At 36.1% G+C, this 72,089-nt stretch overlaps 2 protein-coding genes and 1 non-coding gene across 3 annotated transcripts; 2 read left to right on the top strand and 1 right to left on the bottom strand.

The window, feature by feature from the left end:
• Positions 1–25,853: 25,853 nt before the first annotated feature.
• Positions 25,854–32,565, top strand: LOC143608725 (E3 ubiquitin-protein ligase RHF2A-like). The gene is made up of 7 exons (XM_077083679.1): positions 25,854–26,013; positions 26,099–26,145; positions 29,790–29,852; positions 29,965–30,073; positions 30,876–31,261; positions 32,125–32,226; positions 32,295–32,565. The coding sequence occupies exons 1-7, from the start codon at positions 25,882–25,884 to the stop codon at positions 32,563–32,565; spliced, it is 1,110 nt and encodes a 369-aa protein (XP_076939794.1). The 5' UTR covers positions 25,854–25,881.
• Positions 28,397–28,468, top strand: TRNAE-UUC (transfer RNA glutamic acid (anticodon UUC)). Its single transcript has one exon. It is a non-coding gene; the product is annotated as a tRNA-Glu (tRNA).
• A 2,518-nt stretch (positions 32,566–35,083) lies between the features above and the next one.
• Positions 35,084–40,449, bottom strand: LOC143608731 (uncharacterized). The gene is made up of 4 exons (XM_077083686.1): positions 40,424–40,449; positions 39,122–39,290; positions 38,816–39,054; positions 35,084–35,566 (listed from the first exon to the last, which is right to left on the bottom strand). Exons 2-4 carry the CDS (start codon positions 39,279–39,281, stop codon positions 35,189–35,191), a joined length of 777 nt encoding a protein of 258 aa, XP_076939801.1. The 5' UTR covers positions 39,282–39,290; positions 40,424–40,449; the 3' UTR covers positions 35,084–35,188.
• Between the last annotated feature and the right edge of the window lie 31,640 nt (positions 40,450–72,089).

Raw genomic sequence — 72,089 nt, 5'->3', positions numbered from 1 at the left:
AAAATTAACAACAATGATTTCGTAACCAAATTAGTAATCGGGGCTAGGTGCTTGTATGAAATGAACATAAAAGTACTTGAACACAGGGATTTGTTGCGAGGAAAAAACCCGTTATCCTTAGGATAACAAGCAAAAAACCCCGGGCGGTGAAAACTATCACTACCGGTTTATTAATAACAAAGACGATTACAATTATGGAGCTCAAACTTGATCGTGATTACAAAGAGTGCGAGTACTAGTAAGTTCTAGAGTGCTAGAGTATGTGTTTTATGATCCGTTTTGAGCTCTATTTATATAAAAATAAAACTAACTAGAATTCCTATATTTAAGGAAACTACGGAATTATTCCAATTAGCCGTTAGCCCTTCAATCAGCACGTTTCCTTTCTTGTCATGCTTTATTAACTGAAAATGCGAGTCTTTAGGAGATCGCAATAACAATCTTTGACCTGGTAAACATAGAAAGAAGCAAAAATCGTAATATATATAATGTAATTAGGATACCGGTTACCTCTGAGGATAACGCATCCCAAATCGGCTCTGAATAATGTTTGCTGAGGATACTGAAAATTCGTGCCCTAACAATTGTCCCCAAATTTAATAGCTGTAGATATAGATTGCAGTTGTAAAATTTTCAAATTTTGAATTTTGAATTCCTGTATGTGCGGTGGATTTTCGATACACGTGTCAGCCGTCTTGATGATTCACCAAACCCTAGGTTGCCCTTATAATTACCCTGATAAATCATTTCTACCCATCTTCTCTTTTATCCAGGTAACTTCTCTCTTTTCTTTCTTCTGTATCTTAGCGAAATCATGAGTCCAAAGCTTTCATCCTCCGGTATTGAGGATTTTGTGTCTCAGAATCTCCTCGCAAGTCCTGCGAATGAGATATGTATTTTTGGCAACACCGATATCGCAAATCTTCGGTATCGGGGTTGCTTTCCTGCTGGAACTGTTTTCAGACCATTTGACGCCGCTTTTACTTCTGATTTTATTTCAAAAAACCTGGATCTGCTTTCCGTTTTTGCCGTTCAAAATCGGTTTTTCCTATCCATTTCCTGCCTTTACCACCGAGTTCTTTCTCAGAACTGGTCTTCGTTATGCCCAAACCATGCCCATGGTTTGGAGGACTTTATTTGTTTTGGAGAAACTGATTACTGACCATGCCCTAGATCTTACCCTATCGGAGCTTGCACCTGTATATGACCTTCACAGCCATGGGTCTTCAAGATATCTTCTCAAAATTAAATCTGGTCGATCTCCATTGGTTCTGAAAAATACCCAGAATAACAACCAGTGGAAGAGACAATATTTATTTGTTAGAAGAGATTCTCTTCCACAGCTTGATACTCTTCCTTATCTCTGGGTTTCCAAAAGTATGATACCGTATCTTGAATATATATCGATATCTTTTGTGACTGATGTATTTTCTTTTGTTTCTGCAGCTTTGAAGTTCTTTGAGATCGTTCCTCCCACCAGAGAACCGAGGATAAGCATGCCTCTTTCTTTCTCATTGACGAGGAAGAGAGAACGTTTCATTTCCAGTTAAGTTTCCAAGATCCGTCTCCGTCCGTGAGCTCCGTTATGTCTGGTAAGAAATATTCAAGATTTTATTAGAATTTTTAAGGATCAGAGATACTAACCTGTGTATTTGTAGGCAAGTCTGCTTCTGCTTTTGCTCTTGAAGATATTGACAGCATGGTATCCACCCGAAGCACTCTCAAGAAGGAGCATGTCCCCAGCTCTATTCCTCGACCTGAAGGCAGCCGCGCAATGGGCTCTAAGAAGCGGAAGAGTCAAGAGACCAGTGAGTCCATTCCCATGCACGATGTTGATTTCCATGATGCCATGAACAAGACTCAGCAGGTTTTTTTTTTTTTTTTTAATTTGTCATGATTTCTTATATCTTGAGGATAATTTATATTGAGGATCCATTATCCTTGCAGGGCCTCGAGTATATCTCCTCCCGGTTCGCCACTATGAGCCTCGAACTCCATGAAGCCAATACCCACATCTCCGAACTGATGAAGAGAGGAGTCACCAAGACTAGTCTTCTTGATAAGAAGACCAAAGAGCTGGAAGACGCGAAATTGGAGCTGTTATTCGCCAAGAAGGAGTTGGTCCATCAGGAGGCTGAGTGCTTGGTGAAGGTTTATGAGGCTATGGAAGGGGCTAAAAAGTCTGTTGCTGTCTCCGTATTTCAATCCCGGCTCAAGATGGCTAAGGAGGCGAAGGATGCTGGTCTGGATACCCCCTTCTGGGATGTTGCTATGTAACGTCCGTAAATTCCGATAAAAGTTTTAGCCTTGTAGTGATTGCGTACACCTTCGGGCTTGACCCGGCATTCTTCCGAGAGCTCCTTTCCACCCCGTAAACGTATCTTGCTTAACTTTTCATGCAAGTTCAACTCTTAATAAATTGGAAGGGCCAGAATGTAACATTTTATATTATAATCAAAATCCAAACCCTAGCCCCCCCCCCCCAACCTGCGATCGGCTGAAAGCAAGAGCCAAGCACCCCCCATTTTTTTTTGCAGCTGTGATTAGGCCGTAAAACTCCAATTCCAGGTTAGTCCCATGTCCCCTCTAGTCTTTTACACCTTAAACCATCCTTATACATCGCGTATTGATCGTTAAACGACTTGTTGTAGACTTGTTTGGTGGCTGTCCAATTGAGGAATTCAGGGGCTGTTTTGATTAGGGTTTTTGCACCAAAATCTTACTAGGTATGTCACTTACATCATACTAAAATTTCATGGCCAATGGAGGTGTTTAGGTCGGTCAATCGATTTAAGTTCGAAAACTAGGGTTTATCGGGATAGGATTGGCAATTGTTGAGTTTGATGTGTTAAACGATCGGATGACCGACCGAATCGGTTTGTACAGCCCTAGGGGGGTTTAAGGGCTGTGGGAAAATTATATTTTTGATACTCGGGGCTGTTTTGGTTGGGGGTTGGTCAATCGAGTCGGCGGTGCGCGAATTTTCGTTAAAATGTTAAATTGAAAGTTGTAAAAAGGAACCGTCAACCCTATCAACTCGGGTGACATAATTATGATGTAAGAAAAGGTGAAGATGGGAATTTGGTCCGTTTGGGGCTGATTCGTTTGACAATTGGTTTTAAGAATTATTACGCGCGTATTCGACTCGATTTGATTATCGGCGGACGAGTTGTGCATTATGGTTAGCCCCGGTCATAATCGTGAGGTGGATTTGGTTAGTGTAAGGTTTTAGGGGCTGAGGTAAAGTAATTGGGTTTGGGTTGGGCCTCGGCCCAAGTTGTTGGGCCTTGGGCCAAGTTGGTGGGCCTGGGGCCAAAGTGTTGGGCTTGAGCGGCCCATTAGGCAAGTGTGTCCTTGCGGTCTAGTTTAGTAACGCGTTGTGTATAATTTACAGGCCCTCGCTTGTGATTGTGCACTTAGGGATTTCCTAGCTCGTTGCAGGTGTTCGATTGATTCGGGTGAGTTCATGTTGCCCTTTTTACTCTTTTTATGTTTTGGGCTAGCATACACACCAAAATACCATTTTAAGCGATTTTACCCCTTACAAAGACTTGAATGGTTTTACATGGTCTGACTCGTGATTGGGCACTTTGAAAGTTATATTTAAATTATTTTATATGCTTTAGAATATTTTAGACTCGTTTATGGCCTTGTATCCTTTAAGGTTACGTACATTATTAATGGTCTAGACTAGAGGTGTTCAAAAAAACCGGTTATAGAACCGGTTTGGTCGGTTTAACCGAAAACCGGTTATTAAAAAACCGGTTAGACCGGTTATTGAACCGCCGGTTAGTACTTCGGTTACTCATTCGTGGACAAAAACCGGTTATTGAACCGGTTAGTAAAAAAACCGGTTAAATTTAAAAACCGGTTATTAAAAACCGGTTAACCTAAAAACCGGTTAACCGGTTAACGGTCAAAAACCGGTTAACCTAAAAAAACCGGTTTTTAGATTAACCGGTTTTTGACCGTTATAAAAAGGCCATATGACCGTTTGGGTCCTTTTTTGCCCGTTTTTTTCTTGATTTCTAGCCGTTTTTTTTAACATTTTACCCCCACAAACAACTATATATAGTTTAGGTTGGGTAGGTTAGCTCACATTCGATTATACAACTCTACTAGCTCTAAACGTTTATTTCATACGCGATTATTTTGTTATCTCACACTCAATTATACCACATTACCACTCCATACGCTCTTATTTCGTAGTCGTTTATTTCATACTCGTACTCGTTTATTTCATACTCGATTATACGCTCTTATATCATGGCCTCCCAAAGTGCTGCTTCATCCGTCAATATGGGTGCCTCGAACACAGACATAACGGTCGTTCGGATCATCCCCACGAAACGAAACCAAGATGTGTGGCAACATTTCGACCTATGCGAACTGTCTAACGGTCGCCAAAAAGCTCGATGCAAGCACTGTTTGAAGTTCTATGCCAAAGATGCAAACTCCACTTTAAAAGCGCATATACAACAGCGCTTTTGCAAGGCCTTGAAGGACGAAGCGGGAAGTAGTTCGCAGCCGGAGATGACGAATCAAGGAGGGGTGTTTACGTACGACGTTGAAGCGGTACGTCAACAGTTTTCAAACTTTGTGATTCAACAAACACTTCCTTTCAACCACTTCGACAACCCTCAATTCACGGAGATGATGCAAAAGTATGTTCAACCACGCTACCAACACGTAAGTCGTTCGACCCTTAGAAGAGATTGTCTTAAAGCATGGAAAAACGCTAAATCCGAACTAATTTCATACTTTTCAAACTTACAAACTGGTGTAAACTTAACAACGGATGTTTGGTCGGTACCTCATGGTTCGCCCGACTCATACATTTGTGTGACGGCTCATTGGGTTGACCCCGAGTCGTGGCAAATGATGAAACGAACCGTTGCGTTTCAATTGTTTGATTACCCGCACACGGGTAGAAATATTTTTCAAATCTTGGATAAAGTCATTCGACAATACAAAATTGAAGATAAAATCTTTTCAATTTCGTTTGATAACGCGTCCAACAATACGGCCGCGGTTGGCCATTTAAAATTAAAGTATAAACCTATTTGTGATGGAGCGTTTTTTCATAGCCGATGCATTGCACATATTATCAACTTGGCCGTGCAAGATGGGTTAAACGTGATCGAAACGCAAAGAAACAGTTTTAAAAGAATGTTACGAGATGTTTTTAGCAACAATAAAACATTTTCAAGATACAAAAAATTTTGTGTAGAAGCTAATTGTCAATGGTTGGGGCCAAATTGGGATTGTCCAACAAGATGGAACTCGACTTGTAATATGTTTGAGAAAGCCATCCAACAAAAAGAATCATTAATTGCGTTTCATCAAATTTTGTCAAGTAGGGGTAAATGTGCACCATATGATCCTAGAAACTGGTTATTGATTGAGATCGTTACGGAGGTCCTTCAAATTTTTAAATCTTGCACAACTAGTTTATCCGGGGTTTACTATCCAACAAGCCCCATTGTTTTACCAAAAATTGCTGTCATGTGCACAAAGTTGAGTGAACTTGATTGTAGGGGTGCACCTTATTTTGATATGGGTGTAAAAATGAAAGGAAAATTTAGAAAATATTTTCAACAACTACCCGCTGTTTTGACATGTGCTGCTGCGTTAAACCCTTGCATCAATGTTGGTGGTGTTGAAGCTTTAATAGAAAAAATTTGTGATGAGCTTGGGTTAAACAACGATCAAAACCCCTATTATAGCCAAACTTTAAAGAATGCTTTCAACACCACCTTGTCAAACATGTATGATGTCTACCTTACAAAATACGGGTCGTCTTCCCAAATTCATGACTCGTTAAGAGCTGTTGCCCAATCCCAATCCCAAACCGACCTTGAAATGGGGATGTACTACATGATTTGGGAAGACGCCGGTAAACGTCAAAGGGTAAACACCCCAAGCAGTGAACTTGGAAGGTATGGTGGTACCAACTTTGTGAAACACATGACTCCGGATGAATTTAGAAGTCTTGATTTGCTGGCTTGGTGGAGAGGTAAGGAGGATGAGTTTCCGATCCTCGCCGCCATGGCCAAAGATTTACTAACGGTCCAAGCTTCCACGGTAGCTTCGGAGTCTGCTTTTTCTGTTTCTGGCAGGGTTTTATCGATTAGGAGGACTCGACTCACTGCACCAGCTATAGAGATGTCGATTTGCTACAAGGATTACTTGGACTCTTTAGATAGGGCACAACATCAACGCTCACTCGAGGGGGAAATGGAGTATGAAGCGGGCTTGTATGAAGACGAGGTCAATGAAGGACACACTCAACCAATGACCGATGAAGAAGCCGCGTATGACGATTACCTAAGAAATAGCTCGGGATCGGGTAGCGAAGAAAATTAGTTAAAGAAACAGCAAACATGGAGGCAAATCATGAGTAAGAAACAGCAAGTTGTTCATGTCATCGTGTCTAAGCATTCTTTTTCCTAATATGTGCTCTTATTTACTTGTTGATTTGGATTTTTCTAATTTAGTTAAAGAAACAGCAAACATGGAGGCAAATCATGAACAAACTGCGATTGGGAACAACAGAAGCATCTGCTAGTTCACGATTTAATGTTTGTATTTTTGAGTTAAATCATGAACAACAGTTCTTGGCAGAGATTTCTTCAGTGTTAATGATTTAATGTTTGTATTTTTGAGTTACGAATATGCGATAACGATTTAATGTTTGTATTTTTAATGTAAAAACTATAAATGAAAGTTATGTGTTTTTAATCTTTGGTTTGTTGAAAACACATTCACCAACACACACTCATACTCATCTTCCAAGCAAAGAACCCTAACAACGAAAGCAAAGAATGGCTTCGGTCAGTCCGTTTTGCCTTTTAGTTACCGGTTTGCCTTGTAGTTACCGGTTTGTTTATACTGTGAAAAAATAATGGTCTTCATTAAGTACAAAATATAAAAACAAATATTCGTATTTGAAACCGTGAAATTTAAAAAAAAAAAAAAAAAAAAAAAAAAAACCGGTTAATAAAAAAAACCGGTTAATAAAAAAACCGGTTTATTAACCGGTTTCTAAACCGGTCCTAACCGGTTAGACCGGTTAGGGTTTTGACAGAAAAAAACCGGTTATTAACCGAACCGGTTTTTTTTCGGGCCAAAAAAACCGGTCAGGTTAATAACCGAACCGGTTTTTTTAAAAAAACCGGTTTGTGCACCTCTAGTCTAGACTCGAGGATGTTAGTAGGCTTAGTAGTAATTGAATATGAGTAGACCTATCTACTTAGTTCCCGTATGGGATGATATATATATATATAGTTATATATATATAGTTATATATATGTATATATATATATATAGTTATATATATGTATATATATATATAGTTTTATATATGTATGTATGTATGGAGGTATGTATGTATGTATGAGTATTTGTTACCTTATAGCCTACGATTGTGTAATGATATTTAGTTCCTCGTGACTAAGAATGATGTGAGTAGGCTTATTGATGTGTGTGTGCATGGTGATTCACGGCCGGGTCAAATATATTACTCGGGTTGTACCCGTGATGGAGAGGCCCGTGTGACGTGATCATCATTTTGGCGGGTCAAATATATTACTCGGGTTTTAAAATCCCGTGGTGAAGAGGCCCGTTGGATTTGAGCCGTGATCGGGTCAAATATATTACTCGGGTTGTACCCGTGGTGAAGAGGCCCGTATCACGTGCTCGGATGTGTGAGCCGAGATCGGGTTAAATATATTACTCGGGTTGTACCCGTGGTGGAGAGGCCCATATCTCTTGCTCGGATGTGTAAGCTGTGACCGAGTCAAATATATTACTCGGGTTTGACTCGTGGTGGAGAGGCTTGTGTCACATGCTTAGGTCTTACCGCGTCCGGGTCAAATATATTACTCGAGTCTTGACTCGTGGTGGAGAGGACCGTGTACGTGTGTTCGACGATGAATGTATTACTTGGTGAATTATATTATTTATTTTATTTTATCCTCTCTATTGTATATACCTATAATTTTGAAAGCAAGTATGAATTATTGTTTATGAAAACTTGAACTCACTCAGCTTAAGCTGACTTTGTGTGTATGTTAGATTGACTTTCAGGTTAAGAAGTGGATGCTACCGCTTGGACGTGCTGGAGACTACTCGGAAGGTTGAAGGCATTTCTGGTCAAGGATTTCAAATAAAACGAATATTTTATTTACAATTGATTTTGGACACATGTACTCGTGTTTTGGGATTTTTAATACTTAAACTTTTCGGCTGTTATTTACTCTGAACTGGTTTTAAATAAAATGAATTGTTTGGTTTTAAATTTTTGTGAAATTGTGGATGTGATTACCAACTGTAGGATTCCCGGGATTCGGGGTCTTACATGCTGGCTGGGAGAGGATACTGGCTGAACTTGATGGGGACACGGTGGAGGAAGCTGGTCCAAGCGAAGTGGAAAAGAGTGGATGTGGCGGCCAAGGGAGCGGTGAAGGTGGTTGGTGGTGAGGTGCAATTGGGCGATGATAGCGGTAAAGAAAAGGCTTGAGCCCAATTTTTTATGTTTGTGTTTATGATGTTGGGTTGTAATGGTCTGTTGAACAATTTACTTTTTCCTGTCTTAAACAAGTAAGCTTAGGATAATAGGATACATGGGTGGAGGGATCTTGACTTTCCAAGACAAAGCCCATGTTATCTTGACTTTTGAACATATGGCAATATTCGGGTGGAGGGATCTTGGCTTTTCAAGATGAAACCCGGGTGTTGCCTTTTAATTTCCTGCACTTATGATTAATAATGATATAATCTTTTGGCTTTAAGTATCGTGTTTAGTAACTTGTAAATTTTTGTTGGAATGTTGTTTTAGTTTTCAATAAGTTACTTCGAGGATAAGGTATCCTAAAAACATGTTTCTCGAACATTTTGAGAGTTATATATTTTTAACATTTTGAGAATAATGTATCCTGATCATAGAATGTTTCAACGATTATAAGTTTCTAGAAAATATAATCAAAAGGATTATTAAGAAAAATATTTTTAGGATAATGTATCCTTATGCCTTGTGTGAGTTATCACAATCAAACCAAAAGATTATACCTTGAAGTATAAATCGAGTGATAAAACTAAGTGTAAAGAGTACCTTCGTGGAGATCATTTATAAATCTGATGGGCTTACATGCGATGTCCTCAATCATTGATCTTTTTAAGTATCAAGCTTTTGGGATTTTGCCAAGTTAAAAACAACTCAGTAACCTTCTTAGATTTAGCGATCTGTTAAAACAAAATTAGATAATTCTGAGGATAAAGCCCATTAACTGGCGATAAAGCCTTTTCACTGGCGGCTAGGCCTTTACTTTAGAGACATGAAAATGTCTAGACTTGAGATAAAACTGGGGAAGGTCCCGAACGTATGGACATGATTATGCCAAAACTTTAGATAACAAGAAAGTGTTATAAACCTTAGATAACATGAAAATGTTATAAACCATTTGTGTGACACGTCTGCCACTTATCTTAAGGATTCGGTATATAGCCAACAGCAGACGGATTGTCAGCTGGTCTGGTCAGCCTGCCTCGAACTATACCCGAATCATCGTGCGCTCTAGGCGTCGTTAGGAAGGTGAAGACCTTTAAACCTTTTGAGATATCCGGGATATCATATTCGTGCGCCCCTGGCATTCGTTGGAAAGGTGAAGACCTTTAAACCTTGAGGGATATCAGGGATATCATATTCGTTTGGGAGGTGATCAGCCTCTGACTGTTGTCGAGATAGCATATCATTAGGATAACTGCAAAACACTAAGCTCTTGATGAGGGGTGGCTAACACCCCTCCGATGCTTAAGTCAGTAAACTTGATTTAGAAATAATAAAGTTCAAAAAATGTAAAAATAGATGAGGGAACATACCTTTATCCTGAGGATACCAGCATACCAGTCAAGTATGCTAACAAAAATATGCTTTGAGGTGGATAGCATTCCAAGCTCTTGGTATAGGATCAACTTCCATAGTGATTAACCTGTTGGCCCCTTTTCCTGCTTCTGAATCAATCAGGTAAGGACCTTCCCACTTTGGAGCTAGCTTTCCATCTGCTGGGTTAGTGGTATTCTAGAATGCCTTTCTTAATATCATATTGCTTTAAAATAAAAGACATTATTCATGAAAACATAAATTCCATTGTCCACAAACATTAAATCAAAACCACATTGTCTTAACAAAGAAACGGAGATAATATTCCTAGTCAAACTAGGAGCATATAAAATGTCTTTCAAAATAACTTCCAAACCATTTGGAAGGTTCAATGTGTAGTCTCCTCGGGCTTCGACAACAACCTTTGCTCCGTTTCCCATGAAGAGACTTGTATCTCCTTTCTTAAATCGTTCATTTCCTTTGAACCCCTGCAACAAATTGAAAATATGAGTTCCACATCCGGTATCCAATACCCATGTGCTAGAAGAAACAATATTAAGATCAATATGAATCATGAAAGTTGTACCCGAGGTTTTCCCCGCATCCCTCTTTGCTTTCAACTCTTTGAGATGGGTTGGACAATTCTTCATCCAATGCCCAATCTCCCCACATCCAAAGCATGGATCCTCCAAGCTAACCTTTAGCTTCTTTGGTTTGGGTGGTTCCGCTTTAGCCTTTCCCTTGAACTTACCCATGTGTTGTCCCTTGCTTTTGACAACCTTTGCCTTAGGTTCCGGGTGATGCCTCTTCCTATTGCTCCCTCATTGATCGTGAGAACGGGTAAAACCTTTTTACCCATTCCCGTCTCGGCCGTTTTGAGCATTGCATGAAGCTCACCAATGCTCTTGTCCCACCCATTCATGTTATAATTCATGACAAAAGTCTCAAACTTTTTGGTTAGCCCATTTAGGATCAAATCCGTGGCTAACTATTGACGGGACAATTAAGGCGCTCGAGAGACGAGCAATATGGCTTTTCATCTTAAGTACATAAGATGAGACCGATTGGGTTTCTTCCATACGACATGCATGAAGTGCTCGAACCGTTTCGAAGCGTTCCACCCTGGCTTGTGTAAGGAACATTTCTTTAAGTTGGGTGATCATGCCGTATGCCCTATGAAGTTCAAAATCCTTTTGAATCTCGGGAATCATAGTTCCCAACATGAGGCAAGAAACTTGCACCGAATCCTCATTGTGCTTAACCCAATCGTTATGGTCTTGGACATCGTCAACACTAGGTTCACCGGGAATAGGATCCTCTAATACGTAGTATTTCTTTTCTTGCTTGAGAACGATTCTCAAGTTTCGATACCAATCCATAAAGTTGGTATAGTTTAGATGATCCTTGTCAAGAATGGATCTTAGTGATAGGTTATTTACAGGTGGAATAATAACGTTAGGTGGATTGTTGATTGCGGCCATCTACAAACATAACAAAGCTCAATTTTAGTATTTTCGATATCAATTAATTTTAATCATTAATACCCTTTTATATCTACAAGACAATTAATGATTAAAATCTAGAACCCAGCGTTATGTTCAAATAGTAGTTAGGTGACCTTTATCTTACTATTTAAATTAACAAGGTAGTCAACGTTTGACGATTGCAACCCTTTGCAACTTCTAGTTTTATGGGATCAGTTAAACATCTTATGTTTAGTCGGCATGTTTAATCCTATCAACACCATTGTACGCCATGCTTCGGTGACCCTATTCACATGGCTTCCAATTTAAGTCATCCTACTTTCACACACGTGTGAGTTTACACATACAAGTGGTTAGGTGACCTTTATCCCACACCGAGTTCCCAAGTGATTCGAGTGTTGTATAAAAGGATGGTGTTCAACTTATTTTATAAAAGGAATTTTAGTTTTCAAAATTCTAGATTGGAAAACCTTTTATGTACCTTTCATTTGCATGCATTCAAATGTATGGTACTAAGTTGAAAACCCCATTTTTCAAAGTTCCTATTAATAAAACCCATTTTATTATGAAATCATTAGCCAATAATAAAACCAATTTATATTACCTAATGATTTCTAAGTAACTAATTTTATGCTAGTTGTTGATTTAAGTAGTTAACAATCCAAATTGTATAACATACAAACAAAAGTAAATCAACCACGCAAGCATAAAATACACAACCACAAGTTCATAACCATAGTCTCCTAATGTTGACTACACTTGTTGACCGAAGACAAGTGTGTCAAAAAGTCTCTCCTAAGGGACCCAAAAGGACATGAGCTTGTGTCGATGAACTCCCACTTGATCCCGCATCCAAATGCTCCAAGTGTTCACCCCCGTGTTGTGGTCTCCATCATTTTATTTGGGCTCTCTTCCTTACATCTTCTTTTACAAAATATATCCTAATACATTTTTCTCTAGGAAAAGAAATGCATCCTAATCTACTTATTATTATAAACCAATTGAAATGAAAAAATAGATTACAAACCCAAATAAATATTACAACCATATCGAATGAACAAACAACCATTTGAATGAACAAATAATCAACACAAACATTCAACCAAATATAAGGCCATGGCTAGGTTATGAACATCTATTACATATCCAAATATGCAATAACACAAGACCCAAATGGTTCCCCTTTACCCCTTGAAACTTTCGGCCAAACTTGACAAAACCGAAAGTTCCGGGTTTTGTCCAAACAAAATAAACAATCATCCAAGTGACTTGGTTTTTCAAGATTACCACATGCATGTAAAGTATAATCTTGAATAACCATGGGGAAACCAAAACCCCTAAAATTTTCGGCCATATGGTAAAACCCAACCATAAACCCGAAAATTTTTGGGTCTATTGAAGCATGCATCCGTATAAGCGGCTCTTGATGCCATTGTTGAGTTTTAACAAGATTATCAAAGTGATAAAATCCCAATTTTACCAAAAACGCAGCGGAAATTAGTTTTAAATCTTGTTAATTTGATATGTATAAAATCAATTTTACACATGCAAAACCCAAGCCCGGATCCAAATACGAAATGCATACAATCAAACACATGCATGTCACTCTAAGTCCATGCATGTTAAAGCTACCTTTCAATCCAAGGAAGAGGAAGGAGATGATGATCAAGAAGACAAGAACTTGAATATGAAGCTCCTCAAGCTAGCATACCCCAAGCTTTCCAACAAACACCTTTTGTAGCTAGGATTTGGTAACACTTGACAACTCCTCCTTGTTCTTGTTCTCAGCCGTCCAAGAGAAAGAAGAGAGGAAGAAATGTGCAGAGGATTTTTCCTCTAGTGTACTTGTTCTCGTGTTGTGTAAGTTATGTTGTGTTGTTGAGAGAAATGAAAGAAAGAAAGATAATGAGTCTTTCAAAGTGGCACCACCCAAGTCCACCATTCACAATCCTTGCATGTCTCCACTATCTCATATATAATAATAAAATAATAGAAGAGAACAAGAGAGGGGGGAGCGGCCCCTTCCTTTCTCATTATTATTATTATTGTTATTTTTATAACTTTCCATTTATGTTATAAAATATTATAGGTGACATGCTTGGTAACCATTATTCACATATTGTTACTTAACCATCTTAAGTAACATTATGGAATGCTATCTCTCAAAATATAAATCATCCATATGATTTATTTATGTCACAAGTACATTGTATTTAGAAACCCCTTTCTAAATAACTCAAGTGTTAATATTCATTTGTTATGATCATATCATATATAAACAAATATTGTTGGTGTTTGTCTAGCTTGTTATTGGGTATGACCCAACTTGGATCATGACGTACTAGCCACATCAATTATAATATGTGTCTTGGGCATACCGAGTCCAACAATATATATATATATATATATATATAGTCTTTTAGATTTTAAGAAAGCCTTTGCTCTGATATCAAATTCAATCATGGGATACCAATCACACTTACAATAAGATGTGAAATACTTACAATAATATACAGATAACTGATTGCAGAGATGTATACATAGCAGAGATATATATATATATATATATTGTATAGGATATAGTATGAAGACCTGGAAAAACTTGAAGATTAGAGGATGGAGCTAAGGAGTGCCGGAGAGTTTTTAGTGTGCCATAAGATGATTGAAAGAGAAGTATTATTGAGTGTGTGTTTTATATTTACAAAGTGCCTCTTATATAGGCAAACCAAAAGCTAAGCCGACAATTATACAATTATTGTTGTCACTAAAGTTAAAAAGTAAAAGAAGTGGATATAAGTAAAAAATAAAAAAGGAACCTAAAAAGAAACGGTTGTAATTTAAAGAAGAAAAAGGCGAATAGGGCTCTGTTTGTCTGCCATATTCTGAATTATTATTGCTGTCTTTCGTCATTGCTTACGTTGTGTTTGGATACTGTAGCTTTCCTGAAGCCTTCTCTTTTTAGAAATCTCTGTAGGTGCTGTCAATTGAGACTGGTGAATCTGTTGTTCTTGAGTCTTCTTCTCGTTCTTCTGTGTCTTCTGTGTTAATAATATGTTTTAATTCTAATCTATCTCCTTCCCCTACAAAAGGTAAGAGGAATATATATATATATATAGGGGAGGGATTTTTTGAGAACCATGTTGAGTTTTAAGAACTTAATTTTAGGCCACACATTTAATTAAATGGAATGGAATATGTGGTTGAGATTAAATTTAGCAAAAAAAGTCAAAGTAGGAGAGAGAATAAAGATGTAAGTGGTTACACTAACTTTTACGTTCGTTACACATGTGTAAAAAGTTGACTCGGTGCGTAAAAAATTCTGTAATTTTTTTACGTTTATGTAATCTACATATATTACGCATGTGTAAAGAAAATTCTAAAAAAAATTGTTACACTGAGTTCTTTGGAGTTCTTAAAACTCAAAGTGGTTCTCATTTGAAATCTCCCATATATATATATATATATATATATATATATAATTATTTAAGAAGCATTTACATATATCCCCTTCTTAAATTCCCTTATTACATATTTAGCCAACCCTAAAACATTAATTACATATTTCCTCTCCCTAAACCATAGATATTACATATATCCCCATTTAATTAAAATTAACTAATAGAATTACTTTTCCACCCATAATAAACTAAATATCACAAAAAAAAGAACAAAAAAAAATACCTGTGCTTGATCAAGAAATTCTTATGGAGACCCAAACCATAACAATTTTATATTAGTGAGCAATTTTTTTTAAGAATATTGGTTTTAAATAAGCCCAACTATGCCATATTGATAAAAATCAGTCCCAGTTTTACACTTGCCTGCTGACAGTCTCAACTATTGGTGTATTTGTTTTTAACGGGTCGCGACTAACGGATGACTAACTCCGTTAGTCTAATGCTTACGTGGTACGCTTTGTTGTCAAAGACTTGATTATGGCCTATCATTTGTTGGTCGATCCGGCTGGCGGATCCTGCGGAGGCCCTTTATACTAGTTTGCTGCTAGGAGTCCCTCTAGTCGAATCCATAATCCATAGAAGTCCAAATAGAAGTTTACTGACATGTCTCTTCCATCGACGATCTATTGCTTCCTCTTAGTTGCAGATGCACATGCTTTGATTCGAAAGCCCTAGCCAGTGATGAATCCCCAGGAAGAGAGGACTATTGAATTCCTCCTCCCTTCAGTCCAGTTTGAACCCATCCCAGCAACGAACACCTTCCTACTGCAAGGCTTTGCTCTGCCCTTCCACTAGAATCCACTCCAGGTCGGAGGAGCAACTAGTCCAACTTCTTGAGCAGCCGAGAGATTGAAGAACGAACATTTGCTTGAATTCCTTGCCTCACCCTGAGATGAGAGGGAAGGTCGATTTGACTCAAATCCTGGACATGATCTTTAATTCTACACCGGTTAATGATGTGATGGGAGAAGTTTTTCTTTTGTCATTTTTCATTAATGCTGGCAAGTCGTCCATGGCCAATCCCAATGGACATAAGGATTTCAGTCATTTTCTCTAACCAGCTAAGCTACCTGAACCACTTTCCTAAAAGATGTTTTCTTCATTGAATAGCGCCCTACCTTACCACTTGACTAGTAAAAAGCCCTTGTACTAAAAAGAATATTATGCTTTTCGTAAGTCTTTCAACGCTTTATTTCTCATCTCATCTAGAAAGGGAGGGTCTATGGCATACCCTAACGAATACGATTGTCCAGTCACCGGCCTTCTTGATTATATCCTGTATCGATCATAGGATCACTCTATGAATAGGTAAATTCTCTGTGACCTCCCACCATTCACGACATCCCTTGCTTCTCGCTGCGAACGGCTCCTCGGTGGAAGAGTAGAAACGCTGGTCCCCTTCCCCTTCGGTCAAGTTGCTTGTACCTGCTTTTACCTACCGTAGGACCTCCGTCCCCGAAGCAAAGAAAGAGGAGTAGGAACAAGAGGTTGTCCTCTCCCAGCACAGTAGTTCCGCAACTACTACCGTGGTTGTTGCCAACGGGGATCCCCCATTCCGAAAGGTTACTGGGCCGGCCGTTAAGTTAAAAAGTTGTATGCCATTCACTACTTCAGCGTCGTTATCCGACATTTCAGGCTGAGCATCTATTTCTCGTATATCTCTCCACACCAAGAAGAGAGATGCGTACCTCCAGCAACAACAAGATGGAACCGTAGGCTTCTTTGCTGGGAGCATTTCGGGGTATAGGTCTAACCATCTCAACTCCCCGTTTCTGGCATGCTATAGTTATTTAAGTCTCCCGATGGCGGGAATGGGAGATTACCGGTAAGCCAGATGCTTCGCGAACCATATTCTTAAGGCATTTCGTTTCACTTAAATCACCCTTGTGAAGAGGCGCACTCCGATACCATTGATGTCCAATAGCTTTGATAGTAATGGCTGAATTTACTACTACCTCGTCCATTGAGTATAAGAGAGCAAATGATGGTATAGCAATGAACATCAGGATGATACTAGGAAATATGGTTCGAAGAATCTTGATATAGTTCCATGAACAATCCTTTGCGGGATGGGATTTTTTTCTTTTTGGAAATGTCATAAAGCGCGAACCAAGATCCGTGAGACGAAAACCAAAATAAGAATGAGGAAGAAAAAGATATCGTGATGTAAGTATATTATTCCTTGTATCATAGGTGTTGCTGCGTCTTGAGATCCTAATTACCATGGTTCCGCTGCATCACAAGGAGCAATTGTGAGAAATAGCCATTCTAGAACAATCATTTGATCTGTTTCATTCTTTTGACTGCTCTACTCCCCCCAAAAAGAAAATGGAGAGCCTTGTTCTTGTTCTTCCAATCCAAGAAGACTTCTTTCGCCGGTTGGTCCAACCAAGAAAGCCATAGGAATTTTGGGCGCCAGATTCTTCTTCTCTTACTTACAATATTTCTATTTGGATGAAAACGCTCCTAAATGAAGTCTTTCTTACAGTTCAAGAGTTTCGAAAGGCTCTTAGCACGGGAAGGGGATTTTACTTCTTAGAAGGAGATATACCTAGATCTTTGTATGTATGGGTCTCTTTAATTGAAGATAGGAAAAATACATCGGTAGGGGAGCACTCGCTCGAGCGGTAGTGGATAAAGCGGAAGCGAGAATGTTGGCTTGAGTAACGCAAACATTGGTGAGAATCCAATGCCCCGAAAACCTAAAGGCCCCTCCGCGCATTAGAAATCCTTGCTTACGCTCTGGAGATAAGGATCTTTTCCAAGAAAGACCTATTGTCCTTATTACTCTCCAAGAGATTCAAAGCTATAAAGTAAATTACCCAGTGTTTCCAAATTAGTCCAACTTCGTACCTTTCCGGCATAAACCATATATCTCAGAGAGGTCGTATTTCTTTGGGTTGGTAGTAAAGGAATGATTTCATTATCTAAAATGAAGAACATTTTCCACCAAAAGATCAGTCCAATAATACCACTCACTGGTAAATAGCGCACTACTTCTTCGTGAATCTTCACTATTTGAATATGGAACATCATAACAACGAATAGAAATGAAACGGCTATAGCTCCTATATGAACTACTGGGAAGATCATAGCGAAAAAGTCGAGACCTAACAAAAAAAGTAAACCTGAAGTGTTGCGAAAGACTGGGAATGGATATGTTCTGCCAAGCATAATAATAATAATAATAATAATAATAATAATAATAATAATAATAATAATAATAATAATAATAATAATAATAATAATAATAATAATAATAATAATAATTCCCCAACCTTTTTTTTCCAACAACAACCAACCGCCGTATCCAACATTTTGGCCACCACCATCTTCCTCCATTCAACCATCCTCCACCACCCTACCAAAACCACCACTGTCACTGCCACCTGCGATTGATGGCAAGCCGAGCATATCTGGAGCGTTGTACCAGGCCTCGGCACTAGAGTTTCACCGAGCAGATCCGAAGGGTTTTACCAGGTAATGGCGAGCCGAGTAGATAGCAGGTTTGTAGCAGATCGGACTATGTTGTTTGTCAATTTCGTACTTTGAAGCTTAGCGGGAATCAATTTGTGTCCCGGTGATGGTGGTGGCGAAGATCTGAAAATGTATTCCGGCATTTTAAGGGTTTGATATAAATTAGGGCTTTTTTGTAAGGAATTGAATTAGGCTTTTTGATATAAATTAGGGCTTTTTGATCTTATAATTGATTCTGATTGATGCGAATGTGATTGTGGTGCTAGGATTTGGTGGCGGCAGGAATCGAACACCCACCCAGTTAGCAGCCGGGAAAATAATCGGCGGGAAATAACCGGTGGTTTGTTGATCTTTATCGGAGCATGTCTAAAAAGTGAAGTGTGTGGTGGTCATGTGTTCCGGTGATGGTTTTAGGGGTGTTGGGCTGGTGGTGGTTGCAAAGAGTGGATGTGATGAAGATGATGATAAGTTTGTGTTTAGTGATGGGTCCAACAAGGCAGCCTACTCAGCATCTGACGCCACATAATGTTCCCACGTATATTTTTTTGACAACTAGGCGCGCCACGTAAGCATGAGACTAACGGAGTTAGTCATTCGTTAGTCGCGGCCTGTTAAAAACAAATATGCCGATAGTTGGGACTATCAGCAGACAAGTGTTAAGTTGGGACTGATATTTACCAATATGGCATAGTTGGGATTATTTAAAACCAATATTTCTTTTTTTTAATTGGATGATAGAAAAATATTGGTATCAAATGCTTGATTAAAATGTTCTGGAACAAAATTAGAATCCGCAACGATTTCATTTGGTGTGTCTTTCTTTTCTTCTGTTTCAAAAACATATGCTCCTACTTAGGGCTTACATTATGATTGATTAAAATCGTACAACAGCTCTAAAAAAACTCAACATACAAGACTTGAGAGACGAAAGGGCTGCAGAATCGCCTTTTCCGATAAATAGCATGACAAATGGGCTGCCGGAATCGTCGCTTGCGATATATCAACAGCAAAGAGGCTGCCAAAATCGCCGTTTGTGATGAATCGAATGACAGAGATGAAAGGGCCGTAGCTATCTCGTTTGGGTGAATGATGCCAGAATCGAACGACAAAGATGCTTTCAGCCAGAATCGACATTTCTCTTCTTATAAGAGTTAATTGCTTCGTGCTTCAGGAGATTTGGTTTTTCTAATTATTGGTATGTGGGTAATGAAAATTAAAAAAAGGTAAATGAGTAATTTGTTATTAAAAGGGGAACTGTGTAATTAAATTTTAGCTTTTGGGAAATATGTAAATTTAAAGACTTAAAATATGTAAGAATACCATTATTTAAAGAACCAACTAGTGGTGGAAATCTTGACCCAAACTATTTCAAATGGGTCAATTTGGGTTGTTTTAAAAATCATATGGGTTGGTTTGGGTCATAGATTTTTAATAAGATGGGTCAAAATAGGTCACTTAAAATTCCACCTTCTTATTTTCGGGTCAAAATGGGTCCATTTGGGTTAGTGTTTTAAGGAAATGTGGCAAGCTTGGGTTGAAACGAGTTTTTGGACTGGAACGAGTTCGGTTTAGTGTAACATCCGTATTTTGAGATTTATAAATAAAAGAGAATTTATTGTTACGTGTGTGCCGTTAAGTTGATTGTGTGAGGGAATGCTTGGATAATATCAAGATTTGGAATTGTGAGTGGGTTGTGGGGCCCATAACCCCCTATATAAACCCAACCCCTCCACCCTTTTCACCATTTCTTTCCTTCCACCACACACACACACACTCTTTTAAGGAAGGTAGACTTGTAACATCCGTATTTTGAGATTTATAAATAAAAGAGAATTTATTGTTACGTATGTGCCGTTAAGTTGATTGTGTGGGGGAATGCTTGGATAATATCTAGATTTGGAATTGTGAGTGGGTTGTGGGGCCCATAACCCCTTATATAAAACCAACCCCTCCACCCTTTTCACCATTTCTTTCCTTCCACCACACACACACACACTCAAGAACACACACATTTTCTCTCAAACCCGAATCCAAGTCCGGGTTAAAGTAAGGAAGACCTTGGTGTTCAAGTGCCTCAAACAACAAGAAGACGTCCAGATCTATGTACTGTTCAGTTTCGAACCCAACCCAAAGAAAAAGGTTAGTTTTGGTTAAAAAGGTTAAGTTTTATGGTCGGTTTCGACATGCAAACTGATATCTTAGTAGACCGGGTTGTAAGATGTAAGAAAAACATAAAGTTAGTGAGTTATAACCTCATAGGTGTGTTGCATGACAAAAAGGTGATGTTCGGACCTCATAAACATGGGTATACAAAGTTGGTACGACCCAAAACCCATAAAAAGAGTAGAATCGGGTCCTAAGGAAGAGTCTCGGAGGAATATGGCCTTAAAATGGTAAAAATGAAGAAAAGAAGATTTCCATTCGCATAAAGGATTTCGCATCGCACAGCCATGCGAAACCCCTATTTCGCATCGCACAGCCATGCGAAGCGAAATCAATGTTTCGCATCGCACAGCCACGCGAAGCGAAATGGCCATGCGAAGCGAAATCAACGTTTCGCATCGCACAGCCATGCAAAGCGAAATTCTCATGCGAAGCGAAATCGCATGCGAAGCGAAATTCACATGCAAAGCGAAATTCTCATGCGAATTTCCAAGCGAAATGGCCATGCAAAATTTCATGAAATCCATTTTCTGATGCATTTTTGTTAAAGGACTCACGCAGACTCCAATCCTTGTTCTACCCGATGGTGAGGAGGATTTGGTAGTCTGTACTGATGCTTCACATCAAGGGTTAGGTTGCGTGTTGATGCAACGAGGTAAGGTTATAGCCTATGCGTCTAGACAGCTGAAAGTTCATGAAAGTACATACCCGACGCATGATCTAGAATTAGCAGCTGTAGTGCATGCTCTCAAGATTTGGATACATTACTTGTACGGTGCTAAGTGTACTATCTATACAGATCATGAGAGTTTGAAGTACTTCTTTGAGTAGAAAGAGTTGAATATGAGGCAGAGAAGATGGTTAGTACTGATCAAGGATTATGACTGTGAGATCAAGTATTATCTGGGAAAGGCTAATGTGGTCGCTGACGCCTTAAGCCGTAAGAACGCAGAGGTTATCGCAACAGTGAAGTCTTATAGGTTAATCATCAACTCAGAATTATTTGAAGAAATCAGCAAGGTGCAGTCAGAAGTGTTGGTAGATGAAGGGTTGATGAAGAAAGAAAAGATTTTTGGGCAGCAGAACGAGTTGATAGATAATACTCATGGGATAAAGACCCGATTTGATCGAATGTGGATTCCTCGACATGGAAATCTTAGAAGTCGAGTCCTAGACGAGGCCCATAAGTCTCGATACTTGATTCATCCAGGATCCACAAAGATGTATCAAGACCTGAAGAGAGACTATTGGTGGCCGGGTATGAAGAATGAAGTGGTAGATTATGTCAGCAAGTGCTTAACTTGCTTGCAAGTCAAAACAGAGCACCAGAAACCGTATGGAAAGATGCAGCCGTTGGAGATACCCGAATGGAAATGGGAACACATCACCATGGATTTCATAACTAAGCTACCGCGTACAGCTAAGAATCATGATACCATATGGGTGATTGTGGACCGTTTGACGAAGAGTGCTCACTTTCTGCCTATACGAGAGGCTATCTCATCAGAAACGTTAGCCAATATGTACGTTAAGGAAGTTGTGGCGAAGCATGGGGTGCCATTGTCAATCGTGTCAGACAAGGATACCCGCTTTACTTCAAGATTTTGGAAGAAGTTCCACGAAGCAATGGGAACAAGACTGAACATCAGCACGGCGTATCATCCTCAAACTGATGGGCAGTCTGAAATGACTATCCAAACCCTTGAGGATATGCTAAGTGCATGTGTGTTAGACTTTGGAGGAAGTTGGGATGATCATCTGCACTTGGCAGAATTCTCTTACAACAACAGCTACCATTCAAGTATTGGTATGCCGCCGTTCGAGATGTTGTATGGAAGACGTTGCAGAACCCTCGTGTGTTGGGGAGAAATCGGTCAGAAAGAGATTGGAAGTCTAGAAGTTGTGCAAGAAACCTCTTTGAGGTTTGATCAGATCAAGGCAAGGATGAAAGCTGCTCAAGATCGCCAGAAGGCAGATGCCGATAAGCGGAGACGACCGATTGAGTTTAATGTTGGAGACCACATGATGCTTAAGGTCTCGCCTTGGAAAGGGATTATTCGTTTCAGAAAGAGAGGGAAGTTGAGTCCGAGGTACATTGGACCGTTCAAGATCGTGGCCCGTGTGGGCGAAGTGGCTTACAAGCTTGATCTACCCAATGAAATGGAAGGAATTCACTCTACCTTTCATGTTTCTCACTTGAGAAAATGTCTAGCGGATGACACGTCCCATGTGCCACTACTGGACATCGAGGTGGATGAACATTTGAACTATGTCAAGCAACCTATTGAGATAGTTGACCGCAAGGAAAAGCAACTTCGTCATAAGGTTATTCCCTTCGTGAAGGTGATATGGAAGCACCGTAAAGGATCGGATGCTACTTGGGAAGTTGAAGAAGAGATGCGCAAGTTTTACCCGCAGTTGTTTAATTTTAATAGTTAGGTTTCGGGGACGAAACCTCTTTTAAGGAAGGTAGACTTGTAACATCCGTATTTTGAGATTTATAAATAAAAGAGAATTTATTGTTACGTATGTGCCGTTAAGTTGATTGTGTGGGGGAATGCTTGGATAATATCTAGATTTGGAATTGTGAGTGGGTTGTGGGGCCCATAACCCCTTATATAAAACCAACCCCTCCACCCTTTTCACCATTTCTTTCCTTCCACCACACACACACACACTCAAGAACACACACATTTTCTCTCAAACCCGAATCCAAGTCCGGGCTAAAGTAAGGAAGACCTTGGTGTTCAAGTGCCTCAAACAACAAGAAGACGTCCAGATCTATGTACTGTTTAGTTCCGAACCTAAACCGAAGAAAAAGGTGAGTTTTGGTTAAAAAGGTTAAGTTTTATGGTCGGTTCCGACATGCAAACTGATATCTTAGTAGACCGGGTTGTAAGATGTAAGAAAAACATAAAGTTGGTGAGTTATAACCTCACGGGTGTGTTGCATGACAAAAAGGTAATGTTCGGACCTCATAAACACGGGTATACAAAGTTGGAATGACCCAAAACCAATAAAAAGAATAGAATCGGGTCCTAAGGAAGAGTCTCGGAGGAATATGGCCTTAAAATGGTAAAAATGAAGAAAAGAAGATTTCCATTCGCATAAAGGATTTCGCATCGCACAGCCATGCGAAACCCCTATTTTGCATCGCACAGCCATGCGAAGCGAAATCAACGTTTCGCATCGCACACCCACGCGAAGCGAAATCAACGTTTCGCATCGCACACCCACGCGAAGCGAAATCAACGTTTCGCATCGCACAGCCACGCGAAGCGAAATCAACGTTTCGCATCGCACAGCCACGCGAAGCGAAATGGCCATGCGAAGCGAAATCGCATGCGAAGCGAAATTCACATGCGAAGCGAAATAAGCATGCGAAGCGAAATTCTCATGCGAATTTCCAAGCGAAATGGCCTTGCGAATTTCATGAAATCCATTTTTTGATGTATTTTTGTTAAAGGACTGTTAATGAAAATAAAATTTTTCTGAGCTGACCTGGCAGCTCAACCCTAGCCAGGGGCTCTGCCCCTTGGACCCTGCTAGGGGCTGCCGCCCCTAGACCCCGCTACCAGGGGCGCTGCCCCCGGAACCCCGTTAGTTGAGGGTTTCGTTAATCTAGAAGTACGACTTAGAAGTAGTTGATTAATACTTATAATTGTTACACGGTTAGCCGTGCACAGCTAAGGAAATGTATTGCACTTAACTCAGAGAGAAACAGGACCTGGGTGAGTTTCTAGCCCCTTTATCTGTTATGTTTTCGGGGTTGTGTGCATACTCCTATGTGATAGTTGTTAATGCACTTACCTTAATTGGTAAGGGTATGATATGTGTATGATATATGTATGACTAAGTATTGAATGCTATTATGAAATGTTTATACGAATGAATATGTTTATATATGTATATACATGACTAGAAGATATGTATAGTATGCATGTATGAAAATGAATGTATGATAGAGTGACGAGACAGGTATGGTATTTCGAGACAAAGGGACCAGACCCTAATAATATCTGAAACAGAAGGGACCAGACCCTAATAATATCTGAGAAAGAAGACACCAGACCTAATAATATCTGAGACAGAAGGGACTAGGCTATTGTTTTAATTAATTACAAACCTAGATTAAGAAAACCTAGCCACATAAACTATGTCGCGCCACCAACATGACATTTATTGGCGTCGTTCCATTGCCCGATATAGTTTATAAAGTTCTATTTCATCCGGTCAAAACATATAAAACTAAAATATGCTAACACACAAGTTAACACGCTTTATGGATGGTAAGATGATTAATGTGCAGAATGAAAGGTCAATGATTTAATCTAGGTAGAGTGTAAAATTTAGTCATTTAAAAAAACATATTATTACTATAATTATTTTATTATTCTTGTAGCAATTACGTAAAATAAGACGCTTCTAGGCTAGCCCAGTTAGTTTTGACAATGAAATAACTAGGCTTTTTTCGAGAGGTCGCTAGTTCGCATCCGAGCCACATGGGGGCTATATCTTGTCTACGTTACGTCAGATGTGTTGACTCTTGTGACAGCATAGCTGGTGTCAAGTGACATCAAGAGAGAATGTTCCTAAACTTTAAGGTATGCAACCATCCGGCCGTTGAAAATAAATAATAAATAAATAAAATCGGAGTTTTGTTCGACTACTATCCACATGTTCCACAAAATCTAATTAGCCTTCCGCCCGTATAGTTTATTTATTTATGTATTTACTGTGGTCGGCAAGATATTATAACGCGTACTTTGAGAGAATATAATATTATATAGTTGATTGAAAAGCGACTTGGTCTTTGTAATTTGTATCTTGAACATTTGATCCTTGTCTCACCGATTACTTCAACCTCCGGTAAAGTCTGCCTTTCATTTTCATTCCAACTTAGTTAGGGTTTACTTTCATCTGTCTGCGTGATTGTCAATAGATTTAGTTTCATTTCATCTTAATTAAACTTGATTGATTGCGTTTCTTTTGATTCTTTACGTTTCTGCTTCATTTAGGCTTTACTTTAATCTATCTGTCACTGTGTATGAATTATTATATCACCATGACTTTATACTATAGATAGATGCTCTCTCTTTGTTTCTGGTTATGTCAACATGTTTTGACTTGATTGATTGTGTTAATTAGGCTTGAGATTTTGTTACGTGATATTAGTTTGTGAATTTGAAGATTTGTTGAGTTTTGCTTTTTTGATTAGTTTTTAAATTTGGATGTTTATTGATATGTACAGATACCTGTGGAGCCAACCATGACTGTAGATTTCTTGTAATGATTACAATAATAATTGATAAAGTTGTTAGTTTACAGTCAGGTTAAAATTTGAACTTGTATTTGGATGTCAAAGGTTTTGTTTTGGTCTTTATATGCTGAATATATTTTGAAGGGTTTTATATCTGCAATGGAGGAGGGCACCAAGTCTAAGGATCATTTGATATCAGCTGCGGCTTTTGTTGAAGGTGGAGCACAGGATGCTTGTGATGATGCTTGCAGCATATGCCTTGAAGCATTTTCTGATAGTGATCCTCCTACGGTACATTTTTTTTAGATTCTATGTATTCTATAAATAACATTTTTTTTTCTCTTTTTATTATTCAGTTATATTTTCCTTGGTGCAGGTTACGGGTTGCAAGCATGAGTTTCATCTTCAGTGCATTCTTGAATGGTACTCTACTTTGTTTCAGTCATATTATTTATATTAGCTTGCGTCATTTTTTCTCAGTTTTAATGTGCATGAATTTTTGTATATTTGTATTAGTTGAAGTTGAAGACATGGATAGTTACATACTAATCTTAAAACCTAAAATATGATGTCCAACTACACATAGCTCCATAGTTGTGGTTCAAGTTTCAAAATTGTTGATTAGGATGATAAAGAGGAGCTTTTCATTTAGTTCCACAATCTCTCTCATTAATTATTGAGTAACTTTAGCAAAACTTAGCTTCTACTAGATTTATTTGATATTGGTTAGAGAGGTGATATTATCAAACGCCAGGTGCTTCATGCCAGCTGTAATGTTACTAACTGCAAGAATCTAACTCATATTGTTCCGTCTCCTAAGGAGCTAGAACCAAGGATCCAGGTGTGTTATTATTTGTGATGTTATTTAGGTATTATTACTATTTAGGTACTTTTACTACTTAGCTGCTATTACTATTTTAGTATGTGTTATTTTCTTGAATAGTTTCTCTAGCATATTATTTTTTTACATCCCTGATTTTCAGGTTTGTAATGAACTTGTAACTAGAAATAGCAACCTTACCCTCACTTTAAGATCAAATCTAATTTTATTATATACGTAACAATCTTCTCTTTTTAATCTCAAACTCACTGAATTAACTCGTGAGAGTAGCCAGTTTAAGTTTACGTACAGAGAATTGAGACAGTTTTAACTTTTAAAGACATTTGTGCAACTTGCAAAGTTTATATGTAGAATAAGTTGGCCTTTTAGTGAAAAACAAATCACTATTTGTATTTCAAATAGGTTGTCGCATATTACGAGTGGGTTATCATTCTGCTATTATCATTGTTTTTTAAAATTTGACTGAACCTAACAACTCTATTCTCTTTGGTAAATAACTAAATAATCTTCATGCATTTAAATCAATGTTATTCGTTGATCAGAGTACCATATGTAAAGTTATTTGGTGTTATTTCTCATTAGTTTTTAGGATTTAGAAGGCTTGATTGTGGAGTACACTCTTTCTTGAAAGTCCAAGAAAGAAGTTGAGTGTAAATTGGAGTGAAAGTTTAGGTGGTAAACATACAAGATTTAACAAGAATGTTATTTGCCAGGTGTTTTTAAAAGAAAATTTGACAAGGGTGTTATTTCACACTAGTATGTAATAAATAAGAGAGAGGAAATGCCTATCATGAGGTGCTTGTTGGCGTCTAATTGTTTTTAGTCATTGTATCACGATTGAGATGATGTGTATTTAGCATCCGCAACTTTATAAATTTATAAGCTCAACTAACACAGTTACAAATACTATGCGCAAGTGTGACGCAATGATCTAATTGATAGTGGCATAGGTAATGGCAAGTGATGGTGGGGTTTGTCAAATCAATGCTAAAGAATCATAATACAGTCTTAATCACTCTAAATCTAAAAGAAACTCAAGAGTTTGAAGACATACATTAATTTGAAGGAAGAATAAATTGGAAAAACTAGAACTTTAAGAAAGCGAAAACTACTATGAAGAAAATTTTAAATCCAATAATAGAAACAACCATTGCAATAATTTCTTACTTAGGATGGCCAACCCAAACTATCATTTGAATAAAGTTAATTAAAGATTAATATTGGTTTAACTTTATAAATTTCATTTTCTAATACCGTGTCAACTAATTCTGATATAAAGATTAAACTCAAGGAATTATCATTTTTGATTTCCAGATTAATTAATTAAACTAACCTAACCTATAATTAGTGGAAAATAACTTATAGAATTTGATAGAACCCCAAAAGGTTGGGGAATTGACATTGTGTTTTGATCGATTGTCACACATCGTTCCGTTCGTGAAGCGGGTCAGCCCATGATTGAATGGCTTATCGCTTGGCATGACAGTCAACAAATACAGGGTTGTCGACTCGAGGACAAGTCGTTTTACCCGGCGGGATGTATTGATACAAACCCTTCTTAAGCTGATTGTCCAAGGAAGGCAAATGGGTGAGGGCAATGAACGGTCTAAGTAACCGCAACAATTATTATAGAATTGTGTCAATTTATAGGATCTTGTTTTAGGTTCTATGGTATGCATGTTTTATATTAAAAATATTTGGGTTATTAACCTTGTATTTGGAGAATTGTCATCTCGAATCGGCTAACCGGAGACTAGCACATCTCGAATCGGGTCAACTATCCTTGTTCGTGTTTATTTTAATCAATCTAATTTTGGGGTTCTATCATTTGGCTCCATTGTCGTCCAGCGGTTAGGATATCGGGCTTTCACCCAGGAGACCCGGGTTCGTTTCCCGGCAATGGAACCAAATGATAGAACCCCAAAATTAGATTGATTAAAATAAACACGAACAAGAATAGTTGACCCAATTCGAGATGGGCTAGTCTCCGGTTAGCCGATTCGAGATGATAATTCTCCAAATACAAGGTTAATAACCCAAATATTTTTAATATAAAACATGCATACCATAGAACCTAAAACAAGATCCTATAAATAGACACAATTCTATAATAATTGTTGCGGTTACTTAAGACCGTTCATTGCCCTCACCCATTTGTCTTCCTTGGACCCTTCAGCTTAAGAAGGGTTTGTATCAGAATTCTTCTGATGTTAATCTCTAATCAAATAATCTAGACAGATTTTATGCTGAAAAATCAATTTAAACCAAGAGAAGTTTTAGAATCCTAAGACCAAGCAAAGTCCTTGTTATTTTGGATTTTAGAATTAGTCGTCTAAAATCCTAACTTCAAGCGAAAGTTTCCGTGTTAATACATAACCTTATCACAGACAAGTCTTTAAAACTGTTAATTCATCGATTTTACGTTTATTGACCACTGACAATAGCAATCAATTAGTTTTAACGGATTGCTAACACAAGCAAGTGGAAATAACACCAAGTCTGGAAAGTGGAAACACATTTGACTCAAATCATAAATAAAAATTAGGAATTAGATGAAAATAAGTCATCCCTCACAACTCGCAAGGGTTTTTATCATCACAACGAGTGAAAGAAACTAATGCATAATCATGGAGTAGAATACAAAAGAAAGCAAATCTCCTGAAAAGTAAATAAAGAAGTTTAAGCAAAACTAAACCAGTAAACCAAAGTTGGGAGAAGTTTGATTCTTGAATCTGCACCCGTCAAATGTTGTTACTTGAGTGTGGGCATTGTTGTCAACATGTTTGACCTAATTTTCTCTTATTGGCACTTCAGCTCATTTATAAAGTATTCATTTTCTTTTTACCTTTTTTAAGAAAGTTTCAAAGCAGAAGTTGCTTGCTCTGGTGGGATGAGGTATCTAATTTGATTGTTGTTATGACTTTTTTACATGTGTAAGTTACACAAGAAAATGCAGAAAGAAAGGAAATGGAGTTATGTATTAGCTTTATGCCTTTATTTTTTTTCTTAATTTTTTTCTTTTTAGTCAAGGGCATTTAAAAGGTTTAATGCATTTTTTATACACCTGCATGGCTTCCAAGTTCCCACCCATTTGACTTGTTTCTATTTAAATGCTTTTTAAAAATGTAGGCTTTTGACCCGTTTAAGATAAAATATGTAACTCAAAAGCATTTACACGGATCAAAATTACCACTTTTAACTGAAGTTTGTGAACATAAAAATGTAGGTGTCAAAGGAGCTCCCAGTGCCCAATGTGCTGGCAATCCATCAGCTTGAAGGACCCAAGCAGGTTATGTTTTTTAAATTATCCATCTGTCATTTTCTCTAGCATATATTTTTTTGTTATTTTATTTATTCATCGCTTGCTACCGATTCTTACATCATGGTATCTTGATTGACAGTCAGGAGTTGCTTGATGCAATAGAACAAGAAAGAAGCATTGCAAACAACCCATCTATGAATACTACAATATTTCATCATCCAACTTTTGGTGATTTTGAATTACAACATGTACCCATCTATCTCTATATTCTATGCGGGTTGGGCAGGGTCAACGTGAACTAAAACGTTACTCTTTCAACTAGGCCTGTAAACGAACTGAATGAGCATGAACGGAATATGTTCGTGTCTGTTTGCTTAACTTAAACCGGACAAACGATCGAACAGAACAATTAAACAAACGGAATGTCTTTTCTGTTCGTTTGTTAAGAAAATGAGCGTGTTCATGTTTGTTTGTTAATAGTATAAGCGAACGGTTCACGAACTGAAATTAGATGAACAAACATAAGCGATTGAACGCCGGTTAAAAGTAACTGCAAACATCAATCTGTTAGGCCTTAAAAGTTATTAAAACTAGTCCAAATTGTAGTGGGTAATTTTAATGAATAGATAAACGAACGAACTTAAATGAACTTAACGAACAATCATAATGAGCGTAAACGAACGCTTACGAATATAAATGAATCAACAGTACATGTATCCATGTTCATTCGTTTAACTAAATGAACACAAAGTCCTATTCATATTTGTTTGTTTATTAAATAAATGAACATAAACGAGCATAAATTAACGAACATAACGAACATGAATGAACATAAGTGTACGGGACATGTATTCATGTTTATTCATTTAACTAAATGACAAAAGGTTTTGTTTATGTTCGTTTATTAAATAAATGAACTTTCTGCGGAACGGTTCACCAAACATTCGGTTTGTTTACATGCTAACTTTTGGCCTATAAGTCAACCCGCCCATTTTGCTACCTTTAAGTTTCAACCTGTTTACATAGTTGCATGTTTTTTTAATGTTGCAGTTGCCCGTTAGTGCAACCGAGGCCGAGCTTGAGGAGCGTATAATACAACATTTGGCTGCAGCAGCTGCAATGGGCCGGGCCCGCCATATTGCTAGGCGGGAAGGCCATAGAAGTCGGGCATCAGTCCAGGCCCGTCCCCGGTATCTGGGCTTTTCTGCACAACCCAGTGTACCTTCCCCAACCCGACCCGTTTCAACTGATGATGTGGAACCTACTACCCCTGTAGTCGGTGGGCCTCCCTTAGTAACCGTGCATGAAGAACCACTAAGAGGGACAGCACCATCGTCATCATCTTCATCCTCTGTTCATGCTGGTGAACCACCGTCTTCACCATTGATCCCGACAATCGTTCCTGCACGCCCACATGAATCTTCCTCTACTGACAGGTTCACGATTCTTATAATTATATTTTTTTTATAATTGTAAAATATATATATATATATTTTTATAATCATATGACGTATGGGTGTAAAGAGTCTGGCCCGAGCTCGACTAGGCTTGAGCTTGGTTCGTTTAACTTACCAGAGCTCGAGCTTGCCTGTTTCGAGCTCTATTTTGAAAGTTCGAGCTTTGCTCGCGAGTAATTTTTAAGTCCGAGCTCGTATACATTATATATATATATATATATATATATGTATGTATGTATATTAATTATATTATATATTACTTTACATATATTATTTAGTTATGTTTATCATAATATAATTTATAGTAATAATTATATATAAATATAGGGTCCAGATCGGGTACAAATAGGAAAATAACATGTGAAGCAAAAAAAACACGCGGTTGTATTTTTGTAAATAGCGTAATTACACTACCACCATTTTGAACTGGCGTAATAATAATTACGCTACTTCATTAAAACTGTGTAACTTCATTAAAACTAGCGTAATAATTATTATGCCAGGTCTGTTTTGTAGTGTAATTACGCTATTTACTAAATTGTCACCCTGTGTTTCTTTCTCTTCATCTAGTACACTTTGCAAGCTAAGAACAATTTGTATTTGATCCTTATACTATGAATATATATTTAGTAAATTAACTATAAATTGTATTAATATAAATGATAGAATCGTTTAGTATTTTGAGGTAGCTGAAGCTCGATAAGTGAACCCTGAGCTTATTTTTTAAACACGCTTATTATTAGGCTCAAGCTTGTTTAAGCTCGGCTCAATTCGAGCTATTAGGGAACCGATCTAGAATAGCTCACAGTAATATGACTGTTTATTCGTCATTCTTTTAGTAGGTCGGTTATGCACCCATCCCCAAACTACCAAGATAGAGCAGGACCTTCTGAGCAGAACTCGTTTTCTGATTTTAAAACTCGAGTTAATGCAATATCTATGAGGTAACTTATGTTTTCATTTGTTAATCTCATTTGTTAATTTTAGTATTAATTTAATTTTTTTTATAAAGATACAAAGAATCGATTACAAAAACTACAAAGAACTGGAAGGACAGATTATTCTCCCACAACAACAGTCCTAGTCCTACGGAGCATGGTTCTAAAGACCCTGGTGAGGGTAGTGCGGGAATCGCGACATTATCGCGTATGATGGACCATCTTCAACACGATTTGTCACCCGTCAATTCAGCCAACAATTCTGCACGTCGGAATGAGATGACAGGCTCACATGCACCGCCACCACCATCACCGCCAACTCCGCAATCACCACCAGCAGTGTGATGTCTTATAGTTTTTCATGTTACTAATTTCATATATAAACTACAAAAAAATTGTAGTATTTGACCTAAGACTTGAGATCTATAGATACTCGTGTTGGATGCCGATTGTTATAGTTTGCGCACTTTTAAACCTTCTTGTGTCCATCAAAGTTGCATGCTAACCTTGTTAGCTCTAGAAGATTTTATGAGGGGTTGTATCAGGATTTTAACGAGGTAATCCCGTTAACAATAATAAAGAGCCCATTTGAGGAGCCAAACCTGGAGCCGACCTTCGAACCATGCAACCTTTGTAGCTCTTGCAAAGTAACATGAGTAATTACTACAAAAAATAGGGTTTTTACGGATTCATGGAGGAACCAACGTCAAATGATGATTGTTTGGTGCATTTTATCGTTGATTCTAAAATCTCATAGACTTTTATCAACAGAGAATGCTGTGGGTGAGCGAATGCTGAGTCAGATTTTACTTCTGTGTTTTGTTTCATAGCATTAGAGTATAACATCATTGCATACATCTTAAGCTAATTTATCATATGATTATGTTAAATCATTAGATAAATAATGGGATGTTTCTTTTAAGGAGTTATAAGAATAGATCAATAATATTTGGATTTCTTTTTAAGAACCAACGAAGCTTGGCCATTGGGGTACGCCAGCCGGCAAAAGGCGGCTCGCAATCGCAGACAGAGCTGGTGACCTGGCTCGTCATCAGCCCTATAGTAAAACCCTTTGCTCACATACGACAATTTGTCACGAACGAGACTTGAATTGATGAACTTCCCCAAAAAGAGTCCCATGGGTACTGTTAGAGCACTTCTTCCGTTGGTGAGTATATCGTGTTATTATTGTGACAATTAAATTGGAGGGAGTTTTACTATTGAAATTAACTAAACATAATATCGGTTATCAAATTAAATTTGGAATTTACATTTACTATATACTAAATTTGTTTTATATTGAATAGAAAAGGTTCATTAGAATAAACTATTTAAATAGTTTAATTAGTTATTTAGTCTGGATAGTTCTTGTAACCACTGTTAATTAAAGATATGCCAACTATGAAAGTAAGTTTCAACGGAAGCAACCGTGGTTATACTAAAGATAAAAATACTGAAAATCCGTACTACAAAGTTACAAGACCATGAGTAATGGAGATCAAAATCGACACTCTGATAAAAAGAAAACATAATCCGTGCATTAGCTAAAAGGCAAAAGCATAACAATAAAAGTCGTCCTCAATAAGTACGTGAACGTACACTTTAATTATAGTTTGCATAAATCTACATTGTGCGATTAGTATACCGATAAGTTATCTAGCGACCTATAACTATTTTTAAATGGTGCGTTCAGGATATGCTTTGTAGCATAGATCCGAAATCAAATAATGTAATGGAACAATTAATATTCTAGTCATCACAAGTCATATATATTACAAGAAGATTATGGGTGTGCATATGACTTTTGAAACCGGGGGTCTCTCTAGAAGCAACTTTTCTATCTTTTGCGATAGAGGTATGATTCGTCTACACCCTACCCTCCCTAGACCCTGTTTATCACTCTGCTATGAGTGAGACTTTACTGGGTATGACTGTTGTTTAATGTTTGTATAGTGTTAGTGGCAAAGTTAATTAAGTTCTATATTTGCACCTAAATTCTAAAATCTGCTTAATGAATAAGACTTATAAAACATCTACAAAACAAATACAATTAACGGAGTTTGTTGCAAAATTAACGGAGTTTGTGTCCCGTTAGTTTGGGAGTGGTAGAAGAAAACAAGTTAAAAGTTACGAGTGATTCACGGCCAACAAGAGAGTATTTTGTTAGTTGAGAATATTCACGGACAACAGGAGAAAGTTGGGATTATTTAGATCTAATAACCCTAGAATAGGAGGCTAAACTAAATGAAGGTACTCACAGTTACAGAAGCTATGGCCACATTCAAACTAACAAGAGCATGGACTTAAAAGAAAAGGTTTAGAACGCGTAGTTTCAAGGTCTTCAACCAACACGCACACATGTGCCCGACTTAACTTACTGTTATGGACTACGAGACGGCTACCCGACCCAGATGCACGAACCTGGATCTGGCCAGTGGTCAAAAGAAGATAGAAACAACCTTGTTTGCCCCCGCGCGCTCGTAGCCGTAGCCCCTAGGTGATCAAAACAAGGTTTATCAGGTGGTGAATCTTCTCTTCAGTTAAACTATAATCCAAAGATCCCAGTTAAACAATCCGAAATTTAATTTAATTTCGTATATTGAGTTAGTTTACTTCTGTTCCGAAGCTTCAACAGTGAAACCGCCGATTAAGTCGTGATTATTATAATGGTGGTTTGGAGCAGCATACCAGATGGCCCGCATCCGATAGATGGAGGGTTTTTGTAATGCAAGTAAATTGCAGTATGAACCTGATCGATGTAGCGTAGTAGTAATAAATAAAAACAAAACAAAAAAGTTACTGATTTAAAGATAATAAAAATAAATTCATTTGAAACAAACAACAAAACTAAACACTAACCACCTCACTGGAACCATACCCTCCATACAAATACTGAAGATGCATCCTTAGAACCACATTCTAACAAACTAGCATGTAGCTGAAAACAGCATCAATAATACCGCGAACCTTAACCTGAACCAGAACCATAAGCCCGACCACCAAGGTACTGCCCTCTGGGCTCAAACCCAGGGTCCCGAGAATCTCTTCCACCAAACCGCGGTCTGTCTCTATAAGAATCAACATGAGGAGCATTATCATTATTATTATTATTATTATAGGGTCTTTGTGACTCTCCTCCACCAGTAGCATTGTAACCATGATGAGGGTCATTGAACCCCATGGGGTTGGTGGTGTACTGGTGGTGCTCCATGGCTGCAGCGACCTGCTGGTACTGCTGTTGTCGGGCATGTGACTCGCGTCTCAGAAATTCGTCTCTACGGTTGGCGTGCCTAGCTCTAAGTGCTGTCAGCTGTTCCTCATATTGTGCATTGATTGCATTTACTCTCTGCAAACATGGAAAACCAATGAGCTAGACAATCTGGAAAAAGTCAGCCTTTTGGTCAAATGCAACCTTGCCACCACCATGGTTGTAATGTTTTGGGCCTAAGTTCGCCCAAGAAGCAAAATATAACCTTTAACAAAATACAAATGCAATTAGGGCTGTAAATGAGGCGATCTGAGCCATTGGAGGTTGGTTTGATAAAAGCTTGAATCGTGCTGAGTTTAAACAATTGAAGCTCGTTTAATAAACGGAAGAGCTTGACTAGGCTTGCAAGCCTAATCGAGCTTTTATTACATAATTTTATTTAATATATTTATTATATATTCAGATGATAACAAATTAATAATTACTAAGAGAACCATTGGCAAATTGAGAACTTTGATAACCATTTTGGACCACTAAAAATATATTTAAAAAATTATAAAACAAAAAAAAAAATTTTAAAAAAGTAAAAAAACCAAAATTCTTATATTTCATTAAAAAAAACCGAAATTTTTTTTTCTTTTTAATTCGTATTATACCTGTACACATATGTATACTTTCATTTAATCTCTAGTTACGTAATGTACACATATGTACATTATCATTTACCTTAAATTATACATTCGTGTATAGGAAAAAAACATATGTGTACATATATGTATAATTTGGCTAATTTTTTACTTTTTTTTTAGAAACCGGGATGATAAATAAGAAATTTGGTTTTTTTACTTTTTTTATTTTTGTGTTTTTTTTTTTCTGTTTTATGATTTTTTTTATTTTTGGGTTTTTTTGTGGTCCAAAATGGTTCTTTTTGTTCTCAATTAAAAGTTCTCACATGATCCTAATCCTCATGTGAGAACTTTTAATTGAGAACAAAAAGAACCATTTTGGACCACAAAAAAAACCCAAACATAAAAAAAATCATAAAACAAAAAAAAACACAAAAATAAAAAAAGTAAAAAACCCAAAGTTCTTATTTATCATCCCGGTTCATAAAAAAAGTAAATAAATAAAATTAAAAAAAATTCTCGGTTTAGCTAAATTATACATATATGTACACACGTTTTTTTTATACACATATGTATAATTTAAGGTAAATGATAATGTACAAATGTGTACATTATGTAACTAAAGATTAAAAGAAATTATAAACATGTGTATAGGTATAAAACGATTTTTTTATGAAACCAGAATGAAATATAAGAATTTTGGTTTTTGTACGTTTTTAAAGTTTTCGTTTTCATTTTGTTTTTATAATTTTTTAAATATTTTTTAGAGGTTTTTTTAGTGGTCCAAAATGGTTCTCAAAGTTCTCAATTTGCAAAGGGTTCTCTTAGGATCCTTACCCTATATAGGATGTGTACTCTTTAAATTAGTTAAGAACTCTAAGGAACTCTTAATAACTAACGTTTTTTATAAAAATTTTTGTATGTTAATATTATTTGAGTGTAATTTTATCACTTTTTATATTTATATATATGATTGCAATTATACATATTAGTTTTTACACAACTAATTTTCTTTTACACATATGCATGTTTGTTATTACATAAATTTTACATATATGTAAACTTGTGATTTATATATGTAAATCAAAAATTTATATGCCAAATATGATAAAACTACTCTCAAATAATGTTATTATATAAAAAAATTAAAAAAATATTTGGTTTTTAAGAGTTCCTAAAAATTCTTAACTTTTTTTGAGTTCTTAAATGAAACTAACCCTATATATATGTGTGTGTGTGCGCGCACGTGTATTATGTTATATATAAAAATTTTAAATATAAAAGTATATAATATAATTATAATGTAAATAAGTCAATCAATCAATCATAAACAATATTTCCCACAAATACCCTAAGCTATCAGTAAGTAGGGTCTAGGGAGGGTGGGATGCAGACAAACCTTACCTATATCCCTAAGGATAGAGAGGCTGCTTCCAGCGAGACCCCCAACTCGAATATAATGTAAATAAGTATAATAACTAATAACAATATATAACCGAGTACACCCTACTTGCGGTGTGCACATATAATGTATATATGCGTGGGCCTTCGGGGGGCAAATGCGAAATTGCACTAACTTTGACGCTATTTTACTAATTTCGTGAAAATAACGTTAAAGTGGCGGAAGTTTAATCATGCATCATGTGGTGACGTTGATAGCCGAAAGACAAAGGTACATGCACCAATCGGCCGGTGTCTTGATGGTTGAGTGCTATGTGCCTTATGTCCAAGGCTTGATGCAAAACTGCTATCAAGCCGGGTCTCAATGGAAGCAGCCTCTCTATTCCTACAAGGTAAAGGTAAGGCTGTCTACATCTTACCCTCCTCAGACCCTACCTAGCTTTGCTATTGGTGGCATGATTTAAAAAGGCATTCTGAGGCGCGCCTTGGCTGCCTCGGTGGAAAAACACATTAAAGGCTTAGCCTCATGAGGGTATATTGAAACCTAAGCCTCGACCTTTGCTAGGCGGTTCGAGGCAGCTATATATTAAAACTAGTATTTAAGCAAACAAGTATGATGATGATGATGTTATATATTAAAAACTATAACTATAAAAACACTACACAAACAAATAAGTATAAAATTATAAGACAGATCTCCATAGAGTCTATGGTCCTAATATGATGTTTCAACGAAAATAACCATAATTATAGAAGTATATAAATAAAATAGTTAATATATGCCTAAGACGAGTTCAAGCTTTAGAAACAGAGCTCTAAACAAGCCGCCTCATGCTTAGACGAGCTTGGATTCCACTCGGCTCATTTACACACCTAATTGTAATGATTAAAATAATCACAATTATATAAAATTATGATATAAATAATTCAATAGCACATATTACATTATTATATAAACTATATTTATAAATAGATATAAAAATAACTATAAATTTATAACACTAAACAATTAATATATACTAAACAAGCCGAGCCATAGAAATAGAGCTCTAAACGAGCCGAGCTCAGGCTCGACTTGTTTACACACTTAGTTAAAAATTGTAGAGAAACTATTTCCAGTCAAGTATGTATAACTGCAATCATATATATAAATATAAAAAGTGATAAAATTACACTCAAATAATATTAACATACAAAAATTTTATAAAAAACGTGTAAAAGATAGCTTTTTTTTTCTTTTTTCTTCCTGTAAAAAGCATATACAAAAATGAATAAAAAAATCAGAAAAAAGTTAGATAATATATAGTTCTTCAATCACTTGTATTAAAGATAGAGAAAGCAATTTAGATATTATACATACCTCTCGGTGGCGTGCATTCTCCGCATCCTCTGCATCAGTCTGTTCTTTGGAGAGTTTCATTAAGTCATCATAAAACCTTTGTTCAAGACCTTCAAACGTCTGGCCTGCAGCATTATCCTCGTAACCTATCTCCATATTCTCCTCACGAGACATAGATCTTATATCATGACCCGGTTTCTCAGACCCGGATCTTTGACCCTGGCTTTGGTAATAAGACCTAGACACATCAGCCCCTTGACCTAGATAAACCAACATATAACCAACCAATTATAAGAAGCCAAATACTTATAAGTAGATTAAGCATACCTTCATTGAACATGTGTGATGATCCATCTCTGTCCCATCTCCACTTGTCATTCTCGGGTTTAATATAGTTACTGGATTTTTGATCCATTCGCTGACTGGGTATACGTTGCACATCATATGCATGCCCACCAGAATCAACATATTGTCCACCTTGTCTCATATTTAAACCCTAACAAAAGATAATGAAAAGAAAATTTTAATATGATATATATATATACCTTAGAAGTTACTATGACAAAGATTATACTTTGAGATAGTGAACCCATGAGAAAAGAAAAGATTGTATGGCTTAATCTAAGTTGGCTAACAAGTCACAAGTGTGTTCTACAAAGGATGTAGGGTTTGCGGAGGCCCATTCTAGGGTTTGGGCTTGGGTTAACGATGGCAGGATATTAGGCATTGGACTTAAGGGAGATTGAAGATAAGGGAGGCTTGTGGGTCGGCACTTTCTCTTTTATTAAAGCCTGTTTACTTTTCTTGTTTTATAAGTTAGAAACCCTAGATTTATCTCTATATATTTGTAATATTGTATATGTAATTCCTCGTCATGAGTGTTGAGAGGCAACAATAAATTCCTGGTTGCAGCATGTGGACGTAGGTCAGCTTAGACCGAGCCACCTAAATCCTTTTCTCTCGTGTTCATTGATTTTCTGCATTTTGATTGTGTGTGTGTTTGTCATAGACGAGATCCTAACAAAGGATATGTATCATATTCCATATACATTGTGAAGAAACTTGCAGTGATGCTCATACACAACAATTACAGACTTACAGTTGCTGAGTTAAAGGCTTAATACATAACATAAGCGAATTAATCAATCTTTTGTCAACCGCTTCATGTAGACAAATAAACACCAAAACAAGGACCAACTCTTAAGAATACATCATCATCAGAATCTGCCCTAGGTTTTTCCTATTGAAACTAGAACCCTCTGAATATAATTTAACCAACAAACATATGAAAAGCTTTGTCATACCAGGGCTGGATTACGCGCGTTTCCCGGCCCTGTTAAGTGTAACAGGCACAGGAATGCGCATAACTGGCATTTAAACACGAGTAACCTACGCCTCATGGGTAACAAACCCCTTTACGCGTGTTACCCAAAACCATCCCGACCCGTTTGCCGTCCTAATGAAAACGAACAAATTTTAAATTCGATTGAAATTTCAGAAGAAACTGATACTAATCACATCCTAGGGTTCACTTTGATTGATGAAACTGAAACCCTAATTACACCTACACGGACAATTTGATATACGAAAGTATGCGATGACGTAATCAAAATCAGAGTGAAAACAGACCTTTAATCAACCAGACGAACCACAATAATCAATCAATCAATCTACTTCCCCTTCTTCGTCTCAACAACTTGCTCCTCTAATACTTACAACTGGAATTTATGAAAATAGTCCTTGGATTGCCTCTCACTGCCAGATTTAGTCCTTTTAGACCAAACAGAAGCGGTTTTATATGTTCCCGTTTCTTTACTTGTGGGCTCTCCAACCACTTTGTGGTCTAAACTCGGACCCATTCCATGCACAAATTCTGAAAATCACAAACATCCGACTTCTAAAGGAAAAACACAAGCATCGTCACATGAGGAACCATTTAGTACAAGGATAGTAAGGCTGCAGGTAATAACAGTGTCCAGCTGGGACTTTCCGTGTCCTATACACTTCCTTTCGTGAGTCTACTTGTGCTTGGTTCTACTTAAAGCAGTTAGAACATCAAACATTTCAATTACAAACAAGCAATTCTATCACTAACAATTCATATAACTTTCCTTAATTATCCCTACGTTTTACGTAAGGAAATTCACGTATTAAGCTTGCTTAAGTGACACATGGCATTCTCTTACTGGCATCTTCTTTCTTTCTTCTTTAAGTCTCATTCTATGTTCGAGTCTAAGCATGTAAGATGCTTATTCTCTTGAACTTATGCTCTGATACCAACCTATAAAGCCCCACACCCCGGTGCCCTACTTTCATGCAGGTTAGATTTACTTATTCACATAATTCGGAAAATTAGAGTTAATTAAAACAAATTACGGAATAAAAGTCAACCATCTTACATAACATAAGCACTTTGTTTTTAAACTGAAATAACATAACATAAATATAAATAACACGTGACCCTTCTTTTCTTCGATGCTGGTCTTCTTTTATTTGCCACGCGTCTCACTCATGCAACATGTCTCATCCTATTCGCCTGCGTGCATACTAAAAATCAGCTACGCTGAGTGAGTTCTAGTTAATCAATTAACATACATGCATTCATATTCATGCATATACGTATCCAAAGATACGTATTTCATACATCACTTACTATTACTCATTCATACATACTTTACGTAAATGCATACGCACTTACATACTTTCTTTCATACTTTTCCTATGGTATACCGTGAACTATACTGCTTTTTCTATCTCATATATTTTTAGGGTCCGGTCCCTCTATCTCAAATATTATCAGGGTTTGGTCCTTATTATCTCAGATATTATTAGGGTCTGGTCCCTTTATCTCGCTTAACCATACAACCATACATGTCTCGTCAGCTATCCATACATTCATTTCATACTTTCATTATCATACGTACATACTTTACCTGTCTTATATATATATATATATATACATATTCATTCATATAAACATCATATAATAATAACATTCAATGCACAATCATACACGTATTTTACACTTATCACTTAAGATAAGTGTTTTAACTATCACATAGAAGTATGCACACAGCCCCGAAAAACGTCACAGAGAAAGGGGCTAGAACTCACCTTGATCCTTCGGAGTTAATCGTGATTCCTTTCTTCAGTTGAGCTCGACTAACTGTTTATTAAACTATACAAGTTAATTTTCCATCTTTAATAACTTTACATTCTTAAGTTAACGGATATAACTTTTAAGTTAATTATTCCGAACTTGTTATACTAACGAAACCGAACGTATACCCTTATTGAACTAATTATATTAGTTTAATAAACTTTAGCTTCATTTATTAGTTTATTAGACCTTAACCTCATTATTATAATTCTTTAACGAACGTTTGGGCTTTGATTCCTAAATGAGACGGGTTAAGTTCTCATAATTTATGAGTAAATCCTTCGTTATGGAACTTATACGTTAAGTTACAACTAGTAATGGGTTGGGTTCATGTCGAGTTCTTAGTTGGATCGAGTTCGCGTTAAGTCCTCATTTGTGTTATATATATATATATATATATATATATATAGGTGAGGGATCAAGAGAAAACTCATCTTTAGAGAGAAAACTTAAAAACTCCTAAAGAATTATTTTTAATTAAAAATAAAAAAATATTTTTAAATTTCTGTTTTTGCTATTATTCTTATATTTTCTTACCCTTTGCTTGAAAAAAATAAAAAAATAATAAATAAAAATAAAAAAACCCGCTGTAATGAACATACCTATTATTGTGCGATACCGTTGTATTACACATGTGTATTACTATGTATTAAGTTTAACAGTGTTTAATTGCATATATTCAATTTTTGTGTATTGTATATGTGTAGTAATGTTGTATTATATGGAAAAAACATAATAATAAAACAAAAGTCGATGTAGTGCACATGTGCGTTAATGTTGTATTACACATACATACTAATGTGTAAACGATGTGCGTATTAGTCTTATATTGCATATATACAATAGTGTGTATCAAAATATGTGCAATAGTGTTGTATTCTATGCAATACAAATCAAACACTTTTGTATATATGTAATGCACACTATTACAAATGTGCACTGCACCGACGAGGTTACTGACAAGGTTTTTTTTTTGAACCAATAACAACATATAAGAATAATGAAAAAAAAAAGAAACTTCAATAAAAATTAAAAAAAAAAAAAGTTAAAAATAGTTTTTTAGGTGTTTTAGGAGTTTTTAAGTTTTCTCTTTAAGAGGAGTTTTCACTGGATCCCACCCCTATATATATAGGGCACATATATAATGAAAACTCATTTGAGTTGAGAAAACCCGTGAAACCCTATGTAACATTATTCTTTTTTGGTTTTTTTACATATGTAATATATGTTGTTGCATTTAATACAAAACATCAAAAAATTAAAAAAAAATTGTTTCATGTTTTTTTTTACATTTTTATAACTTTTAAACATATTTTTCTGGAGAGAGAAAATGCAATTTTACTTTTACATTTTTTATTAACTTTAATTGTGTACTATAAGATTCAAACTTTAATTAAACATGTTGTTGAGAATGAGCTTCTAGATTTTCTCAACTCAAGTGGATTTTTATTTTATTCTAACCACACACACACACACACACACACACATATATAGGGGATGGTTCAGGCGATAAGTCATTTTAATGCGAGAAATGCGAGAAGTCAATATGGACCACTAGATTATTAAGTGTTTTAAATGTTTCAAAACAAATGAAAAAGTTTTAATGGCAACATTAAAAACATTTTCTATTCAATTAATACAACTAATAAATTAATTAATTTCTCTTTCCAAATAACATAACTAATCATATTAAAATATTTAAAATATTATAAAGAGTTCATCTATTTTTGTAAAATATTTCTTTTCTCTCTTGATTTTTTATTCTACACAAATACAATTTATTCATGCACTATAATCTCTTATAACCCAATATATCAATATCCATCAACATGTGATTTTATTCATAGCCATCAATACATATTTTTCTCAGTTAATATATCTACATAATCTAACACATACTTATAATGTGATGAATAATACAAGTAAATATCCTACACATGCTTATATTATAATATAACAAAAAAATATTCAACCTACAATCCTACATAAAAAAATATAGCCTACACTTGCTCTAAGCATAAGAAAATATACAACATACACAACAACATGCAACCTACACACACACACACACACACATATATATACACACACATATATAAGCTACAAGGAAAATACATAAACCTACCCTTGTATTTCAGCATCAACAATTATATATAACCAACACGAAACTTCACAAAACCTACACATGTTAATTTAATATTAACAAAAGCATTTGGATGCTGTGTTTTAAAATATGCATACGTAGGTTATATACATTTTTGTGTAACTTATATATACTTAATGATGCTGAAATTCATATGTATGTTAGATATTTGTGCTTACATTATGTTTTTTTTTATGCAAAAACACAAGTGTGGGTTATATGTTTTTTACATAGGTTGTATATTTTTTTTTCTAAAATTTAATGTCCACATGTAGGATATAAGTATTTTTGTATAGGTTATATAGTTGTTGATATTGAATTTCATATGTAGATTACATATTTTGTGTATGGTTTTTGTTGTGTATGAATAAATTGTATCTGTGTAGGATAAAAGGGTCAGAGAGAAGAGAAATAAATTATAAGATAGATGAATTCTTTATATTTCTTTTAAATATATTAATTTGATTAGTTTTGTTAATTGGAAAGAGAAATTAATGTAATGATTAGTTGTATTAATTAAAGAGAGAATGTTTTTAATGTTGCTATTAAAATTTTTTCATTTATTTTTAAACATTTAAAACATATAATAAAGTAGTGGTTCATATTAATTTCTTTCACTTCTCGCATGAACTTATGCATATATATATATATATATATATATATATATATATAGGAAGAGGATCAAGAGAAAACTCAAAACTCATAAATAATTATTTTTATTTAAAAATAAAAAAATATTTTTAAATTTCCATTTTTGCCATTATTCTTATATTTTGTTATCCTTCACTCGAAAAAACAAAAATTAAATAAAAAAGCAAAAAAAAAAACGTTGTAATACACATACGTATTACTGTGTGATAGTATTGTTTTTACTGATGAGGATCGATGAACTCGATATTGATCTACGAAACCGAAAGCGCACGATGAATGTTTCGGTGCGTTTTGGTACTAATCGGTGAACGAAAACAACCGAGCATGTACACTAGATGTAAATAATAACGCGTTGAAGTTCATTAGAAATTTGGCAAAGTATCGGTACAATTCGGTGTCTCGTAAGAATATCGAATGTAACTTGTAACTTCTGATCCTATTTATACATACATTCTCATTCGTTAATGCTAACTGCCCATTCGTTACTAGCATGCTCATGCTCATTCGTCCCAACTAACATCTCATTCGTTATTCTAGCTCCTCATTCTTTCCACATTCGTTAAAAGCTCCACAATATACTCCCATTTGTTATGCTTGAACTTGATATGCACATTCGTTTACTTGCATGTTTACATTCGTTAAGTTGACATTCATTTACCATCTTTGCATGCCTATTTGTTATATTGTATTCCAATTACCATAACAAAACGACTTGTCAGCTTAACTCCCAGCATTTGTCACATTTCATGTACTAACAAACTCCCACTTGACAATTGCTGGAGTTCATTAAGTTTTAGTCTTTGTCGCTTTCAGTTGGTCTTCACGTGTGTCTTTATACATATAATGCCTTGAAGAAAATGCACTAACAAACTCCCCTTTGGCATTAGCTGTACATCTCCAATCTTTATCAGCAGCAAGCTTGTACACACGATCTGCATCTTCACTCCCCCTTAACTCGAATACTCTGCCATACTTTAAATTCACCATTTTGAGAAGATTCAAGGATTGAATAATCATCACTCTGATCATAACTGCTGTTAATCAACACATTCCATCAATAAACCGTAAAGTTTATTATTATTTAGCTTTTAAGCACAAAATGTATGAAAAAGAATGTGTAATGGTGAAAACATTTTTTGTAGCACGGCAAAATAATTTGAAAATGTGTATCACTTGTCGGAAGATCAAAAATAAATTGGAAAGAAAAATCTTTTTGGTTTTTACAAACTTTTTGCTAAAACACACCCAAAATATTTTTGAATTTTTTAAAGTTTATATCAAAACACACCTAAAATCTTTTTGTATTTTTCTCAAAATAACGAAAAGAAATTAAAACTGTAAAAGTAAGCAGTACATATTTTTGTGAGAAAGATCGTGACATGGGATCATATTGACTAGTAACGTCCTAGACTACACTTCAATTTTGACATTATTATGCGCGTAACCCAATGATGATTGCAGATATAATTGTCCACTTTAAACTTTATGCAGATCCTTCAGTAGCTTTACGATACGTATTAAGGTTCAATTAAGCACAAATCTTATGTGGTTCCCACCTATCAGACACAATTTTTATATCTCTTATACAGTGAATTTCACATGTACGTGTTTCATTTTTCTTTAAATTGATTAGCTGTGACTCATGCAAAAATAATAAAAAGAAAATAAAGCAGAAAGTTAAAATTTTCCCTTAAGATCGGTATTGCTACACGCAGATAAGGTTCCGTTTTAACAAAAATAAAAAGATAAAATAAGTTGAAGTTGCATAAAATCTTAACTCTCAATTCGGATAATCCCGTATTATCGCGCGGAGAAAGTCCAAGATTTTATACGAAACACTAAGAAAATAGCAGAATATCCAAATCTTAACTCTCAAGTCGGATAATCTTATCGCGCAGGAGAGGATCCAAGATTTGAATAAAAATAAAGAAAAAATGAAGTTGAATTTCTTTGCAAAATTAAAGATAAAACAAAGCAGAATTTTTTTTCAAAAATGAACGTATGCACACACAGCAATCTTTAAACTTTTTGGTACTTAATACAGATATTAACTATGCATCAAGATGTAACACCACTAGATTTGACAAGCATTTAGGTTTATATCTTTTCAGCACTTATACGATCTGTTAAGCCTATCATACACATCATGCAATTGATCTTATGGCACTTTTTATTCTAGTTTATTCATGTGTTAGGTTCGTTAAATCAATGTACTATCATTTCCCATTTTTTGTCGGATCACATTTCTCAAATTTTATATTTTTCAAAATTAACAACTTATTTATTTTTGTATTTTTTATATTTTTCATACAGAAAACACAATCTTTTTGGATTTTTCTAATTTTCTCCCCCCTAAAAATATAAACAATAACAAAAAATTTGTAAATGAAAAATGAAAACGATCTTCCAACATGGATAAATCTTTTGAAAATCTTGTTCACCAAAAAGAAATCTTGCATTTTAAAGGTATGAATGGTGAACAAGTTTGCCAATTGAAAATTTTATGAATTATAAATCTTTGCAAGTAACAATCAAATCAAAGTTAACATAACCAATTTGCCAAGATAATCCACTATCAACAAATTTGATTTAGCAACAATCCATATAACATTGATAAATCTTCTTGGATATTCCTGCACAAAAACTAAATAATTAATGAGAAACTGGAACCCAGACCATAGCCTTAGGTCGACCAGTATACTCAACATGATCAGCAAATGCTGATGGAATCTTTGGTTTCCAAGCTGCTAACGGTTTATCAGCTTGTTGTCTCAAAAATTTAACATTATCAGAACTGTGAGACGTTTCAGGAGATTTTAACAATGAATTAAGATAAACTCTTTGTTGTTTAGCTTTTTGTTCTATTGTCTCAAATTGCCCAAAAGTTAATGAAACCTTGTTAACAACATCTGGCAATTTAAGTTTTCTCCTGTAAGGACAATAAACAATCAAATGTCCTTTGACATTGCAATAAAAACGTTTTCTCATTTCAACCCACGTCGAAGATGATTCTATTACAAGCTTAGACGCGGAGGGTTGAATTTTCTCACTTTTCTTCTTTTGGAAAAATTCAAGATTTAAACACTGTGCAAAATTTTCCAATACATCAGAACTAGTAGATTTGACAAATTTGCTCTGTTGAAACAACACTGGTTTAGATTCCTTTTGGGGTTTTGATTTTCTCTTTTTCATTTCCCCAATAGGCATCACTGATGCATCACGATTAAGAGAAACCGAATGATCACAATCATAAACATATTCAACACACTCAGGTTTAACAAGATCTATCGGAAAGAGCTCATCAGCAAACATCTTGTCAACACCTTTTAATTTCTAAACCTTCCAGTTTTTACCTTTAACACTCGGTTTTGAAAATGATTTTAATATCTCTTCAGAAACAACCACTTCTCACATGTCTTTGGTGTAACAACCCATTTTGGTTTACCAGTTTTTGATTTCTCAGCAGTTTGTGGATCACAAAGAATATGATTTTCAATAGGTATATTTTCATTTTTGTGAATCACCACTGGTTCAACCACATCTTCAACAAGAATATCATCATGAGTCTGACAGAAAACCAGATTGCTTTGAATATGAGATTTTGGAGTTAAACACTTTGTTTCTTTCCTAACAGCCGTTTTTGGATTAACTGGTTTAACTTTCTCCTTATTGATTATTTTAACCTTACTAACAGTCACAGGAGGATCTACTATCAATGGATAGTCAATGTCCACTTCTTTTAGATCAACCGTGTCTGGTCGCATGGTGTAATCATTTCGAAAAGGAGGAGGGATTTCAACAAACCCTAAACCAGCTTTACCACCCTTTTGGTGATTGTTGTTAACTTCAATGATTTCATTGAGTAAAAAAGATGAATTTCTAAATTTATCCAGTTTATTCTTTAACTCCAGCACCTCATTTTCAAGCTCAGTTATTTTGGTTCTCAATTCCAAAATTTTTTTAAACTGCTTTTCGATGATTATTAATTTACACTCAAAATTTGCTTTCAAATCATGATTACTAATCGACATGGCATCAATCTTATCTTTAGATTTTTGATTATTTTCAGCCACTTATCAATAGTTATCACGAATACATGTTAAATCATAAACTAATTGCTTATTGTGGTGACGAATTGATTCAAGTTTAGACTTATATTCACCACACTGAGAACAATCAATTTTCTGAGGTTCATCAACAACAGTTGAATTTAAACTCTTAGTGCAAGTTTCACAAACGAACGAATCAGATGGTTTAGAAGATACCTTAGGTGATGTTGGCACGGAATCAAAAGATTCATAAAGATTATCAGGAAGAATCACCTGGGTAGGCATGATAATTTCCATCGCATTTGGATCTTTATCAACATTCATTGATGAGGTGGTCTTTGATATCTTATCTGCAAGCATAGACCAACCATCATCAACATGAGCTTTCTTCAAATCCATTAACCAATCTTCGTCGACTTCAAATTCAAAAGATTCCACTGATGAAATCTCCATCAGTCACCGCTGACATCTGCGAAGATTCAGATAATGATGTTGAAACAATCTTTCCAAGAATAACTCCTGAATCTTGACCATAAAGAATGTCAAACAATCTCTCTTTAATCTTTTCATTTGATATATGAATTTTGTTTTCATCCATTTCCTTTAATAGCTTTAAATCTCTCAATCATCACTATTAGACTTTCATCAGGCAAGTGCTTGAATGTATCAAAATTGGGTTTAAGACTGCAATAATAAGCATATCGTCGATCAAGAGAATTCCAAATCTCATACGAATTTAGGCATTTTGCGTATTCCCTGGATTCTCTAGGTTCATATAGTATAACAAATGATATTACTGTTTGAAGTGTAGCAAATGCCCTCCTTTCAAAATCAAGCTCAGCTTTCTCACAAGCATTCCATTCAAACTCTGGTTTGTACATATTGTACACATCATGTGGTTTTTTCGATCGTGGACGAAAATATTCCCTTTCTTTGATTGGTATCAACAAATCTTTATCAAGCAAACTGATAATTTCTTCAAAGCGAACTTTCCAATCCATGAGATCAGCAATATTTGTAAGTTTAGGAATTTTGATCTTATTATTAGAAGAACTGGTTTGACCGATCGAATTAGTAGCAACTGAAGAATGAATCGACTTCATCGTTGAATACACGAGCTGAGCACCGAAACGAAAATCGAAAATTTTCCTTGATCCGAACTTGTAATAACGTCTTTGATCGAAACAAACTTTATCCCGTTGACAAGTTTGATCAAAAGACGCTTGTTGAACTTGTTAAAAACTTTCAGCTTGTATTTTCACAGTATTTACCAAACTGCCACTGCTAAGTATTTACAGTTCTGCTATCAGCCCGTATTTACCAAAATGCCATCAGCAGCTTAAACTTAAATAATCGAGTGTATGAGTTGTCTCGGAAATCAAATTTCTCCAAAAATTTCCTTTTGATCGCGTCACACTCGCGTTGGTGAGAAACTTTCGTCAAATATTTTCTCTGAAAAATTCTGATTAAAATCCTTTCATTTTGGCCCGTTTGACAAACAAAGTCAAACAACGAAATGCCAAACAAACGTCTAAAATCGCCACTTGAAATCAATTACCAATCCAACCCGATCTTTTCGTAAATGTCTAAGCCGCCCTTCGGCTCGAAAGCGGGCCGTTTGAGCAAACTTTAATGCAAAAGCAGCAACTTTCAGCTCTTTTTCAGTTCGTTTTAGCACGTTTGGTGCGTTTTCAGCAACTTTTAACGCGAAAAAATAGTAAATTCAGCAGTAACAGTAGTAAACTAACGAATCAGATCTGAACCAAACTTTTATGTTTATTCGTTTATAATCTGAGTTATTTGCAAATGACCAAGCTACCCTTAGTGACGACTTCCCAAAACTATCCCAAACTTGCCTTTGCAGTAGACTTTATTGTCTTTACCAACAATTAACAATCTGATGCATCAAGTAGGTAGCAAATTTACCATAATACCCTTGCTCAATCTTAAAAATCTGAACCGAACAGCGAATTCTTGAATGATATGAACCAAAACAAAAACAAACACGAACTCAGTTAATCACAAATTCAGTATCAAAACACGAACACCGAATGCGATATCAAATCTGAACCGTTAGAACTAATGGAACTCCGAAACACGAACATGAATCACAATGATACGAACACCGAACTCAAATGTATGAACTAAACACGGACACAAATACAAACTCAATACCGAACACAACATGTGAGTGTGAATCGGTCAACGAAAATGACTCGAAAAATAGAATCTGAACACGCAAATGAGACTCAAAGCGTATGAACTGAGATCTAATTCAATTACAACAATCACCAAATCCGATCTGTTTCAAATTGATTTCACAACTGAGTATTGCGAGAAATCAAAGAAGTAACGCTGCTGGAAATCAGTATGCAATCGCCGGAAAACTTTTGTTTCTCGTTGGAGGTTATCACCGGAAAAAAAATCAATTGAAGATTATGGTGGCCGGAAACACTATGTTAGGCCCACCAGAGAAACGGTTATCACGCCGGAAAAGCTTGTGGTGATGGCTGGACTACACTCGCCGAAAAACCGATGTGAAAATAGTTCGCCGGATACTATTGTTACGGTCGCCGGAAAAACGGTTATAACACCAGAAAACCATTTTAAGCCGGAAATCTCACCGGAATCTTCAAAAACATCACTGAAATTTAAATCGATCACAATTCAGATTCGAAATCACTCATATAAGAATCCTAAACAATCATCAACGTCAAATAAGAACCGATTTTGATCCGAAATAATCAAAACTGAATACGAAGAACATGAATGCTTCGGAATCAAAATCGAGCACAATCGGTTAACGCTTTAACATGGTATTCAGCGATTAGGCGTAGAATCGAGCACCGAAAGCTCTGATACCACTTGTTTTTCCCGATGAGGATCGATGAACTCGATATTGGTCTACGAAACCGAAAATGCACGATGAATGTTTCGGTGCGTTTCAGTACCAATCGGTGAACGAAAACAACCTAGCATGTACACTAGATGTAAATAATAACGCGTTGAAGTTCATTAGAAATTTCGGCAGAGTTACAGTGCAATTCGGTGTCTCGTAAGAATATCGGATGTGACTTGTAACTTCTGATCCTATTTATACATACATGCTCATTCGTTAATGCTAACTTCCTATTCGTTACTAACATGCTCATGCTCATTCGTCCCAACTAACATCTCATTCGTTATTCTAGCTCCTCATTCTTTCCACATTCGTTAAAAGCTCCACAATATACTCCCATTTGTTATGCTTGAACTTGATATGCACATTCGTTTACTTGCATGTTTACATTCGTTAAGTTGACATTCATTTACCATCTTTGCATGCCCATTTGTTATATTGTATTCCAATTACCATAACAAAACGACTCGTCGGCTTAACTCCCAGCATTTGTCACATTTCATGTACTAACATGTATTACTATGTATTTTTATGTTCAATAGTGTTTCTGCATATATTCAATATTGGTGTATTGTATATGTGTGGTAGTGTTGTATTATATGCACAAAAAAATAATAATAAAATAAAAGTCCATGTAGTGTACATGTGCGTTAATGTTGTATTACACATATGTACTAATGTGTATTCGACGTGCGTATTAGTCTTATATTGCACATATACAATAGTGTGTATCAAATATGTGCAATAGTATTGTATTATATTTAATACAATACTTTTGCATATATGCAATGCCCACTATTACACATGTGCACTACACCGACGAGGTTACCGACAAGTTTTTCTTTGGAATAATAACAACATATAAGAATAATGGAAAAAAAAACTACAACAAAAAAGTTAAAAGTAATTCTTTAGGAGTTTTTAAGTTTTCTCTTTAAGAGGAGTTTCATTTAATTCCAACCCTATATATATATATATATATATATATATATATATATAAGTGTTGGGCCGTATTTTGTGGTTTATGCTTTGTAGTATTGGGCTTAGTTGGGCTATATTATGTAAACCGAAATCTATTGATTTCGGTGGCTTTACTTTGTTTTGGGCCTAGGTTGGTAGTCTATATATATGGTGTGTGTAAATCATTGTAGGGTTGTTCGTCTAAGTTGGTCGATCACCGTGTAAGGTTGTTAAGGGCTTAAGCACCCGTCATGTTAATATACGTGTGTTTTGTAGCTTGTTCATCGTGTTTATTGTCAGTGTGTTGGTGTTATAGAATCGGCTTGTTGATTAGTTTCCGCCTAATCATCGAGTTAATTGATATCACATTCAAAGATCCTATCATGGGACTTACAATTGGTATCAGAGCCTATTGACCTATTCTAGGCTCGGTTGAAGGTGATATCAAGGATTCTACCGGTGTTTCTCGGGTGTATTTTGGTCGAGGATTTCTGGATCTTGAAGAACTGTTTTCGTGTTCTTCGGGATGGTGAGAGTTTTCGGAATAGATTTTGGTAAATCTTGAGTTTAATTCAAATCCCATTATTCTCGGGATTTAGTTATATCTCCAAAGATTACCATATCTTGAGCTCTTATTAGTTCTCGACGAATTTTTGAGGTTCTCGGGAAAAAGTTGATAGTTCTTGGTGATTTTGTTGGGTTTTCGGGAAGATTTCAGTGTTCTCGGAAAGATTTCAAGGTTCTCGGGAAGGGACGTTCTCGGGTACATTATTGTGTTTTTGGGCATTGTTGACTGTTCTCGGTCAACTTTCAGGGTTCTCGGGAAACTTTCATTGTTTTCGGTGTTTGTCACCAGAGTTCTCAGTTTTCGGTCAAGCTTAAGATGGACACATCAGCTAGTGCATCTTCCAATGCTACTTTACACCAAGATCTGGATTCAATCATGGGGACTACTACTCGTGTACCCCGTTTACTGACTACTGAGGGATTTGCTAAATGGAAGTTCAGGTTTGAAAAATATGTGAAAGCAAAGGATGCGAAGCTCTGGAGGAGCATTGTTAGAGGTCCTCAGGTTATTACTTATCAAAGAGAGGGTTCTGACGAAGTGGAGACAAAGCCTATTGAGTTGTATTAGGATGCAGATTTTGATAAAGTTGAACAGGATGAGAAGGCTCAAGCTACATTAACCATGGCACTTTCACCTGAAATTGCTTTGGGGATTAGGGAGTTACAATCTGAAAAAGCACTTTGGGAGGCCCTCATTGAAGTGTATGAGGGAAATCAAGACATGAGGAGAAGTAGGCAGGATCTTCTAAGACAATAGTTTAACATGTTCAATTATGTCTTGGGAGAGTCTTTAGAGAAACAGCTACACAGGTTTATCTCATTAGTCATAGAGATGAGATCAGCCAACATAAACCTCACGTCTGCTGAGATCAACAACAAGCTGGTTAACTCACTACCGCAAAACTGGGATCTGAATGTGGCTGTTATTAAGAAGACTAAGGAATTGGCCAGACTGACACTTTCTGAAGTACTGGCGATTATCAAGGCTTGTGATATGGATGACAAGCAGTGTGCAATCAATCATGCAAGCACTTAGTTATAGCGTTGCCTCCAACAATGCTCTCGTTTCACAAGACAGCTTTTCAATGTTTAAGTCTTCTCAAGGTCAACAAGTTCAGCCACAACAGTCTTAGCAGACCTTCTCCATGTTCAAATCAGCTCAAGGCCAATCCACTCCACAACTCGCGCCGGCTGCTCCTGTCTTCTTCCCACAATCGGCTCCTTTAACCAAGCCAGAAGCTCCCACTGCTACCTCCAGCCAGTCTCCCATTCAAATTCCTACTATTTCTAAGGAGACACAAGAGAACACTACATTAATGGCAGGTTTTATGAACTGCTATAATGCGTTTCTTGCTGGAGATTTGGTACAACCCGTCGTAGCTGCTAAGCTTGATCAGATACATCCTGATGATGTGGAGGAAATGGATATCTCTTGGCAAATTGCCATGGCTGTGTTTAGAGCCAAAAAGTTTACAAAAAGGACAGGCTGAAACAACTGTAACGTGCCTGCAAATCAGAAGGTGGGATTTAACAAGAGTTCTTTGAGGTGTTACAACTGTCATGAGCCAGGCCATTTTGCTCGTGACTGCACTAATCCGGCCAAGGAGGGAAATAGGGAGAGGGCGCTGGTTCCGGTGAGCAGTGGAAGAGTGAAAATGTGGCTAGTTCAAGTGAGGGTGAGCGGGGTTTGGTGGCTCAAAATTTTTCTTGGGAGGATCAGATGGCAGCCTTGAATATCAGCAATCAAATTGCTAACTTTGCTGAGGTAGATGTCGAAGAAGAGGAGAATGAGGCTGAGGAGCAAGTTAGGGATCTTCAGCATGCTTTCATGGTCTTCACCTCCACCAAATCCTCTAAGGTAAGTCCCGTATTATGCTCACAATCATGTATTGATAAGGTAGAACTGTATAAAATTCACAATAGCAATATGCTTAGAGAAATGGATGGAATTAAAAATGAAAATATAACCCTTAAGAAACTGGAAAAGGCATTAAAAGAGAAAATAAAGGCACAGCAAAAAGACTTTTCAAAACTTCAATCTAATTTCAGCACAAAATGCTGTCACCACTTAGATGCTAGAAAGAAGCTTACGTAACTAACCGCCAAGTTAGATGCATCAAAGTTGGAGATAGCTAAAGTAACTAATAAATTTTAAAATGCTAAATTCAACTTTAAAAAATTTGATGTCTCTAGCACTGTCGTTGAGTCAATGATAGAAAACAAGTTGAAATGGAAAGAGAATAAGGGTGTTGGTATTGGGTACAACATGATTCCTCCTCCAAATAACGATAATTACACTGGGCTTCCTCTTACCAAGGAAGAGGAAGAAAAAGAAAAATGCATGTAGTATGGTAAGTCAATTGCAATTGGCAAAGGTATGGTTGGTTCAGTCACGACAACTGAATCAACATCCGGGGTGAACGATTCTAATGTGTTTACTTCACGTGCAGATGAAGTAATAGTTGAGGATTGGATTGATAAGGATGATGACTCACCCATTGACTCTATTGTTTCTTTAAATTTGCCTATTTTGAATAATAATGCTACTGATTTTTGTGTGGGCTTTGTTTTTAAGAGCAAAGACAATTGTTTGGTTGATTTTTCAAGAACTTTGAAAAGCTGTGATTTGCTTCTTAAAAAACCAGATGAAATTAAAAGTTAAAATAAACACTTGTCACCTACGTTTGTGAAAGAAAAGGGGTCTTGTAATCTCAACTGTAAAAATTCTAATGCTAAGTATAAAGACGGACAAACAAGCTCACACAATAAAGCAAGACCGGGAATCGGCCACAACGATTTTTTCGTTAAAAGGCAAACCTGTTTCAACTGTGGCATTCCCGGTCACATTGCTAGAAATTGTTCTCATTTCCCATATGTCCCATATTACAGACGCCATCAGAGGACTATGCCTCAAAATACCTACAAGAATTTTAACTCAAAAAGGATGAGGTATTATAAGGTAAAGCCCTCTGACGGTGATTGGAGGAGAGACAAGGCTGACAAGTCAAATTCTCATTAGACCAAGCTTATTATGGTTCAAAAGCGGAACGACAACTCGGTTTTGGCTCTGAGACCCAAGTGGACCTCAGAATTGAAATCGTTCAAAGGGTCAAAGTCAAATGTGTCTTCCATCCGCAAACCGGAGACAAAGCCAACCGTTTGTACATATCATGAAGTTTTAAAACCGAAATACAAATGGTTGTTTAAGTCTCTGGTGAAAAAGTCTTCAAAGCCTTCCTGTTCTATTTTTGATAATCATGAAGACATGTTATGGCAACCCGTGACACGGTTGAACAAGTCAGGTTTACCCAGAACGACTATGGGATGGGTACCCAAAACTAACCAATCTCGCACATCATGCAGGAATAGCTATGGAGGAATATTATCAGACTGTGGTTTGTTGATAGTGGTTGTTCCAGGCACAGGAGACATCTCTCAGCTGAGCGACATTCAGAATTTTTAATGGGGGGTATGCTTCCTTTGCGGGAGAAGAGAATGGGAAGATTACTCAAAGGGTACTGTGAGTAACGGTGTTATGAATTTTGAGAATGTAAACCATGTTCCGGAGTTAAAGCACAATCTGCTCAGCGTCTCGCATATTTGTGACAAAGGTTTCTCAACTCACTTTACCAACAAAGAATGTTTGATTCTGAAGCCTGGTATCATCATACCAAAGGATTGGGTTCTTGTTAGATCTCAAAGGAAAGACAATGCCTACCTGATTGACATGAACAAGAATGTTCCTAACGAAATTACGTGTTTGTTTTCAAAAGTGTCGGAACACAATGCCATGCTTTGGCATCGTTGTCTTGGTCATGCAAATGTCAAAACCCTGAACTGTCTTGCAAAAAACAACATTTTCAATGGCTTGCCCTTTAAATTTTTTTTGACGATCGAGAAATGTGTGGCTTGTGCTTTAGGTAAACATCATTGCAAAGCACACAAGCCAAAGTTGATCAATACAATTTCTGGCATTTTTCAACTGCTTCATATGGACCTGTTTGGTTTGGTTCACGTTCTGAGTCTCTCTCGCAGTAATCATTGTCTGGTTATCACCGATGACTACTCCGTTTCACTTGGGTTTTCTTCTTGTCAAATAAGGGTGAAATTGCAGAATTGATCAAGAGATTCGTGGTGCTTATGGAAAATCAATTGAATCTGGAGCTTAAGGGAATTCGCTGTGACAACGGCACAGAGTTGAAGAACTCCACAATGAATTATTTTTGTGCCAAAAAGGGAATACTTCGTCAGTATAGCTCAGCTCGTACTCCACAGCAAAATGGTGTTGCTAAAAGACGAAACCGTACTTTGATTGAAGCTCCAAGAACGATGTTATGTGATTCAAAGTTACAGTTATTCTTCTGGGCTGAAGCGGTCAACACTGCCTGTTATGTTCAAAATCGGGTGTTGATCAACAAATCGCAGATGAAGACTCCCTATGAAATCGTTTATGGTCACAAGCCTACTGTTGCACATTTTCGAGCCTTTGTTTTCCATGTACTCTACTGAATCTTGAATCGACTCCAAAGTTTGAAGCCAAGGCAGATGATTTTTACTTCGTTGGATATGCTGGTCGCACTGCCTACAGAGTCTACAATAAGGCATTGAAACAGATCGTCGAATCCTATGATGTGCGCTGGCTAGAGGAGAATGATACCGATGCTCATGTGGGTCCTAACTGGCTATTCGACTACAACAAACTGTTTAAGCCATTCAATGTGTTTCAAGTAGTTGATACAAAGAACTCAGGGGCAGGAACTTCTAATGTTATTGATTATGAAGAAGATGTTCCTATTGATATTCAAAAGTCTCCTATGCTGAATGTCGATCCGTCTGAATATTTGGACACTACTCAGCCGTCATCTGAAAATCTGGAAGAAGTTGCCACCAAGACTACGTCCCCGCAAGAGACTTCGGCAGCCGAGGCTTCACCAATTGAGGAGGAGAGTGTCATTCGTCAGATATTTGGTAGCACTCTATTCCCTGATGCCATTCCAAATGAGTATATTGCCAGTACCTCGTACTCGCATAGCACTGCGGCATCGGGACGGAAGAACCCTCTCACTGAAGTCCTTGAAGATCCAACAAATTTACCAACAAACTGTTCTGTTCCTAATCACTTTATTCCATCAATAATTCAGCGGGATCACCCTACTGAAAATGTTATTGGTCCCCTTGAAGCTGGCGTTTCAACCAGAAGTCAGACAGGACCTATCAATAGCTGCTTGTATTCTTGTTTTATTTCCCATATTGAGCCTAAGACTGTTGAAATGGCTTCAAGAACCAAGCTGGGTTGACGCTATGCATGAGGAACTGAATCAGTTTGAAAAACTCAAAGTTTGGAGGTTAGTTGAGTTGCCTAATGGGAAGAAGTCGTTGGATACGAGATGGGTTTTTCGCAACAAGCAAGATGATACCGGGGTTATTGTTCGAAATAAGGCGAGGCTTGTGGTTCGTGGTTTCTGTCAGCTTGAGGGTTTGGATTATACTGAGGTGTATGCTCCAGTGGCTCGTCTTGAGGCCATTCGAATTTTCTTGGCATATGAATCTTACATGGGATTCACGGTATATCAGATGGATGTCAAGAAAGCGTTCTTATATGGTGAGATGAAGGAGGAAATTAATGTGGATCAGCCACCGGGTTTTGTGAATTCAAAGCATCAGTCGCATGTCTATAAGTTGGACAAGGCCCTTTATGATCTTCATCAGGCTCCTCGAGCATGGTATGCGACGTTGATGGCTCATCTTTTGGAGCACGGGTATAAGAGGGGAACCATTAATCAGACACTGTTTGTAAAGACTGTTGGAAAGGATCTGATTTTGGTTCAGATTTATGTGGATGACATCATTTTCGGCTCTACCCGCACTACTCTCTGTTCTGAGTTTGAGAAGTGATGAAGAAAAGGTTTGAGATGAGCTCGTTGGGGGAGATGACGACTTTTTTGGGTTTGATTGTTTGTCAAAGCTCGACAAGCATTCTGCTTCATCAAGGGAAATACGTCGAGGATATGTTGGCCAAGTTTGACTTTCAATATTCCAAGAATGTGGCGAATCCTATGGCAGAAAGATCTCTTATTTCATCAGATCCTGAAGGGAAACCCGTAGATCAAACGTAATATCGGTCGATGATCGGGTCCCTGATGTATCTCACCGCCAGTCGCCCTACCATCATGTTCGCAGTTTGTTAATGCGCTCGCTTCCAGGCTAATCCTAAACTCTCTCACTTAATTGCTGTTAAATGTATCTTTAGATATCTGAAAGGGCTACCGAAGCTAGGTCTTTGGTATCCCAAAAACTCAGAATTTGATCTGTATGCTTTTGCTAACAGCAATTATGGAGGAGGTGATATTGACAGGAAATCTACGTCTGTTGGATGTCAATTCTTGGGGGATCGACTCATTTCATGGTAATGCAAGAAACAACAAACGGTGTCCACATCCACTGCTGAGGCTGAGTATGTTGCTGCTTCTGCCTGCTGTTCACAGGTCATCTGGATGCAACATCAATTGCTGGATTATGGTTTAGAATTTCTTGACACTCCTATTTTCTATGATAGTGATGCTGCCATTGCCATTGTTAAAAACCCGGTTCAGCATTCTAATATTAAGCACATCGATATCAAAATTCATTTTATTCATGACTGTTACGACCAGAAATTAATTCATCTTGAACAGGTACCCACTGATAATAATGTGGCGGACTTATTTACAAAACCTGTCGGAACAGCTAGATTTAATGTGCTTGTAGGGTTTCTTAAGATGCTGCGTTTTGATGACTGAGTATTTTTTTGAGGTTAAATTTTGTACATAAATATGTTATGGTTTTGTCATAATTTATGTACAAATTTAAAGGGGGGGGGGGAGGAAAAAAAATACAAAAAGAGTGCGTGTGTGTTCTTAATTAAAAAAATTATAAAAACTTAAAAAAGTTGGTCTTGTTCTGTCGCTTAAAATTATGCCGGTTACTCAAGTTCAAGGGACATAAATTCTATGTTTGGTCCTGTTGTCAATCCTTGACTCACGGGATAGCCATTAACCTAAGGACTAAAAGTGACTGGGGCGACTGAATATAAAAAATTATATAATGTTTTTGCTTTAACTATATGATTTTAAGTTCTTTCACTGAAAATTATTTCGATTACTTAAGTTTGAAGGACATATATTAATATATGTTTGGTCCTACTGTCTACCTGTAGACATATAGGATAGCCATTTACCTGAAGACTGAAAGTGACTGGGGTGATTGAATCTAAAATTGTCTTCTGAGTTATCATATGGGAAATGATATTATTATTCAGCTAAAAGCTTTTTAGAAGCTTAAAATGGATCCAACCTTTGAAAAATGATAGATAAAATTGATTTTGTGTGCCTAACGTGTGAAGTTATTAGGCGAAAAAGGCTTTAGAACAGTCATTGATGTGTATGGTACCTTTCCATGACAAGTAAAAGTTTGAAGTCATATAAACTAAATCTACTAAACATATTGTGGAGATTCATTTTGAAGATGTTTGCATGTTCCTAGATACATCTCTCTGAATGATAGGCAGAAAAACAATTACCCAGTCATACACGAGCCCGCTAGTGTCTTGATAGCTAAAAATATTATTTTATTTTTAGCATAATTAACACACACACACATATATATATATGTCTATATATGAAAATTATTTCAATTTAAAATCTTTTTAAAAGCTTAAAGGGGCACCAGGGAACTACAGGGGTGGGGCATACAAATAAGTCCTAAACACCCTGAATGTAAGGCTTGTAAGTCCGGATGGCATGTAAGTCCAACGTTCAACCTTAAAGCTTAAAATCATTTTGTATAGAGAAAAATCTTTTGATCAAGTACTGGGTGGTTGAAGTCAAATTGGGGTGATCTGGGGAAAGCCAAATACGCTTTGAGAAGATATAAGGGGCATCATAGGTCCATAAGTGATGTCCATATAAACTTTATGCCTAATTGAATCTAAGCATATCACTGGCGCAATAAAAATCATGCTAAGTTTCTAATTACCTGCTATCAACCTTTTCACTATGTCACAATGATACTGAAAATGAATCATTGTGAAAGTATCATAATCTGTATGATTTCATGTTCGAATCTTTTCTTAAAAGGGTTGCTTGTTTTAAGACAACTGAAATTTGATCCCAAAATATGTTAAATCTACTGAAGGCCAGATGGGTAAATCATTTTTGTTTTAGTTTAGGTTTTTTTAATTTTATTTTATTTTTAATTTTTAATTTTTAATTTTTAATTTTTACCTCATGGCTGCTTGTGTCGAAACAAATGTCTTTAAGAAATCGTTTTTATCATGAATCGGGATTGTTTTTAGATCATGAAATTTGACGGCTGCTAGTCTTGATCCTTGGGCCATTCTGTTTGACCCAATGTGTTCAAATGTCGTGTGTTCTCGGCCTAGTCGCTTGGCCCAAATAGCTGTTTTCGGCCCATCTGGGTTCTCGGCCCAGATTGATGAGTCTCGAAAGTTTAAAAGGCACGCATTACTCATCATCCTTCATCCTTGAGACTTGTAACATCAAATCTATCTGAAATCACTAGTTCTCAATTATCTATCTTGTCTTGTCTCCATCAAAGCTTTAGGCGGATTTCTTTTAAAGGTACGAAAAACTAACCGATGTCTATCTTTGATTCACTAATATGAAGGTTTTGAGGTGGTGTTGGTTTGATTGGTTAATAAGATATGATCGGTTTACAGGTTTAGTGTGTTTTTGGTTCTTCTTTTGAAGTTACTGATTGTGTTTTAAGTGTTTGCTTGTAGCCGCAGGTTTGGTCATCAATGGTGATTGGTGAAATGAAGAAGATGATGGGTTGTGTCCAAGGGTTTTCGTTGTTGATTGACCGAATTCTCTTGGTCAACCAGAGAATTCTTTGGTCAACTGACATCTCGAAGAGTTCTCGGTCGAACCTTGACCGAGAACTCGTCTGGTCAACCGAAAACATATCGTTATCGATGTTTCTGAATCACTTGGACCGAAGAACTCTTACTATCTTCTTTAACCAAAGGCATGAGCACCTACTTCTATTGGCAAGTAGCATGGCTTGTGCTGGATTTTTAGTTGGCTTCAATATATCAGGAATAAAGGTACTAAATAAGACACTCAACTTCCAAGTGTCTTTTCCGAAGCCACGGTATATACGCCGAAAGGAAGGTTTAGATCTAAAGTGTGGAGAAATGGATACTGATCAATCAGGCTGGGAAACGGGTCCCACTCTAGAAAATGGTGTATCAAGTGGCGACTGGGGGAGCTACTAAATCTGACCAAGCTCAATAGACGGAAGCTTCGGACGCATATTAAAGAGTTGCAGTTGATATTTTGTATACTGCTAGAATCAAGCAATAAACCAAGGTGGAGAATGTTGGGTCGTATTTCGTGGTTTATGCTTTGTAGTATTGGGCTTAGTTGGGCTATATTATGTATACCGAAATCTATTGATTTCCGTGGGCTTTACTTTGTTTTGGGCCTAGGTTGGTAGTCTATATATATGGTGTATGTAAATCATTGTAGGGTTGTTCGTCTAAGTTGGTTGATCACCGTGTAAGGTTGTTAAGGGCTTAAGCGCCCGACGTATTAATATAAGTGTATTTTGAAGCCTGTTCATCGTGTTTATTGTCATTGTGTTGGTGTTATAGAATCGGTTTGTTGATTAGTTTTCGCCTAATAATCGAGTTAATTGATATCACATTGAAAGATCCTATCACAAGACTTACAATAAGACAGGTCGGCCCAACCATTTTAGAGGTCTAAATAAAAGTAAAAATATGGGGCCCTCTTCCATTTGTTCTAAATCTATATTGTGTGTATTGTTATATTTTGAATTAAGTAGAACTTTGAATTTAAAAGATGCAGTTAAGCTATAGAACTGTAAAAAAAATTATTATAGATGATCAAAGTTAATGAATTCGCATTTAATATTTTGTATGCTGAATTTATTTTGGACCTTGTCACATGTATGTCATATTCACTTAATTATTTATTATTCAAATTCAAAGGTAGAATTTGAATTATTTGTTGGGTTGAAAAGAGAAAACAGTGTAAATTAATGGAGAGCCCGTGAATCGAATTTTGATTTATTTGTGGTGTTGAAAAAGGAAACAATGAAAAACAATGCAAATTAATGCAGAGCACGTGAATTGAACCTGAACTATAGTGAATGATAATGGGATTCTTACCGCTTTGCCAAAAATATTTTTAATTTTTAAATTTTTTTGTGTTATGAATCACCACCGACAACCTTGCCGACAATATTGTATGACACCAAATTTCAAAGGCCAATTATATGACCTTGTCTACCAATTATACAATCTTGTCTTCTAAATAGTATAGTTGGTTGTAATATATATATCATGTAAATGTAAGGGTAAAGATGATCCGAGACACATTCTCATATTTGCTATTATCATCTTCCTTTCATAATCATATTTAATATTCTTATAATTGTGGTGATATTATAACACGTTATCAGCACGAGCCGCTTATATCCTAACCAAGAAAGGTAATAGACACAAAGGTATCTACATAAGCATCATAAACACTTCTTTAATTATGTACATTAGATATATATCTATGCATATACATATATTAACTAATATACTGAGTAATAGCAATAATGTATATAAACATTGTTATTAAAATTTGATAACTATTCTAACTTTTATTTATATATGCACACTAATATCTCATTTAGAAGTTAGATTTATTTACACTAACAATTCTATTCTTATTATTGTGCATACTAATTATATATATTTTATAAAATAAACTGTATTTAATATCTTATTTATTATCTTACTTTAAATAATTAATATTATATATTATATATATACACACACACAAACGGTAATGTTACCGTTATAAACGGTAATATAACCGTTATAAAAGGGTTATAAATTTTCACTATAAATAACCAATCATTAACCCCATTTCATTTACAACAAACATTCTTCTTATTAAATTTATCCAAGATAAAATTCTCAAAATGATTCACCCGGTTTTGATGTTGGTCACTATAATGCTTATACTACTTCTCATTCTAATTTTTAATCTCCCATCTGAAGATTTCGGCATTTTCTTTTTCTTTTATATGTTTATAGCTCTACCAATGTATTGTATCTCATTGTTGATTGATATATATGGATTCTAATATTTATCTTATTATTTGCTCAATTATGTTTAGCAACAAAATGTCAAATATAGCAAAACTCGAATTCCCTGCACTCAACATTTCTGGAGAAAATTATATGTCTTGGACAGCAAATGTCAAAAGACATTTAAAATCTATGGATGTGTTAGACGCAATCCAAGAATACAATGATTGCTCTGACCAGGATAAAGCAAGAGCTGATGTTTTCATCCATAAACATATTGATGAATTACAGCATGAGTATTTTAATTATGATAACCCATATATGATATGGGAAGATTTGAAAAGCAGATTCGGTCATCTAAAGGAAGTTTTACTTCCTACTTCTAGAGATGAGTGGAACAGTCTTAGGATCCAAGATTTTAATAGGGTAAATGATTACACCTCTGCTTTATACCGAATTTGTTCAAAGCTAGAATTTTGTGGGTATCCCATAACAGAGGAAGAAAAGTTAGAGAAAACTTTCTCCACGTTTCATGCATCAAATATAAACTTGCAAACACATTATCGTTTGCAGAATTTTAAGAGATACTCTGATCTAAATGCATTACTCCTTGTAGCAGAGAAAAATAATGAATTATTGATGAAAAATCATCTCACTCGTCCCACGGGTTCATTAGCCATACCAGAAGCACATGTTGCTCACAAAAGTTCTCATAAAAATTCTGATCATAAATGGGAACAAAGTCGATGACGAGGCCATGGACGTGGACGTGGTCATTTTGACAAAAGGCATTTTAATGATCGTAAGCATCCATTCAAATGGAACAATAACTCTTACGGTCGTGGTCGTGGCCGTGGTCGTGGTCGTAACCAGAGAGCCAATAATTATCATGTCCCACACAATACCATTTCCAACCACCAAAATAAATGGAATGAAGCTGGTAGGTCCGAAAACAATGGCACTTCATGTTTTAGATGTGGAAGTACAAACCACTGGGCAAAGGCTTGTCGCACAGCTCCACATCTGTGTGAACTGTACCAAGCCTCTCTAAAAGGAAAAGAGAAAGAAGTTAACCATGTTGATAACTTTAATAATATCAATGCTGAGCTGAGCGTTGAAGACTTTGGGGTAGAACTTTGAAACAAAGTTGCTTAACTACTATAATTAGATGCAGTTATTAAGTGTGTTCTCATTATGTAGTTCCTCTTTCATGTACTACTTGTGTTTCAATTAAATAAAGTTCTTATTAAAATATCATATGTCTTCGTTATACACTTATTTTTTCTTTCTTAATATTTTTCAAGATTTAAAATGAAAATCACTGTAGCACAAGATCAAACAAATGAAGAAGATATATGTATAGCGGATAGTGGAGCCACGCATACTATACTTAGATCTAAAAAATATTTTTATAAACTGAAACCAACAAAAGGGATCATCAATACAATATCAGGTCCTACAAACTTGATAGAAGTAGTGGGAAAAGCTAATTTAGCATTACCAAATGGTACAAAGCTCAAAATAGAAAATGCTTTATTTTCCCCAAAATCAACAAGAAATTTGTTGAGTTTCAGAAACATATATCATAATGGATATGATACTCAGTCAAGGACTGTTAGTAATGAAAAATATTTTCATATCATAAGCAAAGATCAAATATTAGAAAAATTGCCAATGCTCCATTCTGGTTTGCATTATACATATATAAATGTGCCTCAAGCACATATGGCAGTCAAAGAAAATTGTTGCGATTCGGGTATCATAAACTTATGGCATGACAGATTAGGCCATCCAGGATTCACAATGATGAAAAGGATCATTGAAAATACACATGGGCATCCACTGAAAGGTCAAAAGATCCATAAATTAGATAAAATGCCTCAATGTACATCTTGTTCTCTTGGAAAATTAATTACAAGGCCTTCGCCATTAAAAGTCGATAAAGAAACACCAATGTTTCTTGAAAGAATTCAAGGTGACATATGTGGACCAATTCATCCACCATGTGGACCATTTAGATACTTCATGGTCTTAATAGACGCATCCAGCAGATGGTCTAATATCTCTTTATTTTCGACTCGTAATGTTGCTTTTGCAAAATTTCTTGCTCAAATTATCAAATTACGTGCACATTTTCCGGATTATACCATTAAAAGGGTAAGGCTAAATAATGCGGGAGAATTTACATCACATGCTTTTGATGATTATTGCATGTCTGTGGGGATTGTTGTAGAACACCCTGTTGCTCATGTACACACGCAAAATGGCTTAGCCGAGTCGTTGATCAAACGCCTACAGCTAATAGCTAGACCATTAATAATGAGGACAAAACTCCCTGTTTCTATTTGGGGCCATGCAATTATGCATGCTGGATCATTAATCCGCGTGAGACCAAGTGCAAATCATAAATACTCTCCCACACAACTTGTTTCTGGAAATGAGCCAAATATCTCTCATCTTAGAATTTTTGGTTGTGCTGTGTATGTTCCTATTGCACCACCACAACGCACAAAAATGGGTCCCCAAAGAAGGTTGGGAATATATGTTGGATATGAAACATCTTCCATCATAAGATACCTTGAACCTTTAACAGGTGATGTATTTACAACACGTTTTGCTGATTGTCATTTTAACGAGACAATGTTCCCGACATTAGGGGGAGAAATGAAAAAGCAAGAAAGAGATATATCATGGTGTGTGCCATCATTGTTACACCTAGACCCAAGATCAAAACAAAGTGAGACAGAGGTTCAAAAAATAATACATCTACAAGAAATTGCAAATCAGTTACCTGATGCATTTACTGATATAAATAGGGTTACTAAATCTCATATACCAGCTGCTAATGCTCCAGCTCGAGTTGAGATTCCAAGCAAGCAAAACCATAATAATGCACCTCATGAATCTCAAAAACGTTTAAAACGTGGAAGGCCAATCGGTTCAAAAGATAAAAATCCTCGAAAAAGAAAGGGTTCTGAGAAGGATACTGACCCTAAGGAAGGAATGATTGACAAAACCTTCCCTCAGGAAAGAATAAATGATATAACATTTCCTCAGGAAGAAATAAATGATTCCAATAAAGAATTGTCAATAAACTATGGTAAATCACATATAATGTGGGAACGAGATGAAATGGAAAATATTGATGATATATTTTCTTATTCTGTGGCAAGCGATATCATGGAAGAAAATGATGACCCTGAACCAAAATCTGTAGATGATTGTAAAAATCGACAAGATTGGAACAAATGGAAAGATGCTATGCAAGCTGAATTAAACTCACTAAACAATCGAAAGGTTTTTGGACCTATTGTCATTACACCAAATTCAATGATAAATGGGTTTTTGTGAGAAAACGAAATGAGAAAAATGAAGTTACAAGATATAAAGCAAGACTTGTAGCTCAAGGTTTTTCTCAGAGGCCAGGAATTGACTATGAAGAAACGTATTCTCCTGTCATGGATGCTATTACGTTTAGATATTTAATCAGCTTAGCAGTCTCAAAAAATTTAGAGATGCGCCTTATGGATGTTGTCACAGCTTACTTGTATGGATCACTAGATAGTGACATCTATATGAAAATTCCCGAAGGATTTAAACTCCCCGATGCAATAAGCTCAAAGCCTAAGGAAATGTATTCCATCAAATTACAAAGATCCTTGTATGGACTGAAACAATCTGGAAGGATGTGGTACAATCGTTTGAGTGATTATTTGATAAGCAAAGGATACACAAATAATCTTATTTGTCCATGTGTCTTCATCAAGAAGACAACATCAGGATATGTGATCATAGCTGTGTATGTTGACGATCTAAATTTAATTGGGACACAAAAAGAAATTAATGAAGCAATTGCTCTTTTAAAGAAAGAATTCGAAATGAAAGATCTTGGAAAAACCAAATATTGTCTTGGTTTACAAATTGAGCATATGCATAATGGGATACTTGTGCATCAGTCAACTTATACTGAGAAACTCTTAAAACGTTTCAATATGGACAAAGCAAATCCTTTAAGCACACCGATGGTTGTTAGATCACTCAATGTTGACAATGATCCATTTCGTCCTTGCGAAGATAATGAAGAGATTCTTGGTCCCGAAGTACCATACCTCAGTGCAATTGGAGCACTTATGTATCTTACTAACTGTACAAGACCTGACATTTCTTTTGCAGTTAATTTATTGGCAAGATTCAGTTCATCCCCTACTAAAAGACATTGGAATGGCATTAAACATATTTTTCGGTATTTAAAAGGAACTGTTGATTTAGGTTTATTTTATCCTAACGATTCAAAAGAAGGGTTAGTTGGTTATGCAGATGCAGGTTATTTATCTGACCCCCATAAAGCAAAATTTCAAACTGGATATGTATTTAAGAATGGAGGAACTGCGATTTCATGGCGTTCTCAGAAACAAACACTCATTGCAATATCTTCAAATCATGCTGAAGTCATTGCATTGCATGAAGCTTCAAGAGAATGTGTATGGTTAAGATCTATGTCACGACACATATTGATTTCTTGTGGACTAGAGAAAGATCGAATTCCAACTCCTATCTATGAAGATAATGCAGCTTGTGTCTCGCAAATGAAGGAAGGATATATCAAAAGTGACAGAACAAAGCATATACCACCAAGATACTTTGAGTATACTCGAGACCTTATTAAAGACAATCAGGTTGAAAAGAGATATGTCCAGTCCAGCAACAACTCAGCTGATCTTTTCACAAAAGCACTTCCCACAGCAACATTCAGGAAACATGTTCATGATATTGGCATGCGCCATGTACGAACAATGTAACGACCTGCAATTTGAGGGGGAGCTATATACTGCACTCTTTTTCCCTTAGCTAAAGTTTTTTCCCATTGGGTTTTCCTTTAGCAAGGTTTTTAATGAGGCAGTACTTCAAGACCCCGAATTTTTGAAATGGTGTCATCCAAGGGGGAGTGTTATGAATCACCACCGACAACCTTGCCGACAATATTGTATGACACCAAATTTCAAAGGCCAATCATATGACCTTGTCTACCAATTATACAATCTTGTCTTCTAAATAGTATAGTTGGTTGTAATATATATATCATGTAAATGTAAGGGTAAAGATGATCCGAGACACATTCTCATATTTGCTATTATCATCTTCCTTTCATAATCATAATTAATATTCTTATAATTGTGGTGATATTATAACATTTTGTAAATTTTTTTAAAATATTTATATATATATATATATTTGCAAGAGCAAGAGATAGCTCATTCTTATATAGAGAACTCGAGAACTAATAAATAAATATGTTTAATTTAAAAAAATACTTTCATTTTTTCCTTTGTTACATGTAATATATGTTGTAACATTTAATACAAAACATCGAAACATCAAAAAAAATGTTTTGCTATTTAAAATTTTTTTACTAATTTTTATATATGTTTTCAGAAGAGAGAAAAAGTTATATTTATATTTACATTTTTTATTCACTTTAATTGTGGACCACAAGATTTAAACTTTAATTAAAAACATGTGGTTGAGAATGAGTTTCTAGAGTTTTTACAACTTAAGTGGGTTTTCATTTTATACTTAGCCTATATATATATATATATACTATATTAAAATACATATTGTCACACCCCGACTAGCAAATGTGGAAGCGTAAAACGGGAATGTAACAGACGCATCTGGTGTCAACCACATTGTTTATAAAGAAACATTACAAACTAATTTACATTATATTACATTATTCTATCTTCGTTTACAATCTAGGTGATACAAAACAAAATCAGTTCATTAACTGTCCCACTCCTTACTAGTATACTTATATCTATTCACATAGCACCGATCACATTTCAGAACAGGTAGCACAACATCAGTTCATTCCAACTTTGGTATACCTGAAAAGCGCGTTAAAACGAGTCAACTATATATAGTTGGTGAGTTTCACGAGTTTCAAGAAATCAGTTATGCGTAATCACAAGTCATAGTTTGTATATACGCATGTAAGTATGCATGCAAGGGTGTTCAATGCCGATTTTGATGATTTTTAAGTTAAACTTGTTAACTCACCCGTTAGCACCGATTTTTTTATCGGCCAAAACCTAAACTAAATAATTGAAAATTAAAAGCAAAACGCTATTAATGGTCTGATTCTGGTTTGGTTTCACAATTTAAGTTTTGATAATAAATTTTGTTTAAAAGGATTATTAATTTAACTGTATCATCACTTCTCGCTAAGTATCAACAAAATATGATACTTGAGAGAATCATAACAGGAAGAATGATAATATTAGTCACATAAATGGTAATCATTGATTGAAGACCTAGTAGGAGAAATAATAACAAGAATATTAGATTACAAAAAATCAGACTGGAATTATGTTAATTTAATGGTGTAATAGGCAAGTTTACTTGATGTAGGTCCCGAAACTGGATTTGACAACGAACGGTTTTGTTCTTGATAATCGTGTGAGATGGGTGCGGTAAATCAAATGACCGAACAAGTAATATAAAGAAAATATAATAATAAAAGATCACGTTATCGGTAAAAAGATTTATAATAAATGAACGAACCGACCCCACCCAAGGTGAGCTTCCTTTGGTGGGTGATTTACAACATACGTACAAAACACACATATAAAAGATAACAAAATGGTATATTTATAGCCTAACACATTTTCTCTAGAAGCCTTACCCCATTGAAGCTAAACGCGCGTGCCGAAGCTCTCGTTTCGTGTTCGGTTTCTCGCCGACAAATATTCTTTTTGGGCTTACACTTGTATTAAAAAAGACTTTGTTCAATTATACTTTGTTCAACTATATCTAATATATATAACAAAACATGTCTAATACTATAATATAAAAAGATTAAAATGCATTTAACATGTAAAGTCTGGTCTGGTTTCATAAGGCTGGTTTTGGTATAAAACGCGAAAAAACTGTTCTCTATGGTTTGAAAATGCTGAAACCGACCAACCAACCGAAAATAAAAAAATTCAGCCGTGAAACCAAACCGATGACCGGTTTAAACGGTATCAAGGTTTTAAACCGAACCATGGAAACTCATAATTGTTACGTGATTAACATGGCCCGCATTCAAACAAACCCTACATCGCACATGCACTCGTCTTGTTAACCTAAAAACAAGTAGTTTCCTAGGAAGGATAGGAATAAATCATAGCCATTGGATCATGTTAATCAATGTTTCAGATTTAAAATAACCAAAAACTGACATAGTTTCCTAGAATTTTTCCTTTCATCATAGGTTTTAATGCCACATGTCAAAAATCTATTGGTTCTTACCATTGATAGGAAACTTCTTATTTTTATTTGAACCATTATATATATATATATATGCACACACACACACACACATATATTAATTTCGAGCCATTGGGATGATTGGGCCTAAATTAGTTGAGTTCTCTGTTTTCCCATCCTAGACGGCCCTGCGACCGTTGCTCGTTGCTTGGCTTGTTTACAATTGAGCGAAAAAATAAGCGAACATTTACAAGCATTTTCCAAGCGAGCTAGGGACAGTTTGGATAGCCCTAAAGATACACGCATAAATATGGAATTTTTATATAAATTTGAGCATATTTTATTTAACTAACTTTAATATATATAAACAAAACATCTAAAAGCTCTCTGGTTGCTCCCTACTTTTTTCAAGTCACCAGATTGCTTTATTTATAAATGGAGAATTCTTATTCATTTGACCCGAATTCATGGGTATGGGTCTCACCAAACCCAGATAGCCCTTAAACGGGTT

The sequence above is a fragment of the Bidens hawaiensis genome, unplaced genomic scaffold (genome assembly GCF_021521415.1).
Source record: "Bidens hawaiensis isolate Kalapana, Puna unplaced genomic scaffold, B.hawaiensis_p1.1 tig00419424_1, whole genome shotgun sequence".
Taxonomy (NCBI): domain Eukaryota; kingdom Viridiplantae; phylum Streptophyta; class Magnoliopsida; order Asterales; family Asteraceae; genus Bidens; species Bidens hawaiensis.
The sequence above is the reverse complement of the archived record's forward strand: the minus strand, read 5'-3'. Positions and strand labels throughout refer to the sequence as shown.

What these genes read in the sequence shown, in the direction of transcription:
- LOC143608725 (XM_077083679.1), top strand. Translation starts at nt 25,882, where the DNA reads ATGGAGGAGGGCACCAAGTCTAAGGATCATTTGATATCAGCTGCGGCT. An exon ending in AGCTTGAAGGACCCAAGCAG is followed by an intron (nt 29,853 to 29,964) that starts GTTATGTTTTTT and finishes CTTGATTGACAG; the next exon opens with TCAGGAGTTGCTTGATGCAA. An exon ending in GTTAATGCAATATCTATGAG is followed by an intron (nt 32,227 to 32,294) that starts GTAACTTATGTT and finishes TTTTTTATAAAG; the next exon opens with ATACAAAGAATCGATTACAA.
- LOC143608731 (XM_077083686.1), bottom strand. Translation starts at nt 39,281, where the DNA reads ATGAGACAAGGTGGACAATATGTTGATTCTGGTGGGCATGCATATGAT. An exon ending in ATCACACATGTTCAATGAAG is followed by an intron (nt 39,055 to 39,121) that starts GTATGCTTAATC and finishes TGGTTTATCTAG; the next exon opens with GTCAAGGGGCTGATGTGTCT. An exon ending in AGAATGCACGCCACCGAGAG is followed by an intron (nt 35,567 to 38,815) that starts GTATGTATAATA and finishes CCATGTTTGCAG; the next exon opens with AGAGTAAATGCAATCAATGC.